We start from the raw sequence: 72,089 nt of genomic DNA, 5'->3' as shown, positions 1-72,089 counted from the left end.
GTCGTATGAATGGGGTATAAGAAATCTGCGTCTACCCGCAGAATAAACAGAAATTGAGATCCCGCAGAATTATAACCCCGTGGAAAAAAGTACATCTACAGTACTTGATTTAGTGATAGATTACTACCTTTGACTCTAACTTTGATGAAAATAAGAAGAGTTTTGACACAGTAGCTATGTGGTGTGTTCTCTTGTCAGCCTCACCTGCACATCTTCATTGTTACTTCTTGTCAAAAATTTCATTATCTATCTGAGGGTGCAGATGTCAAGTTGCTATGACAACTTCCTTCTTCCACTTTTTTTAGTTGTGCCGAGTGGTTGTGTCTGATAATGAAATCAAGGTAATGAAATTTTCTGACATTTTCACCTCTTTTCTAATTCATGAATCCACCGCTAATGAAAAAAGTCACAAAGAATGCCAACATAGACCAGTTAAAATATTTTCATTTTACAGATACAAAAATGCATGATTAACTGGGGTTATGATTGTAAATTTTTATGTAGTTTAAGGGAAATAGCTTGAAGGTAAATAAAGCAGATTGATTTGTGTGACAATGCTATTTTATAGAATAAACAATAAACAGCTAATATACCATTTTGTAAATCATATATTAATACTGGTATATATGTATGTAGTACATGTATTTGTTTATAGAACTTCATAGTCTGTTTGTATCAGTGCATTCATAGATTAAAGATCCAGAGTTTTACAGAGCTAAATGAATATCCAAGCAAAACAATCCTAAAAAATCACCAATACACATTCAGATTATTGATTTTAACATTCCTTTTTTTGATTGACATGTATTTTACATCAATTTTCATCTTGAAAATGTAAAATGGTCTAAAAATAAACTATTTAATTAAACTAGATGTATCAAAACTAAAAGCCTACATTTTTATTAAGCATGAGATTATTGTTAAGAAATGTACTTATGTTCTTCAGACTTATAGAGAAATGATGAAAGTAAGTCAGCTGATTCCTTAGTCATGTGACTGCAGTCACATGAGTCTGCCATGTGTGCCTAATGTCAACCGATTTTATTCTCACCCAGTTACCAATGAAAACAAAAAAAAATAGCATGAGTAACAAATCAAATGCATGCATGGTAGATAAATTAAAGCTTTTTCCAAACATGGGCCATACAAATTTAGCTGGGTTACTTGTGTTTATTTTACCCAGGAATGGGGTACTTTTGTTTAATTCTGAAACCGAGTAATACAGCAGAACTAGAACCAAACATTTTCTCCAGGGAGCTTAAGGAAATTGGGATACTTTCACTACAGGACACAATCTTTCTTAACATCAAACATCTTAATTCACTCTATGGCTTGGGTGCTTCTTAAAGTGTGGCAAAGCTGCAATTCTAAAACTTTTCCACTTCTTTTTTATGATATAAGCACACAGTATATTTAAAGATCTGAAGCTTTTTACTAAACTTTCAGTGTAAATATTTGAAGGTACTCTATTCTGATAAAAGGAAAAACACTAATTTTTCATTTGTCTTGTGTACAACATATACATTTTATTGCAGACCCATATAATGGTTGCCAGTTTGTGTTTTGTGTTTATATTTATTTGTAGCTTTGTGTTCTGTAATCAGAAGAAATCATTGATTTTGCCTAATGGCATGTCAGCTTTTTGGTTGGTGTAATATGTATATGTATTTACAGCATGCTTCAAGGTTGAGAAAATTTTGTTGTCCTCCCTCAAATGTATATAGTATACATGTAAAACTGTGTAGTTGAGAAAAAATAATTTGTCCTGTATGTTTTATTTATTTCTGATTTGATTCTGATATTATGATTTTAAAATTATTGTTTGATCCTTTACAAAAAACCAGCAACTTATCCTGATATCGCACGCTGGACAAGATTTGGCAGCACTGAGTAGTTATTTCTTTATTTTATTTTTTGATTTAAAGAAATAAAGTCTATAAAATGCAAGTGATTGCGACTTTGAAAAACTGGTAATGAACATACAAATATTTATTGTTTTCAAATACAGCCATTCCCTTTTCAGGATGCATATAATGAGCCAGTCTGACAATTTTTTGTTTGCTTTCCTTTTTCAGATGAATGGTGTGACAAATGGAAGTGACCCTGGCCTTGCCCTACAAGGTTTGACTGTCCAGGGCAGCAATAATAACCCTGATAACAGGCCAGTGGAGGATCCAGCACAAAAGAGGGGCAGGGTAGAATTTTTCTTCTCTCTCTCTCTCTCTCTTACCATTAATTTTAATGTCATTTGCAAAGTTCCCCTGTTCAGAAAAATAGATTTTTTTTAATTATGATTTTTTAACCAAAAAAAAAAAAAAATTAGAGGAAAAAGGTAAAAATCAACTGAAGGTTCTTTCGTATAACATTTACGGAAAACATCAGAAATATAGAGTTATCTCTCATGCATTTGTGTAGTTGTCTGATGTAGTTATTGTTGTATTGTAGCCAGGACAGATAATAGACATCAGGTCTATGATTAATGAAGCCACAAAACTGAATGCAGAAGAGGGGATAGATGGTCAGGTCAGTACTTACACAGATAGCAGTGAGATGACCTTCACTATCATCATCATATTGATTGAAGACATTAAAGAGCTAGAAGGAATTTTTTTTACCTCAAATATTTAATTTCAATTACATATTTACATAATTCAAATGGGAAAGGAATTTATGGAAAAGATCTGTACAACATTTGTGTATTTTCCAGGATCGTCTTTTGAAGCCTCTAGGAGGCTACGTTGGTTATAACAGTGAATGGAGGGAGTTAGCTCAAGTCATAAGTAGGGTAGGTCACAGCTTAATCATACGCTGAAAGATCAATTCATATGGTTTGTGCTATTCCTGAATGTTTCAACCAAGATAAAAGCTTGAAAATATGTTTTTATGTGTTTCATTTCTAACATTTATTCATTTAACCCTTTGTATTACGCAGGATATTTATTCAGAAAATCCCAATGTAAAGTGGGATGATATCATTGGTTTAGAAGAAGCTAAACGATTGGCTAAGGAGGCTGTAGTTTATCCAATTAAAGTGAGACATCATTTTTACACACATGAGTTATGATATATTTCTGTTTTATCTCCTTTTCTAGATAGAAAGTTGAACAACATGTAGTTTTATCCTCTTATTTATTTCAGTATCCCCAGCTGTTTAAAGGTATTCTCTCCCCCTGGAAGGGACTGCTGTTATATGGTCCTCCTGGTAGGTATTTTTTTATGCTCTACTTAAAATATAAGATTAGCTTCATTTGTATGACATTTAATATTATTATCCCTACAAATGGAAATTTGAGAGTATAAATAGGAATTCCTTATCCATCTATTTAATCTTGCCCATAACTCGGTAACAGAAGAACCTTGGAAGGTCATACTTTAGATTGCTTAAGTCTTGATAGTTTAATTGTCCTGACCTTGACCCAGGTCAAGATCAGTGTCACTGACAAACATTGGAAGGGCATATCAGAATGAAAGATTGCTTATGTGTGATACTATTGCATATGATCTGAGGGTATTCTATTTACCAATTCAAAGAGCACTTGCAGGAGTTTTCAAATCATGTCCATTTCTTAATTTTTATTGGGAAAAATTTACAGTTTATACTTAACATTCAGATTATGACCAAAGGGGTCATTTACACAAGGTCATTTACTGATTTTGAAAAATAAAGGTTCACTAAGAAAAAGATACAATTTCTGTCCTGGTCATATCTTGTAATTTTGCCAGGTCATACTTGACACAGAATTTGCATATGGCTCAAGGATGTATCCTAACCTGGAAGGAAATTTAAGTATTTATTTTGAGTCTGGACTGTCAGTTTGCAGAAAGGGGTGCCTCAGAATGTGTGTGTGTCAAAGTGAAGAATTAAGGACCCTCTCTACACAAGTTCAAATTGTTTTTTGGACATTGAGAAAAATATATTGTATAAAGGAGTTAATATTGTGCTTATTTATTTAATTTTCACTATATGGTGCTTGGCATTTACCCCCGGGAAAAATGTTCAAAGACAACACAGTATCAGTGAATAGATATCACTTTTAATTACTTCAATAGAGAAAATACATGTAAATAACACTTTCAGTTAATTTATCTTGACCTTTGAAAATGTTAAGAATACTTGAATTAATTACAAATTGAGTAATATATTATAAAGGAGTATATATGATAAGAGCCAATTTTGGCCCCATAAAGATCAACATTTTAGAATGACATTCAGATATGTTTTATTGATATTTATTTTGTAGAAGAGATTATATTAGAAATATTTCCAATATATTTTTCACGTTTATATGAACTCACTAGCTGTAAATGACATGTGAAATAATGGGTTTTTTTGCTATCTAATAAAAAAGCCAAAAATATGCCTTTTTCTTGATGTTTTTTCTTATGGGAAACATAGAGTGCAGTGTAGAACATACATGATTTTTCTGTCACTAATTAGTATTGGATAGATACATCTTTGGTAAAAATATAAAGCATGTTCTAGGCTGCGCTCTATATTTTCTGGAAGAAAAACTGCTTGAAAATAAGCAGTTTTATACAAATTATGCTAAAATGGCGGGAAAACGTGATATTTATGATGTCATATTTCTAAAAGAACGGCATTTATCAAAACGAAAATGACCAATAAAGGTCGCATATATAGCTGTACAAATTATAGCTATATATGAAGTAAAATTAAGATATTCATTTTAAGGGGCCAATTGAGACACTTACCATATATCGCTCTTTCTATTTTTTAGAATTTATTTTTAAGGGCAGATCACTCTAACTGCAGAAAAATACTTTAAAATCAGAACTCTTTAGTGTGCAGTGTAGAGAGGGTTCTTAACCAATGTCGTAATAATACATTTTGAAAGTACATGAACAGTGTTTATTTTTTTGTTGCATTCAATAACAACCTCATATATATTTAATATGTATCTCTTTATTTCAGGTACAGGGAAGACCCTGCTTGCCAAAGCAATAGCCACAGAGTGTAATACAACATTCTTCAATATATCAGCCTCCAGTATAGTCAGTAAGTGGAGGGGCGACTCCGAAAAACTAGTCAGGGTAAGGTCCATTGTCAGTTCTGAACAAAATTTTGTGCATTTGTCCATTCATCAGCTGTCTTCAATCTATACCATTTTATGATGGAAAAAGTATCATGATCAGAACATGTTTCATACTAATAGTAAAAAAGACCTTTAAAAGTTTGTGCTTAAAACAGTGACCAGAGACTGTATCATGTATTTTGTCTATGAGTGTTAATGACAAAGTCATTGAAATGTGTATTTGAGTTATTCCATGCACACTCATCTGTTCATGATAATTAGGCAAAATTTGATAAGTACATGCCTAAAAGTGATACGTGTGTTGTTCTTGTTTGTTTGTAGGTGCTATTTGAAATGGCTAGATTCTATGCTCCGTCTACAATCTTCTTGGATGAGCTAGAGGCCATCATGAGTCAAAGGGGATCACAGGGAGGGAGTGGGTAAGTCCTCAGAAAATTACACCACAGGAACTCATGTCTGATACACAGTCCAACAGGTTATAAGTGATAGTGAGAAGATTTTGATCATTGCAATGTTACTGAAATTCTTAAGGTTTGTCACACATTATTTATTTTAACAGGGAGCATGAGGGAAGTAGGAGAATGAAAACTGAATTATTGGTGCAGATGGATGGCTTAGCCAAAACAGATGACTTAGTCTTTCTTTTAGCAGCTTCTAATTTACCCTGGTATGTGTTTACCTGTCACATTTGATTTTTCTTCTCACATAAGTAATGGATAATAATATGTAAACTTTCTTTTCATACAGGGAGTTGGATCAAGCCATGCTTCGTCGTTTGGAGAAGAGAATTATTGTTGACCTTCCAACATACGAAGCAAGGAAAGCCATGTTTAAACATCACCTCCCCACTGTTGTTGTGCCAAAGGAAGGGGGTTTAGAATTACTGAGCAATCTGGATTATGATCTCCTAGCAACAGTATGTGTTGTTTTGATATCCTGACAACAGTTTAGCTTGTTTTTACATTCTGACAACAGTAAAGAATGTCTTGATATCCTGATAGCAGTATGTTGTTTTGATATCCTGACAACAGTAAATGTTGGTTTCACATCCTAGCAATAATATATGACATCGAATTTTTAGCTTTCAAAATATTTAATGCTTAAAGTATTTTGACTAATTTGTGCCTACAAGAAATGATATAGCTATATTTTATGTTTAGGATAGCTAACCTTTACAACTGCTTTATTATTTGCAGAAGACAGAGGGGTATTCAGGCTCAGATTTGAGATTAGTTTCTAAAGAGGCAGCCATGAGACCGGTCCGGAAAATCTTTGATGCCCTGGAAAAAAATGATCATGGTATGATATCAAGATTTTATAAAATATTGCACACTATCATCAATGAAAGTGCAAGCTTTTTTGAAAATTCTTTTGGTTCTAGAGGTCAAAGACCAGAAAAAGATTTTGAGGTCATAAGGTGTCCATCTCCCTGTCCCTTGTTAATCACAGTCAGATTTCATTAAAACTTATTTATTAGTGTCGTCATATGATCAAGTTCAAGAGCAACTTTCCTCTTCTTTGTTATAAACAAGTAGAGCTACATTCTCAACAGAGACTTCTGGTACTTATTCCTAACCAATATAATTCCAGGTGACCTTCACATTCGACTTGACACAATTACAACATCTGACGTCATGAGAGCTATAGACAGAACCAAACCCTCAGCAGGCAAGATGAAGGAGCGGTACGCAGCATGGCAACGAGAGTACGAGTCCGTATAGGAAGAGACTGTGTGCTCGTGATGTGTGCCTGTGTAAGAGTGACTATGTGCTGGTGCCCACGGATTCGGATGACAGAGCTTGACTGACAGAGAGAATGTACAAAGCATCAGTGGAGATGGATATCCTTCCAAATATTGCTGTGTTTATCAAATGGTGCAAAATAATGTAGAAAATCTCAGAAAATGTCTGTGATAGTTTAACATTGATTCTATTTTTGTACAAAGCACCTTTATTTTTATTCTCCACTTGCATAGTTAAGTACTGCAGAGCTGTCATTTACCTGACAGTAACACTCATATTGTTGGTATTTTTATTTATGGTGATGTTCATCTCTTCTGTACTTTCTAGTCATATTTAGATGTTTTCATACAGCATCTAGAAAATATAGCAATTATTCTACTGAAAAGCCAGTTGTGCATTGGAAACATATATAGTGTCTTTTAAAAACATGTTTCCTTTTACAAATGTTTCCTAAATTTTCAAATTTTTAAGCTTTTTTAAAGGTAAATTTTAGTTAATAATGATGTACTTTGGCAGTAATTGTATAAACATTAATACATGAGCAGGACATTTACAGAAAGGTGTTTATGTGGTTTTACAGCAAGTTCTTCTATTCATTTTCAGGTGTTATGCATGATCCTTGAAGGTCTTCATAATAATTATTTATGAAGTTTTTGTTTACGTTATCTTGTGTAATGTATAATTTCTTTGTACAGTGTATCATGATATATTTATAGAGTCAAAAAGTTGCAAAATTACAGACCATATAGTCAAAAATTGTCATTCTTTGCATAAACAATTCCTTACACATGAATTTACATCAAAGACCTACCAATGTAATAAAATGGCAGAAAAAATTTGTGTAGACCTGATATTGAAGATTTTTTATGTTCAACCCCATTTACACAAATTTGCATCTCTGTTGACATTTTTTTATGAATAGCCAGGGTTGATGTGTATTTCTTTGATTATTTTCTGTACAATTGAGAGGCTGGTTAAGACATGCATACATGTATACTTGTGTTGTTAAAGTTTCAACTATTCAATGTACATAAGCACTCAGTGCTTCATATTCCTTATTTATTAAGGAGTCCATGTGTTTGTAACAATAAATCATGTTTTGGTGTGTGGGTATTGTGTTCCAGTGTATAACAGTAGTACACACCACTAGTGTTTACCAGTATTATAGAAGTGAGGCTTGCCTTTAGTTAAGTATACATGTTTTTCCTATTGTGGTTGTTGGGTACTTGTATATATTATATCTGTAGTATCCATAATGTGTGTAATTGTGTGTGGCCTTTCTGTTTGCTGATTATAATTTATAGGTACATTATTTATAGGCTATATATTAAAGTTATATATCTGTGAAGAAAATTATATGACATCCGTCCACAGTATTAGTTTTTATATAGTTTTATATACATGCTGCTGAATCTAGTTCTGTTTTATGTTTTTGGTGAGGTACAGTAAGTTAATTATAAATGGCAGAAAGATCTCACTGAACAGATAAATTTTAAGCAGATTTTTAGTGCAATGTTCCTGGTGTGACGTATGTTGCTATAAATTCAAACTATCTACATGTAAATGTTAGGCAGAATCAATGAATCAATTCTGCAAGGAAATGTTTACATTGCACTCCCACATGCAACTCTGATGCATTGTTCACCAGTCTGATAGTGGCTTCACTTATTATCTGCACATAGTTCTTAAAAACTCAAAATCAAAACAAAAACAGAAAAAAAACAAAGCTGAGGCATTATAATTTATTACCTATCAGAAGTGCTCATGTTGGGTTGACTTGTTCACTTGACACACAGTGTTATATTTTACCTGTGATTGTATGTATTGTTTGTGTGAGAGAGATCAATGTTACAAACATTTGAGAAAAAACTCTATACAATAAAGTAATTTTTGTCAACACAAGCTTTTATTTATTAAAATGACATGACATCAAGCATGTTGTTTTACAATCTTGACTAAAATCGGATGTCTTTGATATCTATCCTGTTGAACGCTGTACTCTGCATTGGTTATTCCCTGCTATTTGATCCTGTTTTTGATTGACAGTATACAATTAAAGTATATCATTGAGGGAGTCAGCAAGATTCCAGTTCCCCAAGAGCAAGTCTATTTGCCGGGGCGCTTGTTTTATAAACAATTTCCACTGTTACAAAGTTACATGATCTGTGGATAGCTCTCAGTGCACATTAGTTTACAAGGATGACGTCACAATAACAATAGTGTAGTCAAATTATCAAATTTTCCATCAAAATGGAAACTAATTGCAACAGTTTCAAAACTTAGTTTTAATCAATCTATGCTATGATCTTATTATATAACAAAAAGTTTAGAAAAATTCATACATGGGAAAATTGTAAAATTGAGGTCATTATTGGGACGTATTGTGTTCACTCTGATTAAGTGTCAAACGAACGATGTAAAGTTCTACTTCCATACTGGTTTAAAAAAAACAACTCGTAAGTAGTGAAATAAACTTAACTGAATAAACTGAATTGGAAAAATATTAAATTTTGGTTACTATATGTGTTGGTTGCCATGGAAACGGTATAAATTGAGAATGTCACTTACTTTTGAACAATGAACCTTAACAAACACGAATACAGTCACTACGTTAGTTTACACACATACTCAAAATGCATTCTTTTGCCATAAATGCTTCAAAGAAATTATTTAGAAGATTTATGTAAATAGGTGGTAACCATGGATATATTATAAACGAATTTATCATGAAGAAAAATCTCTGTATTCAGCAATGCTAAGTATAGCACGAATGTACTCAATCACCAACAGTTAAGAAACAATAAAATGCTTTAATTAATATGAAAGGTAATATCCAAAAATGATTAGAAGCAGATTTGGAGGAGAATGTCGCTGTCAGGGGACATCCCCCAATAATTTTTTTTTATGAAAAATTTGCGGAAAATCCCCCCCCCCCCCCCCCCCAAAAAAAAACCCTGAATCCCTCCTCTAACTGAAAGGTTTTCCACGTATATGAAGAAAATTGTGGGAAGATCTCACAGAATCCCCCTCCCCGAAATAGATTTATATGTTTTTATTCTGGTTTAGGTAGGTTGTTAAATTTTTATGTCAAAACTTACTTACTTACTTATAGGGATGGGTATCGCCAAAAATTTCGTATCGCGATTTATCACGATATTTTTCCACAATAACACGATAATATCATGATATTTTTAAAAAATTCTTTACAATGATTTTATATTAAAAGTCATTATTTTTCTAAAAAAAATATGCTAGAAAATCAAAATTTTACTTTCTTGAAATTTGTATGTGTATAAAATCAATTATGTTTGGACGGTAAAATGCGGTTCTTAATTTCACTTTTTACAACATTTTTTATACTTTCTGTAATTGTAATTTGAAAGATTGAACAAATAAATGAATAATTTCTGGACTTTATAATATGTACCTAAAGACCGGTATTTAGGTCTCCGTATCACGATACGTATCACGCAACAAAAAATCGCGATATACCGGTATACCGATAAAATCGCACATCCCTACTTACTTATCCTCTCCGTGCCCCGGAGGACGCATGAGGCCGTTTTATGTCAAAAAATATTCTTAAATCTGAATTTTTTTACGCACAGCAAAGCTGATCCCCATAGATTACATAATAGTTGTGTTGTCCACCTTTCAGAAAATTTTCTTTCAACTTTTGACACCAGTTTTGAGTCTCTGTAATGTGATTGGTTGGTAACTTGTATAAAATGCTCAGAAAAAAAAAAATACTCTGTATACATCAGTATCATAAAATACTTGTACACTATGATGAGTATGATGGTTCTTGCTTGATCAGAACTTGAACCCACCCCTACAGGGTATTTCTTGTCATGAGTTTAACAAAAATGCTATCTTACTCACATCAAGTGGATCAATACATTTTTTTACCCTCCATATAATGAAACCACGCCCTCCGGTGTGATAAGAACATAACAACATTTAATGATGCTTCCTGGATGGTGATATTTCAAAAAATATTTCAAGACTTTTTCAGTGCCACAGTAACCCTCAATATATGCAATAATATGAAGATAAGACACGTTTTACCATAAAATTTGAAATTGTTATCCCTTGAAAATGATCATTGTTGACCAAGATGTAGCCGAATCAACAGTAATTTAATTGCATTTAGAACAAAATATCGTGAAATGTGAGGGCAAAGGTGCTGCGCAGTTAATAATTATTATTTTGTTACCCTTCTTTTAAAATCTTAATGTATTTCAAACTGTTGCTATGTAATGTTACTTGAAGAGGGTGGGGGTAATTGAAAGCACACAGTAGATTATTTTATTCTTATTGATAAAAAAATCTAAAGTCAAAAGCACTTACACAAATGAAATCAAGTAAAAGAGAGCAAGCCAAGTATTTGTTTCAAGAAAGAATTAATTCTTAAACTTTCTTGGTAGATATTGGTTGTCAATTTTTACTTGTTCAAATTCATATGTAAAAGTATTATTGATGTTTGTTATATATTTTTCCTAAATATTTTTATCATAACAGTTATAGAAATTGTTAGACTTTAGCTTTAATCTAGGAATTCACCCGCATGGTGCAGTGGTTAGAGCATCTGCTCTAGAGTTGCGAAGTAAGGAGTCGATCAATCCTTACATTGCGGGTTCGAATCCCACTGTGGGACGTGGAGAACGGTCCTTCAGATAAGACCGTATAAACCGAGGTCGCGTGTCGCTGTAGGCACTGGCGCGAAAAAGATTCCTCACTGCTTGGCCCTAAGTGCTGGGTATAGAACTTTGCAGCTCTCCACCGGCAAGTGGTGGCGTCTCCATATATGCATGAAAAGTTCTCGAGAGGGACGTTAAACAAAATACAATCATAGTAGAAAGATTCATGTCCATCTACTTTTCTTTTTTCAATGTTGCTCTTATTAAGAAGTGACTTTGAAAGTGTTCCAGATTGTTTACATTCTAAAGGAATGCATCTCATGGGAATGCATTTATCACCAGTCGCCACAAAATGGCGCTTCAATAAGTGCCGCATCAGGCATTTGTCTGTCTGTCTGTCTGTCCGTCTGTCTGTAAACAATTTTTCAAAATGCTACTCCTCCTACAGTTTTGGTCTGTTGCAAAAGTGACCACATAATCTACAAGAAGAAGTTAAGTTTTTAAAAATGGGTTCAATATATTTTGTTAAAAGTTACATTAAGAATTTTGAAAAAGAGCATTTAAGCATTTAAATCCGTCTAAATGACTCCATTTGAATTGTTTCCATTACTATAAACATACTGCAGCTCTTGTACATGTATACATGTAGATGGTGCAGTCATTGTAAAGAAAAAGCTCAATATCAATTGTTATTTTATATAAGGTTTTGTTACTGTTTACAAAAGCAATCAGCAGTAATTTGGAAAGCAAAAAATTGTTTGAATCACACAGTTCAAATTCAAGTTCCGGAGATGCTTGAATGGAATTAAATATTTGATTTCTTTTTAACTTGGAGACCTTCAAATCAAATCCTATTCATATGATTCCATAAATTCTGTACTCTATATTTCAAAATGATAGATTTCTATATATTTTCTAGATATCTAATCAAAATATATTCTGTGATGATGCAATTGTTACAACTCTGTTATACATTGTACTTGTCTGAAAAGCTTCCTTGCAGAATTCTTTAGAAAAGGCTGTTTTTATTTATTTTGTATACAAACCGCGTTCCATAAATTTATTTTGTTTATATTTATTTATTGTGTATAAAACCCAAAACTACTGGGGTATAAATGTCCATGAGGTGTTTACAAATAAAATGAAAATAAACACATTCACATTTAGAAATTTCACATACATGTATATTGTGAATACAAACAGCGTTCCATACTTTTTTTGTTTACATGAATTTAGAGATTTTGCACAAAGTACACGATCTACCCCACAATACGGACTAATTATTCTTTTTGAAAATAAATTTAAAAAGTTGTACTTTATATTGTTTTGTAATTTACAAGTGTGCATAAATAAATACCCAAATTCATGCCAATAGGCCTGTAATTGCAACCATTATATATATGATATGTGTAGATGATATTTGGCCTGTGTGGAATTCAAACTTCACTTCTTTGAAAATCAAAATATAAAATATTTTTGATTTAGTTTTGATTGCATAACAAACTACAGGTTAAAACAACAACTTTTAATGCTATTTGGCTATTGTTTACAGGTTGTCTGTCATAGGAATGTCATATAGAGAAAGTATGGTGTGCAAATGGGTCATTCTAAATTCATTTTTATCTCTAATTTTAACCTTAACAAGTTACATTTTCACATATAAATTAGGCCCCGCCTCCATATACAGCTGCATTATGAATATTCATGATTTTTTGAAACACATTGGTACTTTTCATATGATTAAAAGAAATTGCTAGGTGTTCCGAATAGGTGTGTATCAGTTCATCAAACTGACACACCTTTCTGCAGGGAATCAGTCTTTTTATGGTCATTTTCAGGGAATCAGAAAATATATTGATTTACTCTTATATAGTGAAAAATCGGTAGAGGTATAATAATTGGATTTAATCTTGTTATTATTTAATAGTTGGATTTGATACTGTTATTATATTACAGTTGGATTTCATCATTCTGTTAATATTTATCAGTTGGATGTGATTCTGTTATTATTTATTTTTATTCGACGTTCTTGAGTTTCTCCATCTTTACACAGGCAAATATTTTTTTCATGCAAGATATCGATCGAGTTATCTCTCTTAGCTGATGATAAACCCAATTTCCTTTAGAGTTATCTCTCTTTGGCTTGGTTCAATAAATCACTTCCTGAATCGCTTACAACAGCCCTGCTAGTCCGAAATATCTGACGTTTTCCAGGCTTTTAAACGATTTTGATATTTTACGTGCCAGGAAAACGTCAGAACCGGCGCCGTTACGAAAACTGGCATGTAAAATATCAAAATCGTAAAAAAAAAAAAAATGGAAAACGTCAGAGATTTCGGACTACAGCCCTGCGTCGGAATAGGTTTTAAGTTATTCTTCGACGAAACCTTAAGTTTTAGTTTTAACTTCGAGTCCTTTTTAGCTCACCTCAACGAAGTCGAGATGAGCTTATGCTATACCCCCGGCGTCAGCGTCCCAGTTAAAGTTTTAGGAGCAGGTCCATTCCCAAGTAACTGTAAGCCCTACCTGGACCAAACTTGCATGGATGATGCATCTAGGGATGGACACTACCAGACTTGCTTCGGATGCTGGATGTGTCCTACATTTTCCAGATGAGTGACCAGGTTAAAGTTTTTGGAGCAGGTCCATTCTCAAGTAACTATATAAGCCCTACCCGGACCAAACTTGCAAGGATAATGCATCTAGGGATGTACACTACCAGACTTGCTTCGGATGCTGGATGCGACCTACATTTTCCAGATGAGTGACCAGGTTAAAGTTTTTGGAGCAGGTCCATTTCCAAATAATTATAAGCCCTACCCGGACCAAACTTGCAAGGATGATACATCTAGGGATGGACACTACTAGACTTGCTTCGGATGCTGGATCTGACCTACATTTACCAGATTAGTGACCAGGTTAAAGTTTTTGGAGAAGGTCCATTCCGAAGTAACTTTAAGCACTACCCAGACCAAACTTGTATGGATCTGACCTACATATTCCAAACGAGTGAGGAAGTTTTTGGAACAGGTCAATCCCCAATGAATTTTAAGACCTATTTTAACTGAACTTGCTTGAATATTGTTGTCAAAATAAATACTTACCGTTAGAAAAATATGATGTGAGATTTGCATTACCTAAACTAATAACATTCGTCGAGGTGAGCCTCGTATTAATCTTTGATTACACATTTTTTTGGTACTGGTAAACCATTTCGCAGCACGACATTTGCGATAGATCTGAAAAATAAATTGAGAAGGGCCAAGTCTACAGCTTATGTCGAATGGCCCCCTTCTATTCGGAAGGCTAGGTCTATTACTTTTGTTTTTTTTTTTCATTCGGATGAACAATTCAAACAAGATATAAGACCAAACAAAAGTGTCTTAACTGTTTTCAATATGTGAAAATCGTCATTAAAATAAATCAGGTTATATTTATCTATAGTACATGTTCAAAATTTGCAGTATAAAAATCATTTTAATAAGAAAATAATGATTGAAACATATAGTTTATTCCAAGCGAATTTGCAGTTTCATATATAATTGTCAATTATGAACACAATAAACAGAATAACTTGCAGTATAAAGAAAAGTCAGCTAACTTTTGTTAGCGAGTACATGTACATGTGTACTTTGAAAAGAATCGTATACTGTATGGAGATAACGAACAGTATTCAGGAAATAAGATTCAGGAGAAGCGCAAACCGGATCTCTAAAACATCGGAAGTGGGATCAGGTGCCATGGGGGAGTTAGCATCCCCTGCCGACCGGTCACACCCGCTCCTTGTCATGTTTTTAACAAAATAATTTTGCAAATGACCAAAGATGTATAGATTTCAATACATTTTAACTTTACGATTTTCGTTTTTGATTTTGAAAAGCCGCAGTAAAATCAGACGCAGAAAAGGATATTTTCTAAAAAGCCTAACTTGATGAATTGAAAAAAATGTAGATGGGGAATGGTCATTAGTCTTGTCGCACATTAGGCGACATCACTGAAATTCTAGGGATTACAAATCCTACACACGTTTATTATGAAAAAAATTATCATGCAACGAATCAATTGATATTTTATATCAGTGGATACAATTTATGACTTTTAAGATTTAATTAACATCTATTTGACACTGATCACTGATATCTACAGATAGCACGTGGATAAGAGATGGGACAAAAAACGATATAGTATCTAGCCCTAAATATATCGGCATTCAAACTGACAACTTCGTGTTCTGGGATCACAATATTGCGTTCAAATAGATTAATCGTGTTATCACAACAGATGTAATTAAAAATCTTTCGGATCAAAACAACGATACACAGGAAAGGTTTCGTCCTTAATGGCATGTTTTTGAGGATGATTCAGCAGTTAGGAGGAAATAACTGTCCACAACTGGTCACTTACCTAAATATAAACGTAAACTAGACATTCTGAAGTAATTTTTTTTTTCCACAAACTATAGCTTTGTCATTGTTTACGGTTCAGGGTAGGTTCCCAAGAGTAATACCTAGCCATCTTAGTCTGTATATGGATTATGGCACATGTTCCCTCTATGATGCTGTAAATGAAATTAATTATAACCCACCCACCCACACTAACAAAATAATAAATAAATAAGAATGATATTATACATATACCTCGTAGAACTGTGAGAACCCCAATACTGTTTGCGTTTATTAATGTGTTTTTAGATTTTTAAAATAGGAACTAGATATTTTATTTTTATTAATGTTTATGATTGGGACTTTCCAGATTATGAACCGTTGATATTGACGCTAACTTGTTTTGGTATTATATATAAACGTTCTGTATGGCTTTCGTTATTGAGCATCTATAAATCACATTATTCATGCCCACTGGTCTGTCCGTCCGTCTGTCTGTCTCTGAATTGGATTGTATTCGCTCAGTATTCAGGTACGTCGTCATATCATGCACTGCACCGTATAGAACCCGCCGTGATACAACTGCAGGGTACAGTTGTAATATATGGGAGAAAGAGAGCATAGAAATTTTCCCACCAAATGTCAAAAATTTGTTACATCTTCTCCCAGGTAAATTTGACACTGCAGGAGTAGCACCACCCATTATGGGTGTAGTATATCGTATCTTGTCTCCTAAAAAGTAAACTCCTATTGTTGATGTTGAATAAATTACCTATTCTGTGCTTCGCTACCTGTGTTGCAATTTACAGGCCACCTGATACCCGGCCTCTGTCTCGTAGAAAACGAAGAATCCTCTCGTTTTTTGTGTCACCGATTCTTTGTCAGTGTTATGATGGGTAGAAACTGTAACATTGGTTGTATTCTACCTGACCATTCTCATGACCCGACTTCCATATATCAGACTGATGTTTCTAGTATTTAAAAAAAGTTCATCCCAGAACGTTGAAAAAAAAAGTTTGCCCTGTAGGTAAGGACATCTTTTGACAAGCTGTTTACCACCCAGACAATAAAAATTAACCACATGATATTTTTAAAAATGGGTTTTATTTGATGCTTTATTATTAAACTTTAAATTGCATGTTGCACCAATTGCCACTCTATGTCATCTTGGGAAACAAAAACTCTCTTCTTTCAAAATTAATATTGATACTTCAGTCCAATTTCATGAAGTTCAGGTCCAGACGCACATTTGATTAATCTGTTCTTGTTTTATTTCTGTAGGAAGTCCGAGTACGTGTTGTGGTTTTTAATGATTAGGCCACACCAGTTTAATTTCTTGTTCGTCGGACATTTGATGAAAGAAGTACCAGCGGGCTAGCGGTTGGATAATAATATTATTACTTTATTGTAGGCAAAGATTTTAGGCGGAGCGTGAAAAAATTTGAGCGGAGAATTATATTTTTTTCTAATTTGCAGAGTAAATAGATTAAAAGTACGATAAATAGAGCGGAAATGGATCAGAAAACAGCACATAATTCCCATGATGCGGGGATTCTAAATCAAAATTATTTGTAAAGTTTTGTTTAAATACGAGCGCGCGGGTCCGACGAACAAACAAATTTATTTGTGTGGCCTTATGGAAATTATCTTGTGAAAAATTTGTGACACGTTTGGTCTGTCGGCTGAAGACAGAAACCAAAATAGTTTTTGCAAATTAAATACAATCCATATTATTTACATGCAGTGAATTTTTACTGACCACCTTTTAGGTAACATATTGAGTAGGCCTAATATATTTTTTTTTGTCTGCGTGGACTCCAGACCGCGCTTTATGACGCCCAGATGCACGCAACCACCGCTCATAATTCATAGGTGGCTATTGTTTTACACCTGTATTTATCGATCATTATTGACTGACCATCTAATAAAGATGTTTATGTGATGGTCACTTTGCATCTGTTTTTGTGGTGACCTGTAGGTGGTTTCTCGCTGTTTATCTGGACTCCTCGGTCCTGGTAAAGGTGTTTGGTCAGACTTTATGGTTTATTACGACAAACAGATTATTACAGGTGATTATTGCTTTTATTGGGAAACAGCCACAGGTGTTTGAGGAAATATAAATTATAAGTACAGTCTGTAATATTTTCAATGAACATCTACGATTCTCGAGTAACCCGGTAATTTATTCTTAGTAGAAATAGTAAGGTCCTCTTTCCCTTTGCGTCATGGTCCCAAATTACTCAAACAGGAAGGATACCGAAACTCGGGTACCTGATTTTATTAAGGTAGCCCTACTTACCATCTGTATGCACTTCCTATTGCAAAATTTTGTTTCGGTACAATTGGAAATATTTAATGACTAAACGTTAGATATGAATCTATTACAAACAGAAAACAAACAAGTATTGACGTCAAATTGGACCAGTACAAAAGGTGAGTGCACCCGCGTGAGATAACGCCACTGTGCGTGTGTTTACTGAGGGGTTATTTTACAGTTGTATTTCCTCTACCCTTCATACGATTGTCTTCACTGTACTGAAAAGTAACATAGGCAGGTCTTTTGATCAAGAGGCCCATAAACCATGTTGCTCACCTGATATACCCTAGCACTGTTCTCCAGAAAACGGGCATTAAACCAGTCAACATGGGGGTACTACACTACCAAAATGTCAAACGTGAACTTGCTGATCTGGATTTTTTGGATGGACTTTTGAAGAATTTTTTTTTCTCCTATGCAGGCAGAAGTAAAATTTGATCTCCGATTTGAGTCCACCTTACCCAACGGTTCATATTTTTAAAATGACAAATGGATCCACGTAACTTGGGAATGTTTTGTAGATATTAGTTGTCCCTGCTACTTTTAAAATGTCCTTAAAAACTTTTTCCTTGGGGGGGGGGGATCTTTTGTTGTGGTTTTTTCTCTCAAGCTGGTCAGCCTAAAACTCAAATCGCCTGGAATCGGTTTTGGACTCCCCCACCCCCTTCTTCGGTTGTCAGGTATACATAACAGACAAAGCAAAATGTGAAAACGTTTTACGAAATATGTTTGCTTGCCTTTGCATATCAACTCATTAGGACGATATTCATTCTATCAGGGTTACATATGTATATATATATGTATATATAGTATTACATCAGTTCTTGCATCCAAATGATCTCATACAAAATGGAAGTATTGTAAAAAAAATTTCGTGCGTCATGCATTTTTTTTGGGGGGGGCATTGCTGCCTCCATTGCTGAATTTCAAACAATAAAATAATACTTAAAACACAACAAAAAGTTTATCTAGATTCCATAGATTTTTTTTTAACATTCCACTTTTCTAAAGTTAGCAACCTGAGAGGACCCCCTCTCCGTTTTGTTTGCAGGGGAGGGGGGGGGGGCTGTATAGCGTTTATACAGCACAGACCAACAGAAAAGCTAATTTTGTGTCAACCGATTTGTTTGGCGCCAACTTTGGCGTTCATTGCTCCACCTGTTTTATCTTTAAGTCAATCATTGTACCACCGTGACCACAAAACCCAAATAAAAATATATTTACATTTCCAATGTCTTTGTCCGAGATAAAATTACCAATTGTAAATGTAATTTATTTCCTCATGAATGTCTTGGCATGGTTCCAAAAAAAACACGTGCAGGGCGGGACAACACCTAGTGAGAAGCAGGCTTGGAGCCCATGGATTGGCGGAATCAAAGCATGTAAATATAAGGAATAACTGTCAGATTTTTCGAATTCATGAAGATGATCAATGGATTGTTGTGTGATAATTTTATGCATAAACGCCTTCGGCGTTTATGCAAATTATCACACAAGCCAATCCATTGATCACTTCATGAATTCGAAAAATAAGACAGTTATTCCTTAAATAAAATCTAGCTATATATACAGCTCCTTGTGATGGATATGTATGCAAATGTATTCAACCAAGTGCCAACGCAAGTCATTACAATAGACGCATGGCCGCAGAAGTCGTTTTTAAATGCATGTTTTCTTCCATTAAAAAATAAAGCAAAACCCATGCCTCTGTTTCTAGCGCGCAGGAATTGACCACCAAAGATTTAGGTCGGTTGTCTGCAGGTGTAACACAATGTCCAAAGTTGGAATTAAATCGGAGCTCCTTGGGCTGGTATCAGATTACTCCGATATGTCACCCCAGTTCTTGTGATTTATACAGCTCTCTTTACTTTGAACTATTCTAATGCTAAAATCACTGCTACCACATAAAAGCAAACGAGTTTACTTTGCAAATATTGTGTTATTATATAATGTCTGGTTACAGAGAAGTGACTTCAGTGGTCCTCAAGTGGTTCTACATAAATTACCCTGAAACAGGGCACCCATTCCCCAACACTTAATACAAGTACACATGCACCTTCAAAGGACTCCACAAGCACATTCAGTTTCTCCATATGAAAACTCAGAGAACTTTTACAATTAGAAGTCTCCTGGTTTCCTGGGATGGGTACCTTACTTCAATGAATAAAAATCAATGAAGAAATCATTTGTATTTATTTTAAATTATTTATTAAGTTTTTTTTTCATTAAGTACATGTACATTTTCCATGTTTTAAAAATGTATTTATATACACATGTATATGAGCATATTTATTTTTAGATATTTCATTTCACACAGCAGTGAAAAGATAACATTTATGTATTTTGGTCTGTGTGCAACAAAATTACAAATATATTTTGATGTGTTATAATGTACAAATGTCACAATTCATATACTAGTAGCTTTGATCTATTAAATAAAGCAAAAAATAAGTCAATTTCTTGTGATCAGTTGAAAGAGTTTGTACCTCTGGGGGGGATTATATGGTATAAAATATTACATAAAATAGTCCAAAAATAGAAGCTCTGCTATAGGGAGATATTATACACACGCAGTCCTCACATATAAAAACATGAGGCACGTCTACGAACTAAAACTACGGGGGGATACAAAACTCTCTCCAACTGACCAGAAGATTCTCTGTGTACACTCTGAGATCCTCGTATTTAAAGCTGACCGTTTTCTTTAATTGATGTACATTGTAACCATTTTCTTTGCTTATACCAATTTTCCTTTTAAAATTCTGAATGAATTAAAAAATTGTCATTAAAAACATTCTGAAATAAAAACTATTTGAACTTAAAATTCCAACATATGTATATATATAAAAGCATTAAAATTTTTCCATTGTATAAAAATAATGATACTAAAATAATTATAAATGTATATTTATAGACTTTGATACAACAGTGATAAAAATATAAAGCCATGGTGGGAAAATGTGCATTATATTTAACATATAGATTGGTAAGGAGAATTATAAACCTAGGAAGGTGGGATAAATGCCATATGACAATATAAACATATACATGAATACTGATTTTTTTCTTATAACTATAACAAAGTATATTTTATGTAAGGCAGTGCTTCAATCTAGTGGCTGACCTTAAGTTAAAGTTCCATATTTTAAAAAAAGTTTAGATGGATTAATTTAATCTTCTGAATACCCAAAAAATTATATCTACTTATATTACCCAAAATAAAGAGTTGTTGCTTGATTTATGTCGTTACTTTAAAAATGGAAGGTAATTTTTCATGTTTCAACACATATCCCCCCTGCTGCAAGTCACCACTAGATACTCAATACACTGGCCTTCAATAAAAATGAGATCATTATGATTCTATATACAAGTCTCCAGCACTAGTTCTGATGTCTTACAATGAGCATTAAGTACATCTCTGTTAGTCTGAACACAGAAATTTATCATCAGTTTTTGATTCGTTGTCATTCCTAAGCATACAATATTAAAAGCACACCAGGTCACATCAAAAAATCTGATATTCCTAAAGACTTGTTCTCTTTTTGGCCCTACATCAGAATACAAGTCTCAGTGCGGACCTCTGTTGGGGCAATATTTGAATGCAAATATTTCAGCATGTGCTCACAAATAGAAAATTGTCATGTGAACACATTTCTGTCTTTGTTCTACATAAATGTTGCCCTTATAATGAACTTCAAGCACCAGTGAAATCTGTCATCTAAATTTTGGCAATTAATAATTACCACACATTTACAACTTTTATACTGAAAACTTTTTTTCAGTTATTATATACACATTTACAGAATATATACAGCATCTGTATACATTTTAGCACTATCACAAAATGTTCTTTTTACATATTTGGCAGTATAAATTAAGTAGGAGTTTCCTACAGTTTATGGAATGTCATTACAAGCCAGTTGGCTTTCATTCTTTGTGATGACCAATCAAAAGGCCGAGCCTCATTTTGGTCTGGGCCAGGGCTCCTGCCTTAGGCTGACGATATTTTGGTCAACACATTATCACAGCACTATGTGTGCAACAATGAATAAAATTCCTAAATACCATTCTCTAACTATACATAGGTTTTATCGGGCACAGGAATGTTCAAAACTGGTTTTTGTAATGCACTCCCATTGGGTAAATTGGAGCCCTTTTGGATATTTGTCACTATGAGATTGAGTTGCTTTTGAGAATTGTTGCGTTCGAGCTGTGCATGATTCACATAGCGTGGCTCATTGTCTTTGAGTTTGTTGTGATTTTTCTGTAAGGAACCATAGATTTCTTCGTTAGTGAGCTGGTTTTCCTGAGGTTCACTCCGACATGATCGGACCCAGTATCCGGCCAGGAAGGACAGTATGGAAGACACAACGATAGAAACGACGATAGCAATGGCCGTCTCTGCCACAGATAGTGAAGATTCCGACGAACTTCTCACTTCCTGTGCTGAGGCTCCTTTTATTTCTGTAAAAAAAATGAATAAATCAATAAATCAATACATGTATGATAATATCAATAAATAGATATGAAAAAAACTAAATATTTTACAGAGTTTATGAACTCTTTTTCTTGAGAAAAAGTAAATAAAAGTAACAAATGAATATGAAATATGCTCTGCATTAAATTTTCACTTATAATTTATGAAATGGAGACATTTCTGCCTTACAAGGATTATAAATTAGACAAATTGAATACATTAACATCTGATTAATTTTTACATTATGTATTCAAATTGGTATCAATGAAATGATATGGCATTGATGTGATTTGGCACAAAATGTGATGATTGAGACACACTGGATTATACTGACTCATGATGATTGTAATGTTCTGTCACCGTACACCCCAGACAAACAAACTACCAATACAGTACACTCACAGTTCTCCTTATTGGTTTTTTTTATTTTTCCCTATGGTTTATAATTCTGATTTGTTAAAATTTAAAGATAGCAAATGAATTTTTAGAGTCATTTTTTACCATATTTTTTTCCGTCAAAGAATTGCATGTACGTGCAAAAAAAAACCAAAACGATGACATCCTAACAACCAGATATGTCTTAAACTTTTTAGAACCCTAGTCTGCTGATCAGTGTTTGTAGAACTTCTTCCCCTACTCTATTCCTCCTGCCTCCTATTACTGTCACAATGGCTTACAGATGGGGAGACTGGCCACAAGCAGTCTGTTTTTTATCTCTGACTCAGCCATCTTTGTGTACATCAAGTTTGTTTATTTGACTTTTTGATCATGACAGATATGATGAATGCTGTCCAGAAACCGTCTCTCAGAGACAGTTAATGATTGCATCTAAGGTTTTCTATTAGATAAGAATGCACTAGCAATACATGTTCTGTCCAACATAAATATTTGTATCCACAACTGCCATCACCAATTGGTTAATAGGGAAGTCTAGCATCACAGAATTAGTAACAGACAAAACAAACATAAAAAACACAGCTCACAAACAACAGTAATAGAATATAAAAACAAAAACAAAATGCAATCATGCATGAAGCAATGTAATTGGTTAAAATGATAAAATGAAGATCAGTGACCAAGGGTAAGTGTATATTTCACCCCTGAATGTCTATACATGTAGATGCTGATTAAATACGATGTCGCTTCATGACACTGGTGAATTGCACCACATGATATGACAGCTCCTTACCAGAATCTTTGTTCTGGCCGTTTGCACCAAACTTTTGCACAATTTCAAATTGTTTAAAGTTGGGATTGGCTTTCTTAAAGTTGGGACCGATTTCCACAAAGTCCTCAGGTGCCTTATCTATTTCATCCTCTACTGAAGAATAAAAAGTTTGTCTGTTTATATCTTGAATTACATAATATATGGGAATTACATATCCTGGACGTGCATGGGTTATATTCTGCAATCAAATTAGTTTGTGTATAAATCAAATAATATACTGTATTAGTTATGGGTATTTTTGCTCTATGTAAATTACATTCTATCTACATATAGTGGATAGAAAGCAGATTTTACTTCAAGACAGTGGACACATCTAAGACTATAGTGAATATATATAGGTCAGACAGACACTAACCATCCACTTCCACAGGTGGATCCGGTTTTTTCGTGGGTTGACCTCCCAGGACATTATTTTCATTGCTGTTGGGACACTGACAGTTGCACTGAGGTTTTTCAGTGGTGATTTTCTTGGGTTTTGGTGTAGTTGGTGGTGATAATGTGGATTTTTCTAATAAAAATCATATTGAAATCAAAACAAAAGATCATAACAAAACATCAACTAATCAATAACAACAAAAAATGTGTTAAAATGTTGTCCAATCAACTGGCAATGAAAGAAAAGAAGAATAGAGAGCAAAAAATAGTAACACTAGCAAGAAAACCTTTCATCAGTTGCTCAACTGATTCAAAATGCCAATTAATTCAGAAAATAAAATAGAAAACAAAGGGAAAAAAAGATCAACACAAAACTATTACATACCTTCCGGTCCACAGGCAGGGTTTTTGCCAGAGCGAATGCTTTGTATCCTAAACAAAAAACAGTCAATTAAAACATTTCAAAACGCACTGATTTAAAAAAAAATTATGAATTATTCCATATTTACAACATAAAACATAAAAAGTGTGATAGATTAGTTTTATGACATCATGTCTCCTTGTTTGTCATTCATGACTTCTTCTAACTGGGTTAATCAAATGACTTATGTCATTGCTCTTCCTTTAAAAAATATGAATAATTAAAAGTTTTGTTCCGATATGACTGGGCCAGTCTTTGCGTGGATGTTTTGTCTTCATATGAAGTAATCTTACCCTCTATCACTGGCTGCACATTTGTCATCAACCCACGAACAGTACGGGTCCTGCAGTCTCACACAGGAACTAAAAGTAAAAAAAAAAAAGTTTGGAACGAAATCTTGGAATTTTAAAAATACCTTTGAATATGTATACTTCTTTAACCGACTTCTATATTTATTTTCTGCATTTATTTACTTCTATTGCTATGAAACTTATAATGGGGAAAGTGAGTGTCAAATTCTTTGCACCCATTAATAGTTTTCCTGGTATAAAATATGTTCTCAGATTTATTGTAATGCAAAACTTGAATTACCATACTGCATTATATAAGGTTCATAAAACCAACATAAATTTAATATGTGTCAAATGAAAATCCTATGTGACCAGATACATCTAAGTGAATCGCTTTAAAATGAGATAAAAAGATGGTCGCTATTCCTTATTGAATACATAAGAGGCTTTTGAACTACACGTTTCCAAAAACAACTGAACAATGCACCTTCTTCATGTAGGTTTTGTCCTCTTCTAAACAAATACTATGCTTTGTCATGAAATATGCGATTCAACTTAACATTTGATGTATGGATGGGTGAAGCAGAAGATAAAAATCATTGCATGATGAATACACAGAGACCCCCATCCTCTTGTGTTTGCCCACCACCCATGAGAGGAGAAAAGAACCTATTATTAGACCTATTGCATTCCATGCTACTTAAAGGACAATGAACAAGCAATGTCCAAGATAGGAATGAAGATGTCTCTATGATGCTATCCTAATTTGTAATCTTACAGATCTGTTAAATCTTAAAGAACTTGTGTTACACTCTACTGATTCTAGAGAAACTAGAGAAGGTCTGCTCATCTTTATTAGTGGCTTGTTTTTCTCTTTCAGGGCTATAGGTTGTAAAAATGGTTTGCATATAAAACTAAACATATTATCAATGCGTAGACACCAGTTGAATGATAAATGTCAGATCATTACACTGAATGCACCTTGTCAAGTAGAAACAATGCAGACCTGTCCGTTTGATTGTTTCCTGCTTGAATCTGATGTTTTATATTAATTAGCTACGGATGTCAAAAGCCGAGAAGACAAAAAGCTTATAAAAAGATATGGACTTCTAGCAGACAGAGACATTTGAAATCCTCTTGAATACTGGACCAAGGTTTATATGAGCTTATTAAGAGGTGGTAAAACGTGTAAAGTATGGGCTCTTTGATGTTTCTCTAGCAAAGGCTACCCCCAGCACAGAAAGACAGTGGTAGTATAAACTATACAGTTTAACAAGGCCATAATTTTCACAAATACTAGGCCAGTAAGCTGGTGAATTATTTCTCTACATGCACTAGCTGTGAGAGACTGACTGATTTTAAATTCTTTCTGGTCAGATAAGGATATTTAACTCTGTGTTTTTGTCACTATTTTATATGCAATGTACAGGTAACAATCATTTTCCGTACCTGCAGGAGTCCTGATGTTCGCACTGATGAAGAGGAACTGAGATGACTTTCTCTTTCGAAACGACAATAAGTTTTTCTTTTCCGTTGGCTCTGTAGATCTTGAGACCAGTGACTACGAACTCCTCTGGGAAAACCTGAATGTCCTCTACCACCACATTCTCAACCTTTGACCCAAGACCTTTATTGATGACCTTGATAACTCGGCCATTATCTGTCAATATAAAAAAAAATTATCTACCAATATGTCAATAACTGGATCTATGACAATTATGTGTATGTCAGTTTTGCATTTTTAAATGTTATTTCAAGTCAAAAAATCATAAACCTTGTCAGGTTTGTCCTGAGAAATGGATAGGTTAAATGGAAGCTTATAAAGTCCAGTTAAATAGAATTTATGAATCTCAAACAGTACTTTGTTCCACTACGGTGTAATAATGTGCCTTTCATACATATAATTGCCTAACTGAGCCATCATAAGATATTTAAATCTTTTTAAATCAATGACAATTGAGCGATTCACTGAGCAGCTTCAATAAGGCACCGATATTTAACCATATGCATTTATATGTATTGAAAGCAATTTTGAAATAGCAGTCATTATTTTCTACTTTACTTCTCCCACAAAGTGGTACAAGGAGACAGCAGACGATAATGCATACAATTACGTCTACCCAGACCCAAAGTCTAAAACCGCTCTACGTGCTTATCTTGTCCTAGGTACGAAAAAGGCGGCAAACAAATCCTGTTTTCAGGACCCCAGATATGTAAATAAGTCCATAAAACCTCCAAAAAACTTCAGATATTTTTATGATTCCACAAATCATCTTCTGTAAAATTTAGATTCTCTGTGATGATAGACAAGGGGTCATATTGACACAGACTTGAGCTGTTATGTCACGGGGATATTTATAACACATTTTCTGTCAAAAATGCTACCCCACATGCATTAGTGCAAAAAAATTACCACCCCTTCAAGAACTTAAAATATTTCAGAGACTGTATAGTTTCCATGCAATAAAGGTATCTCAGTGTGCAATGAAAGCTTGGTAAAATAAACTCACCCGTTCCTACGAAAATGACATCATAATATCTGCCATCGCCAGCATGAACCTGCCAATCAACCGCTATCTGGGTCATTCTGCCTCTGAAGTAAGGAAACATACATATAAACTGTGCAAAAAAGAAAATCCAAGCACCTGGCCTCCCAAGATAAGATAGCTGGTATATCTTACGACTGGGCTGTGTCTCATACTTGTAGTTAATGTGATCACTTTTACTACTTAGACATTACCACACAGATGTAGCTGCTGCAGTTCTACCCTATCTCAGAAATAATGAGATTTTTCAGCTTGATATTTCTCTGAGATAAATGAATTTTATTTTTTGAAGTTTATTTTCAGAGAGACAGCTATCAGTTTTGACTGTTTCCAATCAGTCTGAGATTGAATTACATCACAGCCTTATAGACTTCCTGTGTTAGAATACTACAACTGATGACTAAATTACATGCATTAACTCCTATTTGATGTGTACAATTTTTGTGAATTGTAACACTTCCACTATCAATCAAGTTAAAAGAAGGTGGGAGATATGCTTAAATGAAATGACATTTATGGAAAATGGGGCTATTAAATACAGAGTGTAATCCAACTTGGAACAATAGTAAGCATAATTCTTAATGGAGACAGCAATACTGTACTATCAATCAGGGGCTACACCTCATTTCTGACAATTCATCAATAGTTTATGATCAATTTTAATAAACTGACAGTATTAACTTTTTTTCATCTAATAACCTATTTCTATTGTAGCATATTATTCAATAGTTTTGGGATTTATAGTTTTCTAAACTGTTAAACCTTCACTTGGGGGTTAATTAACTTGCGCAGAGTTATTTTTACTTGGTGGTTATGTTACAATTAGCAAAAACAGAGCTTCTTTGTCATGCATTTTGTCCTATCTTGTGATAATCTACTTTTGACTGTGTATTTCCGAGTTGATAATTAAGTGTGAAAGTGAAGCGAGACTTATATTTATCTTGAATACTTACTTGAATGTTGGTAGAGCAATGATTGGACTTCCCCCAGCACTGGGGACAGCTTCATCCATCAGGGTATGGGATTTGATGAAGTTGAGCATGGGCTCGGAGATCTGGTATGAGTCGTTGACACAGGTGCTAGGGTGTGGATTCCTGTCAGGTTTAGGGTGCGACACGGGGAGCCAGTTATGATAGGTGGACTCTTGACCTTTGAACTTGCCTTTAAATGTTTTTTCAATATCTGATAATTTGAAGGCACATACAGCTGAGCCCTGGATGCTATTTTCAGGAGTGCGAAAGACTGCGTAAAACATGTCCGTCCTATTATCACTTCTGTCCGTCGACATGTAGTTACCTTGACCCATTTCTGACGTAGATTCTGTAACAGAGACATGTAAAGGTAAAAGTACTCTTCCTGTGGTTCAATAGAAGTATGCACACTTTACGTCATTAACCCAATGCTATTCACTTCAAGGAAAAGCATCTTTGACAGGTATTAAACTTCTTGTGAGAGAGTGTTACATAAGAATTTCCATTACAGTCGCCACAAAGAATTCTCTTCCAGAGGAGAGAGTAATAACTGTCTAACTATAAGAATCAGTTAAGAGTTCTACAAAGGTATAATGTACAGACCTAATGACAGCTTTATTAGACCAGGAACAATACACAAGGTAAAAACCCAGCAATTTCTCTGGAATTCTCCTTAATTTGTATTTTTATTTGGGGATAATCTGATAGTTAAAACATACAAAAAAGTACAAAGTTCTAATTGCTGTCACATCAGTGAGGGCAACTATTCCTTAGGGTTGTTAAATCATTAGGATTTTTCTGTTTAATTACAGGACACTTACGGATTTCATCCAGGTAATAAGGGTATTCCCCAGGTATGCTGCAGTTTAATCTGGCCTTCAGGAAGGACGTCCAGATGTTCTTCATCATAATTTGTCCTCCCCTGTCATTTTTACACACTCTGGCCACTCTTGAGAACACCGTCTACAACAAGCAGAAAATTAATGAATTTGCTAAAAAAGAATACACTCACTTGTTAATTTGCATTCCTAAAAAAACCCAAAACAAGTCAATATTTCACTCTAGATTTTCACAACTCGGAGAGAAATATACAATAGATGTGTGGGTAAGACAAATATATTTGTAACAATTCTGTAAAAAATTCATATATTTTTGGCTCTGGCATTTGTAGCCCAATTTGTCACTTTTAACATATTGCTACCGTGATGTAATTAATCACAAAACCCTGTATGTTTCTAGATTCTCATGAATGTATAATTTTTGACGACTACTTTTCGGGCATAATAATGAATTCCATCTGCAATAGCCTCATCGCTAAACCTACAGGTAATTTGTTTTACCTCCGGGTGAGGTAGCAGGCAGTGGGCTCGGACAAAAATGGTCACAGTTGGAGATTTACTGAAGATGAAATGTGCTGTCAGAGAATTGGACAGTGATTCTGGCAGTGATAAAAAGGCTGGGCTACCAGGCAAGAAACACAGGGTGCATCCAGTCCAGATATAATTATGAATTTATTAAAGTTAATGAGAAATAAATCACCTTTCCACAATTGATATGTTCCACTGCAGTCTCCCGAAAGAAAAAGTAGATTTTATCTTTAATGTCAAAGGAGCTGACAAAGTTGGGATCTGAAAGTAGATAAATTAGAACATAAAATGGTGAGGTGTTGATTACTATGCATGTACTGCTCAGCTTTCTTAATCCAGTCATTTTCATAACAAGAGAGGAGGCTTTAGTAAAGCTATATCATGTCAAAGTTATCAAGCTCATCTTGTCATAAATATAACCTTTACTCTCAATCTATGTAAATTTAACACTTGGGATGTTATTAAGTGCAACAGTTTAAAAAAAGGTGTCCTAAATCTGTCCTAGAATATATCATCTGATTTTGAGAAATTTAGTATTTTTAGAAACAAAACTATATGGGGTGAAAATATATGTTTTGGAAGGTAATATCACATGATGTTGAAAACTTGAGATGTATAGATAAAGTCCTTCCATAACAAGGGCTGTTGACCATTCTGAATAAACATATATTTTATGGGAAAATAATTCTTTACAAAGTCTCTCAAGCATCTCATTCAAGAAATACAAAAAACTTCATAACAAAAGCTAAATAGGTCAATTTCTCAAAAACACGTAAAAAATAAAAAATAAAAAATGAACCAGATAGATTCGTATTTCCAGAGCCATATATATAGTTCAAAGTGCTTATTTCAGATATTGTATGTTGAATGTGTAAGGAATATAGGTAATCAGAAAAACTAAACTTTAGATGTCTAGCTATATTCAGAAAACAAGAAAATTTAAAATGTCAAATGCAGTGAAATGAAGTACCATTCAGCCATTTGGAGTCATGCTGTTCAGTCCTCAGAATGTTGTGGCCATAGTCGGTGCTGAAAATAAGCGGGTCTCTCTCGGAGAAATCGGACACAGTAGCAGAAAACAGCTTGCCATCTGCAAAAAACACAAAAAGAGATAAACTGATTAATTCCTGATTGGAAGTCTGTCTGGTAAATTACAGAACAGCAAAACATATCTGGAGGCTCAAAAGGTCTGTTTGCTTGGACAGCACCAATAGGTAGTGATAGACAAGCTTATCTCTGACAAAGACTAAGTCTGCATATTCTTAAGGACTCAGCATCAGTCTTATTAAACTCAGCCGAGCATGGATTACTGCAATAGCTCCTGCACATCTGCCAGCAGGACAGACAATTTTATAGCATAATCTTTGACTTCCTTTTTGCTTCAGCTCAAGATAGAGTTGTGAGTGATCTTTTAGCCTGCCATTATTTTATGGCCTTGAGTAGGCAGTTAATGATGAGGTCTCTTGTCATGCAGACTCCATTATTGTGACATTATCACTACTGGCCGTATCATCTGGCTCCAAGCCATTTCTGGGGGGTGGTCTAACATTGACATATATATGGCTCCATCATACTTTTTGCTTTCCAATCAACTATCTAAATCTGAATGTGTTTACATTTTAGTTAACCAAGTGCATAATTTGCAGTTGGACAACTGCTGAGCTGTATGGAAGTGATACAACAGACCAGTATTTCCATCCAATTTTCTAAATCCCTACAGGAAATCATTATGTATTAGGAACGGAGACATTATGGAAATTGGGGACTAGCACTATCCATTAGGGTTAAATGGATGCTGATTGAATAGCACTGCAACTGATTATAGTGAGACATATTGTATATATAGGGAATCTGCCTGTATCATAAATTCATATATAGCAATGAACTCAACTTTCTTACCAAGCAGCGAAAAACATGTAAAAAATAAGATGTCAAGTAGACATAATGAAGTACTAATATGACAGCACTAGTGTCGTGTTGTACTGACATCTGTAGGACTAACCTGAGAAGACATAAGTACTGTTGTGGTTTGGATCAAAGGCACAGTGTCCGATTCCTTTCTCTTCTCCCTTCATTACATACGTCATCTCCTAGATAGAAAATCAGGAATCTCAGAATTACTTGACCAATAAACTTTCTTGAATTCAAAAAATATTAATATATATATATTTACTTTAGCATTTTGAAATATTGGTATATACATAGTGTTTGAATAATAATCTCTTTATGTGTTCTATTTTTCTGGGTCTTAGTTTTTAAAACTTAATTAAAATGTTCATGCTGTTTATATTCTAAATTCAAAACAGTACATTTAAAGACAATATTTGTTTAATATGGCATTATAAGAATTAGCCCAGACTTATTCCTTCAGAGTATTTATCCATTTTCAGGCCATATTAAGGAAAATAAACATCCTGTTATTCATGAGAACATTTGCTCTTCGTTGATAATTTGTTTGCTTGCCACAAGTTAAAGTTTAGTTTGTTGAACTTTAGAAGACCACTAATTAAATATCTTATTGGCGACCTTTATGGGACTTTGGTCAAAGCAGGATGTTGGGTTGACTGGCTCCATAATAACAGACTGGTGGATGGAACCCCCACTCCCCACCCCCCACACAATTGGTCCATCCCCACATAGTATACTGAGTCATCTTAATTTACAGGCTATAATCTGATGTCACAGGGATATAGTATAGTAACAAACAGGCCATTGCCCTTTATCAAATCTATTTAATTATTGTTTTTGTTACACAAAGTTTAGAAATTTTTGTCAAAAGTAATTTTTGCTGTGCTTTCTTGAAGATATTTTGTAGTCTTTTCAAGTGCTGTAAAGCATGGATGACAACAAGCAGAGCTGTCACAGATAGCTAAAACGACCTCCACACACCTGTGTCCTACATAATCAGTTTGATACAAAGCCAAAAGTTAAGACCCTCTCTATCTCTGATAAAAGCTTATTTTTATTGTAATCAAGTGTCATAACACACATCATATTTCTGAATAGCCCCCTTCTCCTGGACTATTATCAGCAAGGTGATAAAGATCCCATCAGGCTTAATACCAAAAGAGAAGGTCGTAAAACATCAACTGATCAAAATAAATCCCAGCCCGTTGGTCTTGGAGAAATCAGAAACCATACTTTCTAGGTCTGATGATAGATAAACCAAACTTAAGCAGTTTTTAGAAGGTGTACTATTACTAAATGACTTTGCCCATACCAAACCTATGCAGTAATCAATTTTCAAGTGTCAATGAATTATCAAATAATCATAAAAGTTTTAAATAAATGTCTGATCGGCTAGTTCTGATAAGTCTAGAAATAGAATAGTAATAGATTGGATTGGTGTAAAAGACAGGAAAAAGTTCTTAGTCGTTATTTAATAATGGTGGGAGTGGGATAAAATTTACAGATCACAAGACATGTCATCTAATTTCCTCTTTTCATGAACAAACGATGTCTCTAGCTAAATTGATATTTTATACTGACATTCAAAGCATTGACACTTTCTCACAAAATACAATCTATTTATTTAATATGGTATTAAAAAATCAAAATGAGGCAATTTTCCTTTCATAATGAACGATTTGTTATTGTTGTTTCAAGATGTCCGTTGGTCGTACTTTCCCTTATTTTGAAGTACATGATCTTGAAAATGACCAATTGATCACTTTGTATACTAACAGCATAACAGTTTTTCATTCATAGAATTATAAAATAAGCATGCATAATAGGTTTACAATGGATTTGTCCGCTGCTGTTATACAAGAATAGTGGACCAAACCTACCTCCGATTTGACATAGGTGCGACATTTTGGCTTAAAAGCATTGGTACCACACACGTATAATTCCCCAGATGGTTTCTTGCCAATGACCCTAATATGGTTTTGACATTCTTCCTAAAAAGACAAAAGAAAGAAATCTTAATTTAGAGCTCAGAAGTAGGCACAGTCTCATACACAAACAACTTGACTTTGGTTAAAATAACCCATGTTAAATAATAAAAAAAAATCTCTCTGTCACTGTTATTATTGCATGTTAATGGAAACAAAAACAAGATCCAACTTTGCCAAAAATATTTACATTATATGTATATTTACAAAAAATATTTACATCACATTGTATATGTATATTTATATACAGATCTACTTCTATGGAAAACAGAGACTGTCATTTCACACCAATGTTTGAACTGGGTGGAAAACTTCACAACAAATACATATATTTGACATTTTTGACATTTATAACAGATTGAGATGCTGGAGAAGTTGCCTAATCCAGCAATAAACATCCTGGGTGTGTTCCTGTATTGTAATTGATACACAGATAGTTCATATAGTACACCCATCTGATCAGGGACAAAGGATCGCTATACTTTTTTTGGTACCTGCATTTTCTTCGTTGTGGAATTATAAAGATGCAGACAAAATATTGTTAATGTCTCATGTTGTAAAATGTACAGCTGAACCTGACAAGAATGAACAAGAGTCTGATAGCATTATTAGTTTGCATCTATTGCATAACTTGATATCTATATTATGTAAAATGGGAGGGTCTCCATGAACCAAATCAAAAGTCATAACAATTAATGCTCTGTTCATGAAGCTAGAGAAGAGATTTTTTCTCCATTTCTTAGTGAAAGCTGATTTTTCATGTCCACGCACCTTTAATTAAGTAGATTATGATAAAGATTTATTCAAAACTATATAAACAAAATATCAGGTCTGTCAAAACTCTCAATCAAACATGAAAAACACCAAACACTTTTCTTTTTACTGAAATGTGTATTAGAGAATAGATGAAGAAAAAACACCCCATGAAATTTTTCTTTACAATTTGGTGTGTTTACTTTCTTTAGATCAGAAAATTATTGGTGCACATGAACTTTTAAAGAACTGCTCCATTCATAATCCCTCATGAAATGACTAAAATAAGTACTGAGGATTTAATTTATTACTTGGCAAAAGGAGAAATCAATATTTTTCCTCACTGCATTAATAGTGACCATAATGAAATTAGTTGTGATGATGTTTTGCTAAATGGGCATTTTGAACACCAGTATTAAAAGCTTTTTGAAACATTTGCTGCCATACTGTTGGAAATAAAATGAGACAGCTGTGAAACAAATAGACTAAATGAATATTACTGGAATCTGTAGACATTAATCTTCTCCAGAACCTGAGAAACCTGGTATCTTTTGTTTTATCATGGCCCATTTGTCTATTGTCTTCCCAAACTAGGCCACAGTGATAACCCTAAGATAAGTTCCTAATTAACCTTGAGTAATGTAAGCACACACACCGTTTGTGTCTTGATATGCTAAAAGATACGGAACGAGAGCTCTTGTTACTGTTTTTCCTACCTGAGAGTAAACAATTGAGCACAGGACCCCTGACACTGGGTACTCATACCTGCTCAGATCGTTTGCAGGTGTGTACTTCAGGTGTATATTTCACTCTTAATGACCAAAGTAACCTCATACTGACAAATATCATTAGCCTAAAAAGGTACAAATCTAGCATGTTTCAGTTCCATAAGTATGTAATTGTCCTCTTATACACCAGACTCTGAGTATGTTTTTCAGGAGGAGATTTATATGGACACAGTGAATGACTATGGTTACACTAATAGGGGGATTAAAAACGTCTTGTGCGCATAATTAGGTTCCATAAAGTGACAGAAATGAGACTGCATAAAGAATTTTGAATTGTCATCTAGCTCATCGCTTTCACTCATTTGTTTTTCAGACTGTCAGGGATTTGATGTAAATGTCACTCTGGCTGGGGTCTACAGAGTACTCAGTGCTGTTTTTATCTCGCTGAAGGTCAACATTGATAACACTGCTTACCTTGGTTTTCATTTTGGTTTCACAGACTTTTTTGTCAAATTCTCTGGGTTCCCATTCTATTCTCTGTTAAAAATAAATGAAAACAGTTATCAAATATTGATCAACATCTCTGCACTTTATACTATCTAGATACAATATATCACACCTTGTTATTTTTGCTCTCTAAAGATAGAAGACAGCCGATAAGATAAAACTTGTGTATTGTTAGATAGAGATTACTGGTACATTTGTTTATTTATAGGGCTGGGTGATTTTGACACAATCATCATAACATTGGCATGCACATCGTGGTGCACATCTCGTAGAAGTAACAACTGCCAATCAGGGCTGTGTCAGGCTCAATATATAACAAATATATCACAATTATACCCAAGATTGCCCCAACGATAAAAAAAAACTAATAATGAAAGAAAATAAGGGGCTTCTGTATTCATTACATTAGGGTGACACATGATTGACAGGGGACACGGTGGTTAAATGAGGATTTGATTATGATCCTAAGTCCCCCTGTCCAATCCATCTGTTGACAAATTCAGTCAGTGGGGTGACTACCCAGGTGTGGGTGACAGAGGTGACACTCCCCATGTCTTCCGGTGAGACGTAAGTCATACAATACAGTATTGTATGTCATCATCACCACAGATTAAGGTGCTATTTAACCTGTGGATTGTAGCAGCAGGGAAGACATTATCTTTATTACTTTCACTTGGAATGAAGAATGCACAACAGTCATTATGCTTCAGATTCTGGGGCACTTCAGGAAACTATAATGTGCATGGTTGTATAATAGGTGCTTGTGAATGGGATAGCTATAGGGGCTTCCATTATATCATCATGATTTACTCTTTTATCTGGTCTTAAAACAGGATGGGACTCTTCAGTTCCTTAACCTAGGGGGAATCCATCTCTGTGTTTTACATGTTACATAACCTTCTGTTAAACCATTAAAATCTTAATGAAATTCCATATTTACCTCTAAAACATTCTCTTCCAATGTTGCCATACTAATGTTGTACATCTTGTTTCTACAAAGAAAATAGAAGAAGTTTCATTAGAAATGTCTCAAGTTTATTATGTTTTTCTTTTATTTAACCTCTAAGCTAATGGTATTCCTCTTATAGAACTCGGTCAAACAATTCATTTAAAATGAAAACATTGCTGAAGTTTGCTGAATCAGGCTTTCCTGTTTGCCAATTCCAGCTTTCTTTTTTCACTATCAGACTTGCCAGACCCAAACTCTGACCATTATCTTCCAATATCTAATCATTGGAAGGCAAGAAAGAAGTAGTTATTCAATTCTTGCTTTTCAACACTTAATGGGTCACTTCAACGGAGGGTTGGTGCCAAGTTTTAAAGATTTAAAAATAAAAACCTTCATTTTCTCAGAAAACGTTGACTGGATTTTGAAGTTACCTCACTAGCTTTTAATTTCATACACGTTGCACATCAAAATAATTACCGTAACTGAATTTACCAGTCTGTAAAAACACAAGTATAATGTTAACTCTCTATTCATTTACTGAATAAATTGTTCTCCTCTAATAATGCTCGCCATGCACATTTCCTCCACTTCTTTGGTTGTGAATCGCTTAATTTTAACATAAATGAACCAGATCTGGTTTCCCACCATCCCAGTTTGTTATTGCGAAATTAAATTACAAAATATCATCTTTCTTTTATACTTCCTGTCCCTAATAAATGTTATAAGCTTGTGTGGTTTATTTTTTTTTTTAACTCTGTGGTTTTTTAATTTAGAATCTTAGAGTTTTCACAGCATAAATAACAGTGTTAATTATTCAACTGCATGACTTTATACTCATTATAGCAGATCGTCACACAATATTCTGCATAAAATTACACACATAGTGAAAACTCTAAATATTCACTTTAGGAATCTCCCAATTTTTGAGGCTCTACTGTACCTTGCTCCAAGTAACAGGGAATCCTTTTCTACTTGGATGAGTTTGTAATGGGGAGCATTGCCACTTTCTCCTTGGTAAACTTGCACACCTTGCAAATCTGTGGAATAAATTTTCTCTAATTATTCAAAATACTCAAGCCAAGTCTATCCATTAACATAATAAATCAAATCATTCATGCTTTTAACAACTTTGTATGATTTAATTCATTTTCTACATATTTTAAATCTAATTTAATCAATCAACTTGTTTTTGTACATGTGGTAGCTGTTGTAAAAACCACACATTTTCTAAAACTGTTTTTCCCTTTTCTTAACAAAAGGCAGAAGTGTGATTTCAGGTAACATATGCTGGAATGCTACTTTGTATCAAGGTCCTAGATTACACTGAACACCTGAAATACATCAGGTAAGAAGGCAAAATTAAAAGTGGCCGACAGAAAATGATGTGAAATCCTTAAGTTCACAATGAACCTGGGTACAGTTTCTGTGGGAAGTCTCTTCTAGCCCAAATTATATCCCTATTTCACACAGAAATTGCTGTGTTGGAAAAGCTTCTGTATGCATTAAGGGAAAAATTCTCAGCAGTCTATTCAGACGAGCATGAATAACAACAATAGCAAAATTAACATAAAAAGTAGAGTATAAAATCATATTCTTATTTTAACACCACCATAGAATCAACACCAATGGGAAAAGAAATCAGCTAGTTAATTCATTTTTGGGATATTAGGAGCCTCTGTTCCACATTTCCTTAGAAGTAAGGGAGGGTGATATCTCTTTTGACCTGACAAGATGAGTTCTCTCTCTTTGTGGTTATCAGCCAACAGCAAATACTACGACCCTTTCACATGTATATTACAGCCCATTTCTCATTTCATGCATCATGACAAATATGGTACACCTGTGTACCAAGGTTTGTGACGTTCATTTATCAGGGGTGTTCCTAATTACACCAGTGAAAACCAAAAGAATAACCAAGGCTTAAAGTTTACTGGATACATGTACTGGTATACATGCAATCTGTGAAGCTCTGAAACTGAATAATGCAAAGCAGTCTTTGATAAAATAATGAAGTTTGGGTGTAATAAATGTAGATAGGGGTATTAAGAGATGGCTTCCCTAGATCTATTCTATCTTCTGTCTGTTGATAGCAGGGTTTGTATAGTCATGCATCTATCTGAGCACGCATGTCTGACATACCCTGCTTTATCAAGAATCACTCTCTTACAACCATTGCAGTCTAAACTTTCAAAGATGGGCCAGTCCTATCCCAGGTCTGAGCTAAGAGGTAAATGATGAACCAACTTATCACTAAGTCAACAATATACGGAGTTCAGGCCAAAAAAAGCTGATTTATCATAGACATGTGGACATAAACTGACTATCCTGTATTTTATGACATGCCACATGACCACATTCGCAATAAGAATAATGATAGTTAGTCCTTCCTCGTAATGAATTGTCATTTTACAATTACCATGTATAATTACAAAGAACTCGTTACCATATATCTTAAAAACAAATACAATAGCCAGGATTAACAAGTAGCATTTTCCCCTGCTTATTATTTCTCTGTGCTATTCATTGTAACAATGATAATAAAATAATATTTGAACAACTTCTCTCTGATTAACAATGTTAAACAAACAATCTAAATAAATTTATGGCACCATTTGGCAGTAAAAATCAATTTTCTAATTTACTGTTGTAATTTATTGGACACCCGAGTTAAGGGTGTATCAACTAAAATTATTGACAGGTTCTTTACAGAAATTAAATTCTCTCTGAGGTGTATAGAGAGATAGTTAAATAGTCTTTAGGATTCCTGAACATGTATTGACAAACTAATGGCATATGCAAATATATAGACCCTGGTGCCTTTTCTTGCGTCACAGCTTCCAAAATGCCCAACCTCACAACCTGTATCAACAAAAATCAGTCTATTTGTTTGTTTTACTTATTAAAAACCTAGGTTATGCTACCAGCTAGAGTTTAAATTCTGCAAGACTTGTTTAATTTATGTATTGCCTTGTCATCTATAAACAAGAAATGTTTTCATTGTGACTTTTACAAAAGATAGAGGAACTTCAGAATCTTTCAAATTTAATCATTTTCATTATTTGTCATAAAACTATGAAAAATATACACTATTAAAATTAAACCTTGTAAGTTTTGAGTCATACAACTAAAACTGCATTCTGTATAATTAACCCAGAAACTGTTGTATAGTGTATGATTAAATCTAGTCTTTATCTAAAAACGACATTATTCCTCCTACAAATTATTCAAAATGAGAACATAGAAAACAAAGACAACTTGGATGGGTCATTGCTCTAGGCTATTTTCAGTCCACCTCAAGACATTTGCACTGAGTTGTATACGAGGGTGCATTGTGGTGAAATCCCTATGGTATGATCTTGTTTTGCTTCAATCTCATTGTATATCTGCCCATAGCGCCGCAGTGCCAAATGGAACAAGTCCAGCAGATTAAAACCTGCAGATTATTTTGATGATATTACAAAAAGATCTGCACTTGTTCATGAACTCATAAACTTTATAAGTAAAGTAATTGTAGTTTGACTATTGTTAATAATTTTTTATTGACACTGGGGCCACAATATTAATTTAATATTTATTTAGAAAATTTCTGCAATCTCATCTACTCATTTTTTAGTCTTAAGACACTCTTAATATGAGTGATAATTCTACAAACAGACAAAATCCCCTGTTAGTCAAGAAGAGGAGGTGTTAAGCATATCAGATTACCCAAATCTTGATCTGTCTTCTATTGAGTCATGTTTTGTAATACCTTCAATTTATATTAACTCGTGTCTAACAACAACTAAAAACACAAAAGGTCTGTTTTAAAAACAAAAAGGAAAGTGCAATAGAAATTAATTTAGATCTTTTAAAACCCCACACCATGTAAAGGGATAAGAAAGGATTACCATTTAACAAGACCAAGGTCACTCCAACCACATCAAAACAATCAAAGCTGATTTAGAAAGATACTTTAAAGGAGCCTTTTAAAAGTCTTCTCTTTTAGAATAACAATTTTCCCCTTTAGAAAGATATGAAATCTATGTATAAGTATTATACTACCCCCTAGTTAGTAATGACATTTAGAAACAAGCTCTATATCCCCAATGGAGAACAAGTTTATGGATTAAAAAAAAATCAAAACTGGCGAAAAAAGCCAAAGGGCTATGATTAAAAGATAAAGTGTTTTTAAAACTGTTAAACACCTACTCTATGAGCAATACCACAATAAACAATGCTCAAGATTACTAAAGTTTGAGACAAGTTTTAATCTTTTGGCTCTTTTTCAGAATCAAACTTATAATAATTTTGGAAATCCATGTATCCGTTAGTCAGGGAGTTACACTAATTCTTTTATTATGTTAACTATATTTGGACATTAAAACAATTGGGTATTATTTTGTGACTTTACATCAAAAGTCAACCTAGCTCTTCAAGGCATTTTTAGGTACTTTCAAAAAAGAAATATTCACTAATGGATGCCAAAAAATGTAGCCCTTAAGTAAAATATGATTGGAATCTTGTGAGAAAGTGTCACATTGATTCAATATGCGTAATTGAATGCATAATTGAAATGTCAATCTGATTAAGAAAATCAGACCAGAAAAACCTAAGAGTTCAAATTATTTTTATACTTACTCTATATTTTTAAAAGAATTTGATTATATTATAAAATATGTAAAAATTTATTACTTTGGGTAAGCTTATGTTGTTTTCCTAGTGAAATTACAATGAATGGATGATAGCCATTGCCAAATAACAGAAAGTCTCTCCTTCTTGGTACTATAGAACATACCATCTGCCAAATTCTATCTTTAGTCTTCTAACAAGATTTTTATCTAAAAAGCTTTTTTCTACTGCGGCACAAGACAAGCAGATAATCCCCCAATAAACAGATGACAGCTAATCTGACTTCCCTTAAACCTACTATCAGATGGTGCTCTATGAATCTTAATGAATTGCTTATAGATCACTAATAGGGCCACCTACCAAGCAATTAACAGAGATAAGACTAGGAATTGAAAGGTGCTGTCAGAGACTGAGAGGACAGACCCAGAAGCAAAGCCTGGCACACAGCAATCCAATAAAAGTCACGCTGGGATCCAGCAGCAACCACAAACAGGATTACAGCCAGGGTCAATTATTTATTGTGATCTATCAGTAGCAGACTCCCCTGGGACTAGAATCATTAACAGTTCAATGATGTAAGGTACAGAAAGTGGCTATGTACACTATGCCTCTAAAGCATGCTGCATTGGTACATGCATGATGGGAGTATGACTGTATGCTATACACAGTGTTGATGTGAATCATAATCCAGAGGGGATTGAAAACATGATGAACTGACTGATACACAGCTAAATGACCTTGTGATTGATCACCCACCAAGAAACACTGGTTCTGAACCAGAGTGACCAGCATAGCCATGTAGAAACCATCTCATTTCTAAAGGTTATCAGCAAAAGGGGGGCAAAAAATAACTGGGGGTTAGACTTCATCTCAACATCAGATATCCAGATAACTGAGCATCACACCTCACTCTAAGTGATGTGCACCCTGCTTTCATAGTCTGACCCTGGCCCTGTGACACAGGGCATTAGGCAGTCAGAAACATGTTCCTGCCTCTCTGTTGTCATGTTCAACAGGTGAATTCCCCTAAGGACCTTCAATAACAACAGGAAACATGGAAACATTGTCTGCCTCAATTCATCTGCTATTGCTTCAGACATCAGGTCAAGAACTGTCATGTCTTGCAATTTCCTGTCCCTTAGATGCTCCACTATTGGACCTTGAACTTCTTATTATTCAGATTCTAGCTCAATAAATCATATATTGAAGGCTCCACTGATTAAGTATTGAAGTAGTATTTATAAATTCATTAAGTATTCTACTCAATGTGAGTAGGGGAAGCCCTGTATCCTCCACAGAATTTTATTTCTTAGAGTTATAAATCATTAACAGAAATAAAGTCAGACAAATCAATATACAAGATATCGTTTTGCAGAAAATTATATGAACTATACAAAGTTTCAAATTTGTTTAGATCCAGGGTTCTAAAGCAGATCATTCTCCAAATTTTTATCCATAAAATTGAATAAGGATTACCACAATGGTGTGAAAATTTCAATAAAAATTGATCATAAATTTAGATGACTTGACACTCAGTAGTTCCTAACCATCAGAACCTAACAGTCGGAAGCCCTTGCTAACCAATAATTGAAAACAGTAGATCTTCTTTAATCAAATAAAAACAGGCTCTAGCTGCTTTCGAAATCTGGAGATAATTTGAGCGATGAAAAACCAGCAAAAATTTTAAAGCGATATGCACAGAAGCTTTTTACTGAGAAGAGATAAGTTCACTGTCCATGGAGACTTGTGTTTACAGTTACGTCTCTGATTAGACGATCACAAACTCAGATTTGTCTTGCTAAGTGTCAACTTGGTTGCGTTCTTGAATAATTCTGTTTGTGGTTGGCATGAAAGACAATAAGTCTCTTTATAAGTAAAGTTGCTATGGAGTAAACATGATCTTGACCAATATGTCATTAATTTTCTATTGGTCTAATGGCATTGCACTTATTCAACATGATGCATCAACGACATCTGCAATCTGTTGTCAGTTTGTCATTATAAAAAAAAACAAGTTCCAACTACTGAATAAATTTTTATAGCATGTGCCTATTTGATCTGCATTAACCCAATCTGTTTGAATGTAAATTATAGCTTTTTTAAAGTTTGCATTCAGTTGCATGATATTCCACTGACATTATAGAATAGCAATTATTTGACTTTATTTGATTTTAACTGCTTATCTACGTCAGTCCAACACAAGCCAAAATCTTCTCATATTTATTCCTCAATGTGCTGATGTTTCATCCATTTAAAGAATTATAATCAAACTAAAAAAGTATCTATTTCAAATGATCAAGTGGGCAATCGGCTTTTCGACATTCATCTGCATTTACTGTGTAAAATAAATAGCCGAATTTCTAGATCTGTCCTCCCTTATTTCATGACTTCTGCCTAGGTGGCAGTCAAAGATAATAGTTAAATCCTTAAAAGTTTGGATTCAAAGACATGTATAGCACCCCGATAAGATTTTAGGGTCCATTCTGATACAAGAACAAAACACAAATTGATAATGTTAATTCTATTGCGATCAAACTTGAAACGTTAAGCCGAAGTAGAAATGTAAGCGAAACCAAATCAATATTTCATTTTATTTTAGCACCCCCTGTGCTGCTCTTATCTAGAATTTTCAAATCCTCCTTTGAGAGGGCTGTGACAGGAACCAGGACCTATAGAATCACAGTGTTCAATTGATTCATTTTCTTAGACCTCAAAAGAACCCAATCTGCAATGCCTATACTTAGAGAGGGTTTCCATTACTGTCAAAAAATTCAGAACAACAAAAGTGTTGTCTGTTCTTTTATGCACTGACCTACTTTCTGATGAAAGATGGAACTTGGAAAAAAGAATTTTATTCCAGATATGTCAAAAATAGATTTTGAAATCCTTTTCAGAGAACTGGTTTTCATAGATTTTTTATTTACATTTCATTCATTTTGAATTTTCATTTTTGTTTGAATGGGTTTCGATTCACAAGCTAAGTCTTTATCTGTGATAATTCCAATCAAACATAAGAAAATAAATAGCAGTAAAGAGGAAAATATGTGACATAGCAAATCTGCTATTGCTTGCAAATCTGAGCCCACTCCAGAAATGTTAAGATCTTTACAGATGTGGTCTGTACTTATTTATCCTATCCCTCTTCAGTGCACCCTTTATTATCAGAAATGAATAAGGTTTCAAAATTTTTGAAACAGGAGGATCATGTGGGCTTGTAGTCCTCGCCTGAGTGCCCTAATATTGTATGGTATGTTACTATCAGCCACTGCATGATGGGCCATCAATGCTTAGACATACCAACCCTTTGAATGCAATGATATTTCTTATTTTCTAAGCTTTGTAGGACAAATATTTGTACTGAAAAGGATAACAATATTTGAACTGATAAAACAGAGGCCAATTTTCTCCTATTTCATAAGAGGTAAAACTCACGCAACATACCTAAAAATAAGTAAATCAGTTAACACAATTTCCCTGATCGAGATTAAACAGAATATTTGCAACGGCAAAGAAATTAAATTCTTGTTCAATAACTTTCAATCAAAATACTAGTATAATATCATTTATTGACATATTTTCAATATACATGTATCTGCATATCAAGGTGAAGGATAACTTACAGGAAGTTCTTGTTTTTTAATCATTAGCTTGTTAAGTGAGTTTATAAAGGAGCTACGGATATCCCTGCACCCTCAAGTCCTTCCTGCAATTTGCTATTTCCTTATAGTATTCTCAAGACTATTGAAAAAAAAATCTAATTGACTTCTTGATTTCTCCTCTGTGACCTTGAATTACTCCTCCACATCCTGATATTTGATGAGGATGGACAAGCAGTGGTGTGTAGACACTGTGTATTGGTAGAGTAGCAGTCCACACACCTGGACATCAGTACAGGAAGAACCCCGGTGTGTATTGGTTCAGCAGTACTCTACACACCCGGTCTATACTGTACGTGGCCCTCTGCATTTCTCTATCAATTTTTCTGTCCTTGTCAACTGATAAGACATAAATTTTTAACCCTCCCATGTGACCCCTGATCTGGTGATTCATCCTGAATGTTGCCACACAGGAGAAAAATATCCACATGGTTCAAAGTTCTGCTCCCTTTGATTTCATGTATCTCTTTTTAAAAACAGAGAATTTCATGAAGAGAGCAATTGTACAAAATTCTCTTACAAGATATTTATATTGGAGAACAGCTTTTACCACTCTTAGAGAAAATGAGCTAAACATTGATGATATTATTGAGCATCTAAAAATAAATGTTCTTAATGGAGCTGAAATATAAGGCTAACAAATTGATTCAAAGTACCTGGTAGATATGTAGAGTTAACATGCAACATTTCCTGAAAGTTTGTGCCTAATGGATGTGAGACGTTTCATTTCTGTTAATGCTTGGCATGTTTAATAAAGCCCATAAGAGTTTCAGAACGAAATCCCAAAATGGTTTCCACTTTTGACTGGTGTCGCTATTTGAAATACATGACAGCTGGGTCATAAGAGTGCTTAAATCTGACGAACAGGACTTATTTCTCCGAAATCAAACCACAGGGCAGGAATAAAGTGTGCAAGAACATGCATGCCATCATGGTGTAAATTTTGCCGAATATTACGTTTCTGAGAGAAAGCAGGTATTCACTGTGCGATATCACAGTGCACTCGAACTTCTTCTATCTTATCTTGACATACAAACATTGCATCATCATAAAATCCTACGGGTTCAATTAAAAACCTGCAGGGAGGAATGATATCTAAACTGGAGTAAATATTCCACCTTAAAAAAAACGTACAAAAAAAAAATATTTGATATACAAAATTTTACAAATGAGAGTTTTTGTGTTTGACTTCCTTTTTCTCAAGAGCTCAAAGTCTAAATCCATGGATTGTTCTTTGATTCTTAACAATCTGATTTATACAATTCAATTTGGAATTCTACAGCTGTGTAAACTATGGATATACTGTCAACATGTCCCTGATAGATAAATAAGATTGGGTCAACTGACTCACAATACAATCCAGACTTTAATAAATAAATTTATATTTCTATTTCAAGACTCTACAGGTAAAGATTGCACTATATGGTTTTGAAAATGGCTATAATTTCTCATAAAAAAGGACCTACCAGTAATCAACAATTGTTTATACCCATAAATAAAAAAGCAGCAGAATGTCATTTACAATAAATCTAAGTGATTCTTTTTCAGAAATGCAAAAATAGTTCTATTTTTAAAAATTACTACAAACAAGTTTATGGCCTTGTCTTTTTTCACCCAATAAGAAACTCATAGAATTGAATGAACGTCATTTGTTTTTGAAGCCACGCACTTTACTACGATGTAATGGTAACTGTGCTTGATTAAATTTTCTTAATGGTTGTAAATTTCTGTCAACAAATTCTGAAACTTGTCCTTGATGGCAAACTTTGATATCACACTTTGCCTCAGCACTGCCACTACCTAACTATTCCGTAATCTTCAATGCCGTCTCAATAAGTGTATTGTAGAATCTGTCTGTGTGACATATGTCAAAACAGGGTGCTTAGACCAAATAAAAGACCTCCGTGACACGAATTCTTCAGGGATTGGTATTTTGTTAATTTTGATCTCAATTAACATTTTCAAAAAACAACATCATACTACGAACTGGTACAAAAAAAGGAATTATCAAGTACATTTCTGTAACAAAAATAATAAATAAATTTTTGAAGTCTTACGGAGTAAAACGTTTGTAATCATTTGGTCAATTATTATAGTTAGTTTGTCCATTATCTCAATAGTGACCACAGACCAAAGGTTTCATTTTCTTCATCACTTATTAATCTTGAGATATGATGCAGCTGCACACACAAACTCACCCTATCAGGGAGATAGATAGATATTTACATATGAACTGAATCCAGTGGGTCACATTCAATTTACGTATTCCACCTTCCCTATAATCCAAACTTCCAAAATCTTATAGAAAATACAGAGATTTATAGAGTGTTTATCAGCTAGTTTTTATTCCCCAATATAAAAGCCATCATTTCAAATTATGTAAATTTTATGGTAAGCAGATATACTCACATCCATTTCATATAGAAATGATTCCAAATTTTAAATTCATTTTTGTAGTCAGTGAAACACTTGTATAACGAGGAGTCAAATTTCCAATTACATTCGCTGAAAATGTCCGACTTCAGAATTTCATAGAATGCCAAAAATCTGATATAATACTTAAAATATATGTCACTTTTCAAACATTTTTATTGGAAAAAGGAGAAATTCAATAGCTTTAGACAGAGGATAAAACTTCAGAATAGGGAGAGCTATATGTTGTGAAATACACTGCAATCAAAATCCTGTCCAGTCCTTGTCAAATGCTTGAATGAACGGTGTTGCTTCTCTTTTGTAAGTGATTTGTATAGAGGTGAAAATGAGAAAGGGATTGTCGCGTGTTACAATCAGACCAGAGATGCCTTGTGGCAATTTAGGTTACGCATTTCTCCTGATTAGTCTGTGTATCAATGTCTTGCTGAAATCATCAACATTTCTTTTTGAATATTGAGCACCCTGGCTATTTGTGGCTTGAGGCATTATGGCTATTTAAACTGATATCAAAATGTCATTGCTATTGTAGAAATATTAATAAACCCTAGCATTCTTTGATGTAGATATCTCCATGTATTAATTAACAAGGACTGGTCATCTGGTAGATAAGTCAATACCACCTTTCCACAGCTCATTATCAGATCTGATAGAGCAGTTGTTTGTCTAGGAATCAATTTCTTTAACATTTTCATCATAAAAGTAAGAGTTTCCTTCCTGAGGAGATCAATACCCATGATCTCTTCAATGCTTTGGTCAAGTAAAGACTTATTGGTGCTGATCGAGTGACAATAATTTTTATCAGATGTGGCAAAATCCCAATTTTGTCTAAAACCCCGCTAACCCCCACTGTTTTCTCCCTCCCCAGAATATCTGTACAAATAATTTAAATCCTAAATGGCCCAAACACCAGTAAATTATTGACAATAAGATCAACGGATTTTCCCCCCTAACTAATTGACCCTCGGGTACACACAAATTAGGGTTGTCACCCAATGAAGTCGGTTACTTGGTAAAGCCAGCAGGCTTCTAATCCGTGTCATAAAAGTTGACGTCGTAGAACACCGAGAGGGTCGTCACTCTGCCGAGGACGCTTCAACTCGGACTTGTCAACATGTGCACTTGAACTATTTGTTTTTCTACAGATTTTCTGTTGACTTTTTCAGGTAAATCATAGAGCCTTCTTAAGGTTCTTAGAGAAGAAGCTATGGTTGAAAGGATTAGGAAGAAACTGGTTTATAGAAACATGAAAAGATTAATAATATTTACCATATCCTGTCTAAGAGGCACACATTTTGAATCCTGAAGAGTTTTTTTAATATTCAAATGCTTGATGCATTTCATTATATGCTACCTGAATTCACACTGAAGCAAATTATTAGGTCCACTTTTCTGTGATATACATCTTTTTTCTTTTAAATAGGAAGTAAACAGGTAGACCTACCTGAGAATTGGAGGTGGAGGTTTGCCTGTACGTCTGTCTGCCAGCTGTAACTTGTCTTCAGCATCACAAGAACAGTGGTCAGCACACTAAGAATCTTCATCACACACAATTTATTTCTCTCCATCCTATAAAAATTAAAAGTTTTCTTTTTCTATCTAGAGTCAGTTAACAGTTACCTGAGGTTGTACAACAAGTTCCCTACAGATATTGTACTAATGACTTCTAAATCCTTTGATCTCTTCTTTGTCTTAATTACTCTAGTAATTAGTTGAACTTGTGTTTTGACACCTTTCAAAATGGAATCACTGCTGGGCAAGTGAACTATGATTCACACTAGTTCTATAACACCTCTGTGTCAAACTCAGCACAATTCCTTGACCAAACAACACACTACAGTAAAACTGTACATAGGATCTGTAGGTCTGTAACACTGTATACTCCTCGGTAGGTCATTTAATTAGCTTGTTAAAATCATAAATCATTCACAGCTAAAATATTTCCACAATATTCTGATCAATTCAACTTTCACTGAATGTAAATAAATGTAAATAATCACTTTTCTTCAAGAAAACAGTTCCACATGTACATCTGATCAGAAAATCACTGTGTATACACAGGCAACCAACTCTACCATGGTATGATCTTTGATAGTAAAACTTGTTGTTTATGTTGTAAGTTGTGATTGGCTGGCCTGAACATAGGCCACGCCTCCCCTATAGAGCCAACACAATCCAAAGAGTTACAGCCATGCATACTAAAATGCTCTCCCAAAGCATGGTTATATAAAACAAATCATGATTAAACAAAACCCCCAGGAGTCAATTTCTTATTTAAAAATACAACTTTTATATAACTGGACAATGTTTTATTATCTCACCTGTGCACAATTTGTTGATTATAAAATTATTAGCACCTGTCAGTTTTCTCAGGTAGAAAGGAGAGTTCCATTACTGTCCAACACACACACACTTCAGGGGGCAGAGTAAACAGGTAATAGATACGTAAGGGAATTTGCATACAAATATGAAAACAGAAAACTTCTTTGAATTAAAAGACAGTGACACAATCAAAAGCTGAGACTAAAGCTCTCAGGGGGTAAGGTAACTCTGGGTAAGAAAGTAAAAGATATTGGACACCATTAAATAGGATCAATTCATTTGTTTTGTTTAGATTATTTTCTACAGATCAAATGATTTAGCAACCAAAGCAGAACATCAATAGATTTTGTAGGGGGTTAAGGCATATTAGTAGTGTTCAGAAATCACTAAAACTCTTTCTGTCACATTTCCAATTTTCCAGCCGATTTGTTTACTTCCATAGTAGCTCTTGACTTTTGTTTGTCATATCCTATTTTTAATGTAGGGCCATATAAAATGAAGTCTATACTTAAAATACTTACAGAAATCTTGATGCCAGTTTGAGGGTAATCTTTTGAAACTGAAGTTTCTAAAATATAAATTAAAAATATATATAGTAACTTTTTAAAAGTTTGATTAATGGTCTTTAAAATCCGGAAAATAAATTCAATAGATATATCATTTTGAGCGTACTTTTTCTACATAAAAAAAAATTGTCATGATAATTGCACATTTAATATGACATTACCTTACTCAAATCTAGTGCAAAATAATTTTCATTGTAAAAGACATAACATTTACAAGAAAGGAAGTTCCAAACTCATAATATTAATGGTGGTAAATGGTGCTATATTTAACAATCAAAACTTCTCATAAATATTGGTATATTTGTGTGCTTTCCTCTTACTTTAACAAGTAGGATCTTATCCTTGTTTTTCTACATAAATTAAACCGTTTTAATACAACTGCTATTTTTTACAACTACGTCAATCCCCCGTCACACGTAACTGATGCATATTAAAAACACTGCATAAACACTCTAAACTGACGCTAACTCAGCAAAGTGCCAAAAAAATATACTGCCAAGTTTTTTTTTTTTTTACGTCCAAGTGCTTTTTATATTGAATTCAGTATTCTAATTTAGTAATGCAGTTGATAATCTTTGTATGAATATTAATCGATAATCAAGAGATTGTTGGCAATAAAATGACCCTGTTCTATTGTAATCAAGTGTTAATTAAATTTGCAGGTTTCAATGATAAGATCTGTCTTGGAACAAGATTTTATATGCCCAGACACTTTATACTCAGATGTCTCTATAGTATACTATATTACACAGCAAGTCTCACACATTTGGCACGATTTGAAAAATAAACTCTGTACATGTGCAACGACCTCAATCACGCTACTTCTCCAATAGTACAATGTTTTATTAGGTCAATTATCAACAGTGTTAAAGAGATTCAAATCCTTATCACCGACCTGACATGCCAGACAGGCTTGACAATGTGAAAACCTAGGAATGAAGAAGGGGGGATCAAAGAAAAACTCCCACTGGGATGAACAAGCAGTTTTAGGAAGAGCAATGGTAACACATGGTGCTCACAGTGAGCTCCTACAAGACTGGAGAAGCCATAGGTGACAGAAAGTAGGACAGAAGGAGGAGATGTGTTAATAAAATGGCACGTACAAAATCTTTACAGGACTGACAAAAGTCAAGAATATAGTCTCCACAGTTAGGACAAAATGACATGTATAAAGTCTCCTTAACTTTGACAGGGAAGTAAAAAAAATCTCCTTGATGGAGGAACAAGCGGCTCGTGCAAAAAACAAGAAAAAAAAATTGTTCTCAAATTGATATATCGTCATTTAATTTCAAAAATATTCATCAGCAATAATTTGTCTCAAATGATGTCTGATATCTATATTGAATTGATTTGAAATTTTACTCTCCATTTTCCATATAAGTGTGCAGAAGGTCACTCTGCAGTGTATCAGGTTGTTCTGAATTTCTCCTGATACCAGAACCAATTTAACTAAACCATTAATACAATATATAGGTACAAAAGCAGTGGAATTTATTGTATCTCTTAGTAGATGGATTTCATCAGTTAAAAACTAACATGACCATAGACCCAAATTATTGGAATGAGACCTCCTTCATAAATTTTAATATTTTGTTCATGGAGATGGAAAATGTAGATCAGATCTAGCATCTGAAGCAAGCCTGTTAGTATGCATCCCTTGGTGAATTAGCCCTGCAAGTTTGGTTTGAGTGAGGTAGCTCTTAAACTAATAGTTATTGTAGCTCTAAACACTTTAAGCAGGTCAATCAGCTATAGAGAATGTAGGTCAAATCGAGCACCCGCAGAAGTGTAGCAGTATCTCTTGATGCATTATCCATGCAAATTTAGTTCAGGTAGGCCTTATAATTTTTTAGTATTATAAATGGACCTGCTCCAAAAACTATTGGCTGCTCAGCTGCAAATTTAGGTCAGATCCAGCATCTGAAGCAAGTCATGTAATGTGCATCCATTCATGCATTGCCTTTGCAAGATTTATCACTATGTTGTTTATAGTAACTCTAGAATGACACCTTTTCATGACCTGTTTTGTTCATACTCATGACAAAAGTTGTTTAATCTTTTCTGATAGTAAGATATATGAAAAAAAATAATTTTGCTAAATTTAGATTGTGTTAAAGGTTGCATGTGTTTACAAATTGTGTCAGGGTTGTATCTATTTACATGTAAAATTGACTTCATGTTTCATAATATCAACATAAATATGCTCCAACACTTTACTGCATAACAAAATACTTGTTACACCATGTGACACGGCATTTACATTACCAGATTGGTGCAGACAGACATGCATTTTACCTGCTCTTGGGCCCATTTAGTGAAATATAAAAGCCTTATTTTTTCAGTGCACCTAGCGTGGGGCAGTGTAGAGGGTACACATTTCCTATCGGACCATTTTAGTGAGTCACTCATGAGTTTTTTAATCCAAGTGCAGGTAAACTAGCTGCATTACAAAGAGCCTCCAAGATTTCGATGAAAATCAAACTTCAGATTAGTTGCCGAGTGTTTAAACACTGGGGGGACCTTAGGGAATAAATCTGAATTTGAAAGGCTTGAGGACACGATTTTATCAATACCCCCCAGTCAAATTTAAAATATGAGTCATCAATTTCATTTTTGAGTTTATAACTAAAGTCTTTTGAAAAATTCAAAGAACAGTATTTCCTGAAACTTAGTTCTTGATTTTTTAAAATATTTTTTTGAAATTCATGAAAAAAGAGAGCATACACTGGCATGCATGCATCTTTGGTGATAGTCAAAGGTACTGGTCTTTGAATTTGTATCATACACCAATTATACCCATCAGATAAACCACTGAATGCCCAATTGATCCCAACTGCAACAAGTAGAAGTTCTCTGTATTATGTGTCAAATTAAAATTCTACATTTAAGAGTTTTTCTTATCTTGTCTTGACCTCAAATTCTTTTGGAACAAGTTTAGCATTTTCAAAGACATTTTTGCATGTGCTAAACAAAAGACAATTCAAGCTGTAGAAATTGCTTTAGAAATATTGCAGTAATGCTTGTTATGTCATAATGAGCATTCAAACCAGCAGCATTGAGTTGTTAATCTCTTTGCTTGCTCACCTTGTTATTTAGCAAACAAATTCCACATTTGCAAAACAATGAACTTAAATGCTAACACAACACAAAAAACAGAAGGAACATGCAATTTTGGCAACCTTAATGGCAAGCCAATTCCCTCATCATGCCACATGCTGGGCAACTATTAGAGATATGAAATGTAAATCAAAACTTCAGAATAAGACCTGTGGTGATTGTACAAGAATAACTCATTGTATCTAATGACAAATAAAACAGCCCTAATATAACAAAATGAACTGAGTAGAATTATTACTAATCGGAGACATGTACTAATTTTACACACATAATTGTATCTTTCCAAAATAAAATGACCTCAATGCGATTTTGGTTATAGCTTTTCTGCTAATTATAGCTGTGTTGACATTATAGAAGGCTTAACAAACACATGTACTAGAACAAAGCTCACTGCTAGTCATTCAGGTCTTCATTTGTTTCAAAGTTACAGAGCTGCCTTGCTTTAGTTTGACTGTATGACCTACAACAATGACCTCTGAAACAAAACTGAAAAACTGTACAGTGGACAAAATCCATCCCATCATACATGTAAATCCAAAGTAAAGTTAAACACATAGATGCTTATTACATTATTTGAACACCACTTATGATTATATATACAAAAGATATTTTTAATGTAATATGGCCTTGACCCCCCCTGAACAATAATGACTTGGATAGTAAACCATAAGCAGCTGGGATTGTTTACAACAGCAATATATAGAATAATGATCGTTGATAAAGTCTCTTTATGTTCTTAGTGTAGTCTACTTGTGTGCCAAGTTATATTGAAATCAGACCAAAACTGTAGGAGGAGTAGCATTTTGAAACAATTTTACAGACATTTCAATTTTTAGTAACCACGGCAACACAGTTCATCAAAATTAAAATTTGATACACAAAATTATGCATCTTAGTGTATTCTACTTGTGTGCCAAGTTATATTGAAATCAGACCAAAACTGTAAAAGCATTTTGAAACAATTTTACAGATATTTCTATTTTTAGTAACCACGGCAACACCGTTCATCTAAATCAAAAACCGATACACAGATTTATGTATCTTAGTGTATTCTACTTGTGTGCCAAATTATACTGATATCAGACCAAAACTGTAGGAGGAGTAGCATTTTGAAAGAATTTCACAGAAATTTCTATTTTTAGTAACCACGGCAACACCGCTCATCGAAATCAAAAACCGATACACAGAATTATGTATCTTAGTGTAGTCTACTTGTGTGCCAAGTTATACTGAAATCAGACCAAAACTGTAAGAGGAGTAGCATTTTGAAAGAATTTCACAGAAATTATATAATACACAGAATTATGTATCTTAGTATTTACTTGTGTGCCAAGTTATACTGAAATCAGACCAAAACTGTAGGAGGAGTAGCATTTTGAAAGAATTTCACAGAAATTTCTATTTTTAGTAACCATGGCAACACCGTTCATCAAAATCAAAAACCGATACACAGAATTATGTATCTTAGTGCAGTCTACTTGTGTGCCAAGTTATATTGAAATTAGACCAAAACTGTAGGAGGAGTAGCATTTTGAAAAATTGTTTACAGACAGACGGACAGACGGACAGACAGACAGACGGACGGACGGACGGACGGACGCCGGACGCATTACTATCGCATAAGCTCTTCTGGTCTCTGACCAGTAGAGCTAAAAATCAGTTTATACATAACCATTATAATAGGCCAAAAGTAAATAATTTGGAAAACATCTCATCCATTTCTATGCTTCATGAAGCATTAAAAATTCTTTCAAAAAAATTCTCAGGTCCAAATTATAATCATTTTGCAATATGCAAAATATTGGAAGATATTGCACTTAACTGGAAAATAAATCATTTAATTCCTGTTTAATCATATCTAAATGTCACACTGCAAAAGGGATTTTTCCATTAAATTGTCCAAAAATGGTTAATAGCAGAGATAATTATGCAACATTGCAGACCCTTCTAAACAACCTCTCCTGAAGCTATCTTCTATATTATGCAGTCATGTTCAATTCAGTTTACCAATACCATGAGTCACCAATGTCTTCAGAGAGAAAGAAAAAGAAAAGCAAACCAGTAATTAACTATTTTTGATTATATCATATGACTCAACACAAAAACCATTCCATAAATCTAGCACCAATACTGCATTGCACCATCTGACTTGCATGTAAATTAATTGCATGCCAATGCATGCACAAAGCTATAAAATCTAGTCACAAAAGAGCTTCATCTTGTCTATGGAAAGAGACTTAACTTAAGAATTCAAATATTCAATTTCAAATTGAACTGAGTTCAATAAACCAGGTGCTTCCTCTATTGACCCACACACCTGTGTCCAGGTAGAAACTTGTGCAAGAAAAAAAAAAGATTTGTCAAACTAGCTTAGAGGCAGGTAGCTACACATTCTTGACCATATATTCGGATCCAAGGACCCACTGCAAAGAAAAACTTCTTAATATTTATAAGATATGCAAATCGACTCACCTTTATTACTTTTAAATCTTCATCAAAGTTTGTATTTTTAGTTTGCCGATAGCATTGGAAGGTTGCAAATCAAGATTAGCCGCAGGAGGATCCAGAGGGAAAACTAGATTAACAAAAGTAAACACTGTAGTAAAACTGTATAGTAAACATTTGGAGGGAAACACCAAGCCATGCAAAGCGTCGCATATCCCACAATGCATTTACCTTGACACGCAGAATTAAGATTTCTATTCCACTTAAGCCTTTTACAGAAGTGGCACCGGACTACTTAAGCATGTAGCCCGAGCTTTAACCTGGGCATCAGATTTTTAAATCGTCTTTTAAAATTTACAATAGAGACAAGGACACTCGCATAAAGCAGCCTAGAATGACAGATTATTTAAAACACAGCGGTCATTCCAAAACTGACTGGACAGGTACAAAGCAGCCCTTCATCGTACAACTAAACAAAAATTAATCTTTCTATTTTGGGAAGGATTGATAGGGTTATTTATGAAAATAAATCTCTCTCTTGAAAGAATACTGAAATAGGAAGTACCTTCACAGAAAATAATTAAATCTTGATAAAATTTGTTGAAATATGTTTTAAAACTAAGAAATTTTATATCAGGTTTCATACTTAAAATATTGCTTTGTAACGATTACACATCAGTTACTTCAACCAAAACTGAAAGCTCATGGGGATTAAAAAACATAGCATACATGTCATTCACACTTCTTTTCTCCTATTCATCACACAAATTGATAATGGGGTTTCTTTCTATTCAATACACATCCTAAGAATGGCCTATTACTGATTCAATATTACATGTCAAGCTCCAATCCAGTCTTGGTCAAAAACCAGGACTGCATATCTCCCTTAGATTACATCAAAATAAAATTCAAGAAAAGATTTCCATGCATGTATATAAAAAAAAAAGAAAAGAAAAGTGGAAAAGAAAACCATAGCATCTGAAGTTTAGCAAAACAAACAATAAAAATCTTTACAGAGGGGGGTAAAACATTATGATTTACTTTAATAATTTGTAGAGTTACCTGGTTTTCTATGATCAACAAGTGTCAAGGCTGAAGGTATTTAATGAGGCAGAAAAAAGGAAAGAAAACTACAATAGTGTCAGCAAGCCACAGAAAAAGAGATTTCTCCATGGCAAGCAGTCTGAAAAGAAACCACTTGATTTAGACCTGGCACAACAGACAGTAGACACTAATATATTAAACCCATTCATTTGTCTGATGTCCAAAGAGTGTAATGACCAATGGCCATAAAAGGTCAACCTTCAAACAAAATATTCATTGGAATATTGAGACTAATTTTTTTCACCTTGTGCACTGAAAACTTTGTATAGAAACTACGGGGTAGCAGATGGTGAGTCCAATCCAGATCGGATTGCACATCCAGTTAGCCCATACAACAGATGGACTGGGCTGCCATTTTGGTTCAAAGGGCACCATTCCCTCATATGTCATTGGTCTGACCTCCACTCCAACTCTTCTCTCTAATGAGTTAGTGAAACTGAAATGACAAATGACAGAAGAGGTAAACTCTATGTCTCTCGTTCAAGCATGAAATAAGAAACAAATTAATGCAAATATTAACGTTTTTCCATTTCATTTAAAGTAAATATAAACATGTGTACTTCGACAACAGCAATTTCAATTGATATGATCAGTGAAATTTACAATATTATCGTAAAAAACTGCTACAATCATTAAGAGAAAGTGTATTAACAAAATGCTATATATGGCAAACAATAATAAAATACTATCATTATTGCAATAAATGATGGCATACATTGTTATAATGGCAGCCTTTTGCCCTGGTCTCCTTTGTTGTATGAAAATTTTAGTTTGACAACATCTAATTTTTCTTATACTGCATGACTAAAAGAAACAAAATATCACTTAAACTATCAGGGACAGCGGCATCAGACTTCTGTAAACAAATGTAACGTATCACACTACACATTCTGTTATAGGAAGCAGGGGTATACCTCTCATGTCAACTGGATGATAAATTTACCCCCAAACAGAAAGCGATACCTGCCTGACATACATCTTATTCCAGTAACCTGACCATAATAGGAGGAATATCAGTACATGTAAACCCGCATATACATCATGTCCGACAATTTCATTATATGCTCATATGTACCAAAATGGCATTACTTTTCTGTTAATTATCTCTGATATGATTAAGACTAGCCTAATTTCATCATAAATGTATATTAGTATGTGCTTTTGGCAGAATATGGGCATATTGCAAGGCTGTTAATTTAATTACAACTTTATGCGATATATTGATATACTACAGTTTGTAGAAGTATTGTAGAACTCACTATGTAGTGAATAATTTTAAAGCTCTATTTGCAGAACTACTCAATTTCTTTCCAGCCATACAAATTTTTATTGAAATATATCAATACATCAGGTGTTCATTTTTAATTGATGGAATAATGTTATGTAGGTCATCAATACAAACAAACCCCTGGGGCCCCCAACTGTATGTACGTAGTAAATATCAAACACAAATAAGAGCACCTGCGAAGGTGTCAGGCGAGGGAAGATAGCTGGCGTCCACACAGACTTGGTCGGACTAGGAGACACATTGAGGTCACGGCACTCGTTAAAATGTCCACTTGTTCGCTGGAGATTTTTGCAAAGTGCTATGCCAAGTTGGTGGTTGTGCTCAAGTGGTACCAAATCAAGTCTTCTTAAATCGCACTTCAGAAAACACTACAGAAATATAATGGAACAGATATATGAAACCAGTAGAAGATTCAATGCTTAATTTCTTGATTTCACTTTATAAATCTTGTCGATTCCTATAAGTATGAAAAAATAAAACAAAGCTTTAAAGAAAAAAGTATAAAGATGAATTGAGATCTCTTTTGGCTCAAACTTAAAATGATCTGAAGAAAAAAAGATTTTAAATTTTTGTGAAGAATTTCTCATTTTCAAGACCCTGCTAGCTCCTGAATTCTTGAGAATTAGTTGTGGAAATATGGTTCCTTAGAAAAAGACCTGCTCCAAAAACCTTTAACCTGGTGACTTATCCAGAAAATGTAGGTCAGATCTAGCATCCAAAGCAAGTCCAATAGAATGCATCCTTTGATGTATCATCCATGTAATTTTGGGCAAAATAGGGCTTATAGTTACTTGGAAATGAGATCTGCTCCAAAACCTTTAACTTGGTCACTATTACAAAAATATAGGTCAGATCCAGGATTCTTTCGGAAGCTTCGGAATAAGTTTCAGCTTTCCTCAAGAAGATTTTAATAAATTTTTCCAATAAATTTCTATGCAAAAGCTTTAATTATATTCCCTATTGTGACCCCACCCTACCCTCAGTGGGCAATGATTTGAATAATTTAGAATCTACACTACCTCAGGAAGCTTCAACATAAGTTTCAGCTTTTCTGGTTCAGTGGTTCTTAAGAAGAAAATTTTTTAAACACCCAATTTTATGTTAACGCCCCCAAAATCTACCTGATTCAAGATCAATAATTTACCGCCTGTCAATCATTTAAAAAACAATAGCTTCTGATTTGATTGACATGCCAGCTACCCGTGCTACCTGATAGTCTGAGTTTGAGTCCTCTGAAAACGATTGCCTGGTCACGCGTCAAACACTTTCATGTAGCCGCCTTGTATACACAGGGGGTTAAAAAAGAATCTTGGTAAAATTTTATTTTAAAAAACAATTGAGAGTAGATAAATAAAACATGACTTCATAAATAGGCGATATATCGTCCAAGGAATCTGCTATTTGCCGATTAAAATTGGAATATGATAAATAGGAAAAGATATTTAGCACAAACGGCACGGATAAAAAAATCCTTTATCCGATGTTTTATCTACTTATATATGAATACAATCTATACCATGTTCTGTTGTAAAGTTCTGAAATGTCAGAAACAGCTGTCAAGTTTAGAGATTATAACTTTTAGTTCGAATTTCCTAACATCTGTCAATACCCAATATTCGAAATTAAAATTGAATATATACAGCCAAAGATCAATTCTTAAAAGTATTAAAAAAAATCTTGCAAAAAATAATCGAACACCCGGAAATGGTGAATATTTTTGACACTATTGTTGATCTGAACATAGGCAATATTCCTATCGCGGTACGGTACATTGTATATGTTCACACGGATAGGCCTACCTATGAATGGAATAATATTATATATTTTTTTAAGTGATATTTACACAAGTTTAATTAAAAAAAGATAATTATGTTTTCTTTGTAGTTTTACTCTGTGTTCTTTTCTTTAATCTGTCATTTTTTTTCAATATAAAAACGATATTTCTTTATAATTTTTTTCTTCTCGAATCATTAGATATCGCTGAAAGTGTTTATAAATAAATTAAATATTGAAATATTTCAATTAATTCAAGTAGTTTCACTCAAATTTATACACGGAACACGGAATGTTGACCCTGATCACCAAACACAGACTTCCTGTGTAATGCTACGTATACACAGATTTTTGACATCTTGGGTATTGGGGGTCTCCAGGTAAATAACACCACTATTACTTGGACCACTCCCCCTCCTCAGGTAACCGTACGGTAAAAAAATTGGGTCTTTAATAACCCAACACTACTTATTGCCTTTTCTTGATAATCTCCCCTTGGAAGAGGGCTTTGCCCTTCATTTGAATAATTCAGAATCTCTATCACCCAAGGACCTATCACCTATGTACCAACCTTGGTTAAAACTGGCCAAGTTGTTCTTGAGAAATAGTTGAAATGTGATAAGTTGACAGATGGACAGAAAACTAGATATAGATGGCTTGATGCCGGGCATCGAGTGATCAGAAAAGCTCACTTGAGCTTTCAACTCAGGTGAGCTAAAACCTAATTGACCCCCTCCCCCCTTCCCTTCAAATCGATTCTACCCTTTCATTTTTGGATGTATTCTTATAGAGAACATGCAAAATGAGTTTTTAAATACAATTGTTGTTGTATGGGTCATTCTCATGCAAATTTCAACCCAGTAAAATGGACTCCACGATTGAAAGTTCCTGTCAAGAAACCCTAATCATTTTTCATAGTTCATGGTTCTACATGAGGGCCATGACACACAAGAAAGAGAAGGGCTAATGAACTGGAAATCTACACCAGACTTTAATATGACAGGTTGTAGGGCACTGTAATTTATGCTCAAATAATTGAAATAAATTTAAAGATAATTTATTTTGGATTAGAAGAGTAAAAGGTTTCAAAATCTCTAATGAAGCAATTCAAATTCAAAATCATATAAATTTTACTAATTTAATCTCTGCTTTTCCAGGGCAATTAAGCCAGAATCTATACTCAGGTACAACCTGAAATCTTGATACAAGTAATTTATCTTTTTGATCAGGGTGTACATATTACTAGCTATCAAAACAACATATCTGGTTACTGTCTGTCTGTTCTCATCTGAGCATGCATCAAGGGCCACGCACGCACTCATTACCCCAGCATTGAGCTCTGGTGCATAAAAAACTGACCCTACAATCAGAATATAAAACCCCTCCTCTGGCTTTCGAAATATATATATGTCTTCTCTGTACTTGTCAGCAAGTGGGCAATTAAAACCTGGCAGCAGTGATGTAATACGTAATAGTTTGATTAAATGGCTATACCTACGTTATTAGGTTTTTGTTAAGACTTTCTCCGACTGAGAAGAAAAACATGCAAATGTGTGACTATATGTCATTAATACTAAAGATCTAGTGCCCTAAATACAGCTTCATAAATAAATTTAAAATCCAGGTCACCTTTATCTCTCCGTTTTCTTTATTTATATTGTATTTTAATAACTCAAATTGTCCTACAGGTAAACACAGGTAATACAAAGTCTGCTGCATCTTTTGTGTCAGTGCACATTGTATCATATAACACAAAAACCACATTTATCAACAATGCATAAAACGCACATCAAAGTACAGTTTTAATTAATTTCCATCAATCTAATTATTTCAAATAGTAGATGAAAAAGAAATTCCTATGGTTGACACCTTGTTATTCTACCATTTAACATTACACCTCTTAACAACCTACAATGAAGCAAGCTTGTTCAAATGTCCTAGGTCACAAAAACATGCTTAAACTAATGAACAATTAGAAAATATGCAACAAAAGATGTTCCCTCCCTAAGGCATGCAGAGCCTATAGACATCTCTTCAGAGATATGTACTTATCAGAGCTAGATAATCACCCTTGTAATTTAGTTATAAAGTGATAAAAACTGAGCCTGCTGTCTATAAATCACATGTGTATGCCCTATGGGTTTCTTAGCTCCTATCTTGGAATTTTCAGGGGAGATAAACTGTATATGAAGCATAACTATACACATCTCTGGATCATTAGGGCTCTTTTCAGAAAAAAATGTAAGAAGATAGAATAGTTATCATGAATTCAATCTCATTTAGCTTCTGGACAAATAACATTTACACTGATTTTTTTCTCTCAAATATGTATTAAGAATAAAATGTGCATGTACTTGATAGCATACAAAATTTAATAATTTTTTTTGACTTATCTAAAGTTTCCTCACATACAAATACTTTATCTAATTTGACATTCATGCAGTAATAAATGTCAATCGAATTTAACATTAAGTGACCTTGAACTCCTTACCTTTTAAAAACAAAAGGACAAAATTTGGTAGCATTTTCTCTTCATCTCACAACTTTACAGTTAATGTTTCATTTACATATTTATCTGATTTGTTACCTTCATACAGTGTATAAATTCTTTTAAACTTGGTGAATTTTAGCTTTAAAAACAGATTTTATGGGATGATAGGTGACAATGCTTCTATAGAGATTAACCCCCTTTCTCTCTCTTACACAGTTCCATAATACATAAACTATGATGAAGTTAGGAATATTCTTAACCCTCTTCATTTAGTGTTTGATATCAAAAAGAGAAATAAATTATCCCTATCATACCAATGTCTATTGCAAAAAAGCTTAAAATTATTGGTTGAAGATAGTAATAGCCACTATTACAGAACCTGATTTTCACAACTGAGAAAATCATGTTATCATCAGTTTAAACCAGAAGTCTCTGTCGAGACTGAAGCTCTACTGGTTTGTACTTATAGCAAAGGAAGAGGAAAGTACTTAAGCAGTTGGGAATTGAAAATTTACACAGGCAAAAAAGAGAATAATGATCCTTGAATAAGTCTCTTTATGTTCTTAGTGTAGTCTACTTGCAAGCCACATTATATTATAATCAGACTAAAACTGTATTTGAAGTAGCAAATTTGAGAGTAACAGAAATTGCTATCTTTATTAACCAAGGTAATAATGTTCACTGAAGTCAAAAACGGATATAAAGAATTATGTATCTTAGTGTAGTCTACTTGAGTGCCAAGTTATATTGAAATCAGACTAAATTTGTAGGAGGAGTAGCATTTTGAAAGAATTTCACAGAAATTTCTATTTTTAGTAACAACGCCAACACCGTTCGTTGAAATCAAAAACCGATATACAGAATTATGTATCTTAGTGTAGTTTACTCGTGTGCCAAGTTATATTGAAGTCAGACCAAAACTGTAGGAGGAGTAGCATTTTGAAAGAATTTCACAGAAATTTCTATTTTTAGTAACAACGCCAACATCGTTCGTCGAAATCAAAAACCGATATATAGAATTATGTATCTTAGTGTAGTCTACTTGTTTGCCAAGTTATATTGAAATCATACCAAAACTGTAGGAGGAGTAGCATTTTGAAAAATTGTTTACAGACAGACAGACGGACAGACGGACGGACGCCGAACGCATTACTATCGCATAAGCTCTTCTGGTCTCTGACCAGTAGAGCTAAAAATGAAAAGAAAAGTTTATTCTTTTTTTTTTTTTAGGGGGGGGGGGAGGGGTAAATAGGAAAGCTTTTACATGTTTTGAAAATACGTATATGTAAATCAAAAGACACTCAATTGCCAGAAGTGTATACTGTCCTGCCTCTACATTCTAGAATTAAGTCTGTTTACACAATAAAAAAAAAGTTGCATTAAAATTCCTGCAGCAAAGTCCTATAAATTGTCAATGAAATACCAACTGAAGTCATCAATTGAAAACTGAACAAATTACACACCACTAAAAAGTGATAAAAAAGTTGTAAAACCAGCTGCTCTTAAATATCTGCTGTGCAGAAAACTAATCAACAATGGGGGTTATTAGATTTGCTTTAGAATAATGGATTCATAATCATGGAATGAACAATAAGTTAACACACTGGGGAAGTCTGGTCCTATTTCCTTGGTCTGAATGGCCTAATGATATGGTCTCTGACCAGAAAAGCTAAGAACGAGAAGTCTCTGCTTTTGGTGAAGGTTTATACGGTTTCTCAAATGAAAGATAAACCCAATGGTCAAGAAATCAAAATTGTTGTTACCTAAAGGAAGGAATTATCTCTATAGATATACCTGTGAAATATAAAAGCTCAAGAGACAAGCTTTCAAATGTAAAGGTCAATGTTAAAATTTTCTAAAAGTGGGTGAAACTCCAAGGTCAAAGACAAATGGTCAAAGTTCAAAATACCATGGAAGAAGGTCTTGTCATAAGAAATACACAAGTGAAATATAAAAGTCATAGGACTGTTTAAAAGTTTGGGCCAAATTTAGTTTGTTTAAAAGTTAGTTCTTAAACTACAAGGTCAATGTCAAACAGTTAAAATTGTTGGTATTGAAAAGAAATCCCCCTATGAAATTTTAAAGCCCAAGTACTTTCTCCTATGCATTACTATGGAAAACTTTGTCTGCCCATAGTAACTTCATGTTCTCCATAATATATATTTCAAAATTATCTCTTCTTAAAAGATTTAAACAAAATTGAAGCCCCTTTAATATCCAAGAAAACCCAGCACTAAAGAACTATATGCGGTATTAACCAACATTTGCCCCCCAAAATCAAACTTTGATGGAGTAATATTTAATTAAGTCCTTAAACAGGGGAGTATATGCTGACTTCAAAGCACTGAATAATTTCATAAGTAATGACGTCATATGTACGTAATGACGTCACAAATATGACGTAAATTTCAGTTTTTTATGAATTTTGCAGAAAAATGTACATATTTCGTCGATATTTTAAATAAAAGTCACCGAGCGCATGTGTGTTCAGGATAAATATTTTGATATAATGTGTAGAATGATAATATCAATGAAATATGTCAATATTGTTCCTGAACACACATGCACTCTATAAATTTTAAAGCTTAAATTGTTGAAATTTTGTCCATTTTGTCCTCTTTCTGAAAAAGGATATAAAATCGGACTAGTTTGTGACGTCATAAAAACAGAAATTGTGAATACACTGCTCTGGAACTATAATATTTTCTGTTAACTTATATTTCTCGTACAATTTATTGAATTCAGCACATTTCAGGAAGTTTTCAAAATTTGACTTTTGTGGGGGCAAACATATGCAATATACCGCATATAGTTCTTTGTTTGAAATTGATCAAGTGTTTCTGGATAAGAAGAAGAAAAATAAAGGTTTTTAACAACAAAAACAAAACCACAAAGTAGACATTGCAGAAATTTTGACAGAAAAGCTCACTAGAACCTTTTGCTCATGTGAGCTATAAAAAAAGAGTTAAATTTATGTGAAAATTTGCCCCAACTTTATAATTTCACTTGTAAATGACATATAATTATGTATAACAGTAATATCCTAATTCAGTTAAATATACAATAAAAACACTGATGGTTATCAAATAATTAACAAGAACGGTGCATTAACCTTGCTTAATTTAGGGGGGAGGGACTGAATAGAGGGCTATGAACCTTGGTTATTCAATTTAACTTGTGACAATAAGTTTACTATTATTTTCACCAAATTGCCTGTATTTGAGAAAGTCTACTGAATAATGACTAGACATTTTTGACAGGTAAATCCATGTGTTCAGTGAGGACTAACAATGAGTCTTCTAAAGACACTCCTAAACAAATGGGATCATCTGTCACAAAGACCGGGGCATGACAGGGCAGTCACACCAGAGGAAACGGAATCTTGGTCCCAGCACAGCCATCAGCTGAGGACATCAACATTTGTCCAAAATCCTGGTAGGATGTAAAGCAGTCATATGTCACCCTCAGCAGTAACTGAATCCTACAATTCTTATTGGCTGATGAAGATTTATTGATGATTTGATTGGATAATCCCTGTCAGATAAAAAGGAGCCTGTTCATTTTGCCAGTTCATTGGTACAGATGTTGAATGGTCTCGTTTGTTGTCAATGGAACATTGTGGAGTGTGGACCCATTTCTAAATCTACTGATCAGTGTGCTACAAATCAATCTATAGCTTCCAAAATTCATCAATGGTCTCTGAACTGGGACAGTCACTTACACACTCACCTTATATATGAATATTTTAAAATAAATGGTTCTCACAAAGTGTGCGTCTCTGTGTGAAAGCCAATTTGTTAAAACTGTGTCAAAATCAGCCATGTCATTTATCTTCATAATAAAATATACAACACTGTTTGTGACAGAATTGCGCCTGGTACTATAATATCACAAACTAATAGGTCAGTGTTAACTACCTCTTACAGAATTGTTATAGGAGACTTCCCTTGATGTAGTGCCAGGGTATCAAAACAATAGATCTGTAGAGTTTCTGACAGAGGGGTCACCGACTCTAGAGTACCAGGATCTACCTATCTTTGTCTCCATCATTGCATTAATTCTCAATAAAATCAAACCCTTTTAACAACGTGGTATAACAGAAAACAAACCCATGAAAATTCATGTTTTTTCACATTTATATAAAAATACATGTATGGCAGAAATTATCATTTTATGAAATTCATAATAAAAAATATCGATGTTCACTTTTTGCTAGATAAAATCTACAGGAGATAATGCAACATCTGGACGTATATCAGGAGTGCTTTAAAATTGAAGTAGATATAATGAAATCTAAAACATTTCTCCTAAATCCAGAGGTGAAACACAACGAAGATACCGGGTATATCAGAAAAGTTTAAAGTGATGCAAGTGTATATTAGTTTCATCTTTTATAACCTTCTTCTTCAAACAATTTCATTAAATTTTAACTATTTCTTTTATCATCTCCCTTTGAAAAATGAGCCTTCATCCATGGAGTAGAACCTGTGAAAAATTTTAAAGACAAGACAGACAGACAGACAGACACTGTTTGATCAGTAAAGCTTTCATGTGTGGCTCAGGTGAAAAAAGTAAGAAAATTTTAAAATTCAGAATTGAAAATCCAAAACCTCTGAAGGTCCCCTTTACAAACATGAAGATTGTAGAAAGGTCTTAAGGCAATGCAATTCTTGTCTGATCTCTAACAGATCTCCATAATTTCTGAAAGCCTGGAAATGTTTATGCAGAAAAATGTTATAAGGAGAGCATAAAATGTTTGTTTTGTGATGAAAAATTGATAGTATAGCCACATTTCAGGATGACCTGTTGAGATCACTGAGCATTCCAAGTGCTCAAGGAGAGTGAGAGATCTTTCAGAAATTAGTGGTTACAATGCTTTGTGTTGTGACTCCTGAGAGTTTGATGAGTGATTCTTTTGTGACCAATCCAGATCATTGAGAATGCTATAGAGATCGTTCAAAAATCAGGTGCAACAAAGATATTTTACTGAAAAACCTAAAGAAAATAAAAAGGAGATTGCAAAGAGATCAAAACATCTTAGGGTCTTTGCAAGATGTTTTTCTTTATAGGATGCTTTTCTGAGAAATGATTAAGTGATCTTTCTGTGCTCTTTGGGGCATTCTGCTAGAGTCTATGACCTTTGCAATCTTTGAGAGACTATTATGGGTAGAGTGAAAACTATGAAGAGACCACAGAGACTAAAACACTCTGGGAAATCACTCAGAGAGCATTACAATGGCTTGGTGACTATTACAGGATTACTGGCAGATAAGTCAGTTTTGCAATGCTCAGCATCCTTTTAATGGTTTTATCCTCTGTGTAAGGGTTTTTTACCAGTCCCCTAGTCGTGTGTACAGTAATTTGTCTCAGTTTATACCTGTAGACATTGCTGTTCATAGAAAGATCATATATTCTCCCTACTACTAAAGGGTAACAATTACCATGTATGCCACAAAATTCGTCAACACTATGAGAATATGTTTAACAGTTTGAGGGCTACCTTGAATTAATCTTTGTCACTGATAATTCTAATTAATTCATCACAATCAATCATTAAACCAATATGTTTAAAGGTATAAAGTTTATGCTCATTAAGAAGCAGTTTAAAAATACGTATATTCTGCAATGCATTTCTTGTTGCAGTAACAAATGACTTATCTTAGGAATTACTTTTTTTGCCACTAAAACATTCTGGTTTTTGTTACTTACCATAAAGAATTTAACTATTCTGCAAGCTTTGTATGGTAAACATGTTTCCCTTTTTTCCAATACATATTGCACCTGGGTGAATATTTGGGGAAGAGTGGCATGCAGGGTCCTGTCCACAAGCACCTGTGTTAAAAAATCTGAAAGTTAAGATTTTTAAACATCTAAAATGCATTTCTAATACATGTATATGTACTGTAAATGATTAGCAAATTCCCTTGGGACCTGAACTCTTGAGACAAAAGATATGAAGGCACAAGTTTGGTAGAAGGACCAATATTCCTCACAAAAACTTTGTCTGCAAGGCATTCATAAGTAAAGAAGCATTTTTTAAAGACCTGCAATGGGAATATATAGTTACGAGGGAGGTAATATGCACATCTTTCCATTACAATTACATATATACATGTACATCTGTTACAAAGTGCTATCATTTAAGAAATAAACAACGTTATTCAGTGAACATGGCGTTATGAATAGCAATTGCTCTGCTGGCATATTCCATGATGCGCGCTAGCTATTCATAATGCCATGTTCACTGAATAATCGTTGTTTATTACTTATATTTGCATTCTTTGATTTTTTTTTTCAAGAATATCAGAGGAAATCCTGACTTACATTAGGACACGGCTTCTTGTCTTCAGTAAAGAAAAACATACGGCTTTGAAATCAGTACACCTGATCAATGTTCCTTTTCTCTAATAAATCACAAACAATTTATAAAGTATTTCCCTCTCAAACACAATTATCTGGATACAAGCAGCGCCGTCATCACATTCTCTTAATTTTTGTTTTGATAGAGTTGTGACGTCATCGATCAACGTTATTGAAACCCTCTGACAAAAATCAATAATTTAACACTATGATGAAAAATGAGAATGCTTTTATAATGATTATTACTCCAGAATGCTTTTCTATGATTTTTTTTAGTTTTTCTATTTATCTTTTTAATAGCTGAAATAATTCTTGAAATAGATATACTAGTTAAAGAAATTTTCTCTTTCTGTATGTTATTACCCAAGTGTGAAGAGTTATCGTTCTTTGTACAAATATGCATGATACAAAAAAATTAAAATATGGCAGTTCTCTCAATTTTTCAAAAGTTTTATTATACAATTAAATACATTGACCAAAATTAAATTTTTAAAGATATAAATCAGCAATTCTAAATATTCTGAATTTCTTTTTTTTTCAAAGAATATTATTAAAAACTTATTTTTATTCCTCTTATGAAATATTTCATATATATACTTCTCAACACAATATATAAGTGTCATAGAGCTTGTTCTACACGAGTGTGATATAGCAATTGCATTGATAGAAGATGCAATTGTGTCTATAGTCCTATGAACGCAGTTGATGACTGCATGGCCATAGTGGGAGAGAGCAGTGGATACGCAAATATACTCTAATAATATACCCCCCCCCCCCCCCCCCCCCCCCCCCCCAGTGTCTCCCAGTGGACACAAGGTTGATACTATATATCGATCGGAATGATATAAGATCTTCCTTATGCTTCATGAAATGAACTAATGTTACTCCAATTTAAAAGAAAAATGAGCAGCTAGACCAAATGTCAAAAACCTCTCAAGGATTTTTAAAGCACTGGTACATTACACAAGAATTGGTTTACACCTGTGCTAAAAAACATCCAACACCTAATGTTACATCAAGAGATTAAATAAATTTCTGTTCTGAAAAACAAACCAGTTTATATCTCACTTGAACTGTTCATCCAGTATAAATCTTTTTGACATAATGCTTTTGAAGTCTGGGATTAATTTACTATCAATTATGCCTTATTGAACCTCCATAGTAGGATTACATATGGTAAAAGTGTTACTTTTGTATGAAAAGTAACTCTACCTAACCTTTTCTACCCCCAAGGTTGTTTCTATGTTTTATCTAAGGGAAACTTATTAAATGGGGATTCACATCCAAAATTTCAATTTACAACAGAGTATTAATTTTGGACACATCTCTGAATAGTGATGCATATACATAATTTACCAATATATATTATTTGGTAAAGTATAATTCACAAAAAATCCATTCAAATTGTACTCCACTACCTATGAATAATCTGCATGTTTGAGGGTGTAGATATGTTTTTCCTGCTTGCAGGTGTGCATCCTGGTTTGGTTCCTATCTCTGATCACTTTACCATACTCTGCTATCACAGATATACGTCACAGGGTCGTGGCACCTGACCTTTCCTCCCAGTTCATGACATCTAGTGTAAGAGGTGATGACATATACCAACATAAAACAGATGCTGGCTACCAATGCTTGAAAACATCCATCTGGAAAAAGAATAAGCTTTACAGTAGATGGAATATGAGACACTTCTATAGAACTTCTTTAAATTCTAACCCTCCTTCTTTTTTACTTTGTAAATGCAATGACAACAAATTTCAGTTGCATTAAGCAATATCCTGTTCTTTTTAAATGAAGTGACAGCAGATTTTGGTTGACTAGAATATCAATCAATCTCTTACACTTGATTTTAACATCTTGAAATATAAACAAAAATTTCTACACTTCAGAAAATGTCAAAGTGAAAGGGAGGAAGAAAATGAGGAAAGATAAAGCTTGAGTTGGTGCTTCAGAATATCAACAAATTTATTAAAAGTTCTTCTAGATAAGAGAACACAGAGCTATTTGTTATGATAACTTTAATTTCATCAAGGAAACTGATTTCAGATATCTTAAAATTTCATGTTTACCCAAACCTTTCAATATCCACAACATATATATTCACTTACATAAATATTAAAAGTTCATCTTGACACACCTCTTTACAAAAATTAAGTCATTTGGACCAAAATTAAAACTGCCAGTGAGTATCTAAGTTTAATTTTCCATGAAAACTTCATGTGTGTTCATGTATTTTCAAGTTGTTCAGAACAATGTGATAGATTCATATAAGCTATTCATTTTTTTCTCATCTGTGCTAGACACTCCACAAAAATAAAAAAGGTATTTTTCCCCTCTGAAGCAAGTATGGTAGTGTCCATCCCTAGATGAATCACTCATGCAAGATTGGTCCACACAGGGCTTATAGTCACTTGGGAATGGACCTGCTCCAAAACATTGACCTGGTTACTCATCTGGAAAATGTAGGTCAGATCCAGCATCTGAAGCAAGTCTGGTAGTGTCCATTCAGCATCCATGCAAGTTTGGTCAGGTAATATGGAAATGGACCTAAAACATGACCTGGTCTTATCATCCCCAGCATCCAAAGCAAATATGGTTATGTCCATCCCTGGATGCATCATCTATTAAAGTTTGCTTCTGGTAGATATTATAGTTACTTGTTACTTGGGAATGGAATTGCCCGGTCATTTATTTGGAAAATATAGGTCATATCCAGCATCCGAAGCATCTCTGTTATGGTTCATTACTAGATGCATCATGTATGCCAGTTTGGTCTAGGTAGGTTTTATAGTTACTTTGGAATGGATTTTTTCATTACTTTAACTGGGACATAAATGCTAATGCTGACACCAATACTAACACTAACACTGATGCCTATGCCAAAGGTTATACTTACCGGTAGTAGTTTAAGGTCAGACGATACGTTCCCCAAATATCTGTTTTGTATATCTTCATAATATATGAAAAATACACAAAATTTTCATTACTTTCTGAATTCTAAACCGGTTTCTAATTTATTTTGAAAATTTGACTTTAACAAACTAAGTTTTTTTCCCTAAAGGATTACATAAGAAATGCCACCCTGTGGTATCTCGCATAAATGCCTGGTAAGGTACCTCAATTTTTTGTGAGTAAACATGTTAAAGTATTAATTCTTCAATGACAAAATCTTGGAAAAAATTATATATTATTTAGGAACGTCTCGTCTGTCCTTAAGCTCATCTTGAGTTTATTGACCCATAAGGTGAGCGAAGAACCAACACAGATAAGCATAAACTTAGTTTTC

The 72,089-nt window shown here is 33.9% G+C and overlaps 3 protein-coding genes across 6 annotated transcripts; 1 reads left to right on the top strand and 2 right to left on the bottom strand.

The window, feature by feature from the left end:
- Positions 1-785: 785 nt before the first annotated feature.
- LOC134235648 (katanin p60 ATPase-containing subunit A-like 2) lies at positions 786-7,235 on the top strand. Its single transcript, XM_062717789.1, has 11 exons — positions 786-2,195; positions 2,446-2,523; positions 2,708-2,785; positions 2,933-3,031; positions 3,139-3,202; positions 4,934-5,052; positions 5,376-5,473; positions 5,614-5,721; positions 5,802-5,970; positions 6,251-6,353; positions 6,645-7,235. The coding sequence occupies exons 1-11, from the start codon at positions 1,974-1,976 to the stop codon at positions 6,773-6,775; spliced, it is 1,269 nt and encodes a 422-aa protein (XP_062573773.1). The 5' UTR covers positions 786-1,973; the 3' UTR covers positions 6,776-7,235.
- A 13,074-nt stretch (positions 7,236-20,309) lies between these two features.
- LOC134235646 (semaphorin-1A-like) lies at positions 20,310-49,426 on the bottom strand. 4 transcript variants are annotated; one of them, XM_062717784.1, is made up of 17 exons: positions 48,779-49,426; positions 37,581-37,677; positions 36,632-36,683; positions 35,659-35,721; positions 33,599-33,709; positions 31,813-31,900; positions 30,781-30,900; positions 29,983-30,071; positions 29,265-29,406; positions 28,426-28,792; positions 27,437-27,519; positions 26,376-26,586; positions 24,930-24,998; positions 24,601-24,647; positions 24,196-24,348; positions 23,802-23,933; positions 20,310-22,599 (listed from the first exon to the last, which is right to left on the bottom strand). In XM_062717784.1, exons 1-17 carry the CDS (start codon positions 48,900-48,902, stop codon positions 22,211-22,213), a joined length of 2,337 nt encoding a protein of 778 aa, XP_062573768.1. In that variant the 5' UTR covers positions 48,903-49,426; the 3' UTR covers positions 20,310-22,210. The 4 variants fall into 4 exon arrangements, with proteins under 4 accessions (XP_062573768.1, XP_062573769.1, XP_062573770.1 ...); XM_062717785.1 differs by having other exon boundaries at positions 23,802-23,930; XM_062717786.1 differs by lacking the exon at positions 23,802-23,933 and having other exon boundaries at positions 48,779-49,425.
- Positions 49,427-56,884: 7,458 nt separating this feature from the next.
- LOC134235647 (uncharacterized) lies at positions 56,885-68,887 on the bottom strand. The gene is made up of 5 exons (XM_062717788.1): positions 68,765-68,887; positions 68,150-68,272; positions 58,350-58,544; positions 57,133-57,324; positions 56,885-56,967 (listed from the first exon to the last, which is right to left on the bottom strand). The coding sequence occupies exons 1-4, from the start codon at positions 68,801-68,803 to the stop codon at positions 57,316-57,318; spliced, it is 366 nt and encodes a 121-aa protein (XP_062573772.1). The 5' UTR covers positions 68,804-68,887; the 3' UTR covers positions 56,885-56,967; positions 57,133-57,315.
- Between the last annotated feature and the right edge of the window lie 3,202 nt (positions 68,888-72,089).

Source organism: Saccostrea cucullata, unplaced genomic scaffold, assembly GCF_032062105.1.
Source record: "Saccostrea cucullata isolate Sc308-1 unplaced genomic scaffold, CSIRO_AGI_Scuc_v1 ctg117, whole genome shotgun sequence".
Lineage (NCBI taxonomy): Eukaryota > Metazoa > Mollusca > Bivalvia > Ostreida > Ostreidae > Saccostrea > Saccostrea cuccullata.
The sequence above is the reverse complement of the archived record's forward strand: the minus strand, read 5'-3'. Positions and strand labels throughout refer to the sequence as shown.

Excerpts from the sequence above, each read along its gene's own strand:
- LOC134235646 (XM_062717784.1), bottom strand. The coding sequence starts at position 48,902 with ATGGAGAGAAATAAATTGTGTGTGATGAAGATTCTTAGTGTGCTGACC. Across the intron at positions 37,678-48,778 it reads CCTCCACCTCCAATTCTCAG|ATTTGCAAGGTGTGCAAGTT; the intron begins GTAGGTCTACCT and ends TTTATTCCACAG. Across the intron at positions 33,710-35,658 it reads AAACCAAAATGAAAACCAAG|GAAGAATGTCAAAACCATAT; the intron begins GTAAGCAGTGTT and ends TTGTCTTTTTAG.
- LOC134235647 (XM_062717788.1), bottom strand. The coding sequence starts at position 68,803 with ATGTTTTTCTTTACTGAAGACAAGAAGCCGTGTCCTAAT. Across the intron at positions 68,273-68,764 it reads ACAAGAAGCCGTGTCCTAAT|GTGCTTGTGGACAGGACCCT; the intron begins GTAAGTCAGGAT and ends TTTTTAACACAG. Across the intron at positions 58,545-68,149 it reads GAATAGTTAAATTCTTTATG|TGTTTTCTGAAGTGCGATTT; the intron begins GTAAGTAACAAA and ends ATATTTCTGTAG.
- LOC134235648 (XM_062717789.1), top strand. The coding sequence starts at position 1,974 with ATGAACATACAAATATTTATTGTTTTCAAATACAGCCATTCCCTTTTC. Across the intron at positions 2,524-2,707 it reads AAGAGGGGATAGATGGTCAG|GATCGTCTTTTGAAGCCTCT; the intron begins GTCAGTACTTAC and ends TGTATTTTCCAG. Across the intron at positions 3,032-3,138 it reads CTGTAGTTTATCCAATTAAA|TATCCCCAGCTGTTTAAAGG; the intron begins GTGAGACATCAT and ends TATTTATTTCAG.